The sequence below is a fragment of the Electrona antarctica genome (assembly GCF_951216825.1).
Source record: "Electrona antarctica genome assembly, chromosome: 17".
NCBI classification, from domain to species: Eukaryota; Metazoa; Chordata; class Actinopteri; order Myctophiformes; family Myctophidae; genus Electrona; species Electrona antarctica.
In genome coordinates, this window is record NC_136798.1 from 33,693,993 (window position 1) to 33,766,081 (window position 72,089).

The 72,089-nt window shown below is 43.4% G+C and overlaps 1 protein-coding gene across 2 annotated transcripts; it reads left to right on the top strand.

The window, feature by feature from the left end:
- Positions 1-22,205: 22,205 nt before the first annotated feature.
- Positions 22,206-44,708, top strand: dll4 (delta-like 4). Of its 2 annotated transcripts, none has more exons than XM_079525949.1 (11): positions 22,206-22,332; positions 24,236-24,511; positions 25,253-25,310; positions 26,396-26,662; positions 32,512-32,572; positions 35,757-35,887; positions 36,716-36,885; positions 37,191-37,410; positions 38,652-39,408; positions 40,960-41,068; positions 42,545-44,708. In XM_079525949.1, the coding sequence occupies exons 2-11, from the start codon at positions 24,410-24,412 to the stop codon at positions 42,548-42,550; spliced, it is 1,881 nt and encodes a 626-aa protein (XP_079382075.1). In that variant the 5' UTR covers positions 22,206-22,332; positions 24,236-24,409; the 3' UTR covers positions 42,551-44,708. The 2 variants fall into 2 exon arrangements, with proteins under 2 accessions (XP_079382075.1, XP_079382074.1); XM_079525948.1 differs by lacking the exon at positions 22,206-22,332 and adding an exon at positions 23,368-23,926.
- Positions 44,709-72,089: the final 27,381 nt, after the last annotated feature.

Here is a 72,089-nt window from a genome sequence, read left to right on the forward strand (position 1 = left end):
TTGTTTTTAGATTAATCGGCATCGGTTCGATTAATCAATCAGACCGATGAATTAATCGGTCCGATTAATCGGTCTGTCTTTACAGATAAACAAGCCCAAACTAACAGCTTGAACAGATCTACAAGCTCACAACATTAAATATAAAGGTATTTAAGTTAAAGCTGACTTGCCTAAGCCTGCATAGCAGACACCCTGTTACATGTATTTTTCAGAATGGACAAAATAATGTTTCAATACAGAATGAGATCATATCGACATCAGCAATTAATTATATCGGATATCGATATCGGCCAAAATGTCTCATCGGCACATCCCTAATTCTTTCGTAAGATTATTCATGAAGAAATTATCCCTAATGGTCTTATACTGTATGGAAAATGGACCATCTCTAGTATATTGCCTCTACCTTCGCACACAGAAGGCAGAGAAAACCATACAAGTCACCAACCTGCTCATCAGGAGCATGCAGTTGAAGTCCACTGTCTTGCTCAAGGACACTTTGGCACTGACCCAATTAAGGGGAGCCATGCAGGCAGGGATCAAACCGGGAACCCATACGATTCCCAAGGGCTGATCTACCTCCTGAGCCACTGCCGCCCACAAAATGTGAACTGTTGTACTGTATGACGATACTTTGCAACACATTTGAGTTTCAGATCTTTATACAGTATATATATATATATATATTATTTGTATTATTTTTAATGTGGTGGACATTTTTGTAACAATTATATTTTTGCAACAGACATACCAAATGAGTACACAAACACATAAAATGCTCGCCCCAAACGACCATTAACTCTGAGAGTGTTCAAATGGAACCAAATGGACCCATAAGGGGCGTCCTCAAAAATAAAACGTCTGAGAAACGTTGTCCTAGTGGACTTCTGATGTGCCGTAATGTCATAGTAAATCAATATCACACACATTCTGACAACAATCTGGAGACTGACATTCAGTAATTGGGACTTATGGTCAAAATAAGAACATCATGGTGTGTCAAAACAAAAGGCCAAGTCGTGCCACGGACACATTTGTCTGTGTACGCACTTATTTTAAGTTAAGCTATAATTTGTTGATTGGCTCACAACAACATGTTACAAAAATCTGCTATACTTTGACCCAAATGTTCATCTCCTGTGTGGGGACACTCTAGATGTCATGTGGTTAAAAAAAGAACGCTGTGCAACAGCCAGAACCCCAGAACGTGTCTCTGTTGCACATAACGGTTCCAAACATTTCTGGGATTGCTTGGATCACTGTGTTTGGTGGCGGACTGGAAGAACCGTTCGTAAACCTTGGATGACTGTGTTTGGTGGCGGACTGGAAGAACCGTTCGTAAACCTTGGATGACTGTGTTTGGTGACGGACTGGAAGAACCGTTCGTAAACCTTGGATGACTGTGTTTGGTGGCGGACTGGAAGAACCGTTCGTAAACCTTGGATGACTGTGTTTGGTGGCGGACTGGAAGAACCGTTCGTAAACCTTGGATGACTGTGTTTGGTGGCGGACTGGAAGAACCGTTCGTAAACCTTGGATGACTGTGTTTGGTGACGGACTGGAAGAACCGTTCGTAAACCTTGGATGACTGTGTTTGGTGGCGGACTGGAAGAACCGTTCGTAAACCTTGGATGACTGTGTTTGGTGGCGGACTGGAAGAACCGTTCGTAAACCTTGGATGACTGTGTTTGGTGGCGGACTGGAAGAACCGTTCGTAAACCTTGGATGACTGTGTTTGGTGGCGGACTGGAAGAACCGTTCGTAAACCTTGGATGACTGTGTTTGGTGGCGGACTGGAAGAACCGTTCGTAAACCTTGGATGACTGTGTTTGGTGACAGACTGGAAGAACCGTTCGTAAACCTTGGATGACTGTGTTTGGTGACGGACTGGAAGAACCGTTCGTAAACCTTGGATGACTGTTTGGTGACGGACTGGAAGAACCGTTCGTAAACCTTCGTCGTCGGGGCAGAAACCTCTGATCTCCATAAAAAAAATGTTTTCTAAATCATGACAATTTTCGGAAAGATTTGAGGCACATTTTAACGATTTTTCAAAAATAGCAGACCTACAAGCTTGTAGATCTGCTATTTTTCAATAGCTAAAGTATAACGTAATAGCGTATAGCGTACCAACGTCCAAGGGGAAGGGAGGGGACGGCGGCGGGCGTGGCGGGTCGTCCCTGGTGGCGAATCAGTCGTTTCAACTGCATGGTTTTTATCAACACGGGGACATAAAAGAAGCATGGCTTTTATCAACACGGGGACATACCAGCTGCATGGAAGTGGCACATTCTCTGCAATGTTTTAATGTACTATTGTACTATGTTAATAGCTGACATTCATGCTCACAATCTGCTGTAGCCGCCCCTAACTCATAAACCAACTAAATGGAAAAAGCGGCACTCCAAAATAAAATATGCAAGACTGGCTCAGATGCATATTTATTTGCGAACGCTGACTAATTAGTCTGCTCTGAAGAAGGCTCTGCCGAAACGCTGACTAATTAGTCTGCTCTGAAGAAGGCTCTGCCGAAACGCTGACTAATTAGTCTGCTCTGAAGAAGGCTCTGCCGAAACGCTGACTAATTAGTCTGCTCTGAAGAAGGCTCTGCCGAAACGATGACTAATTAGTCTGCTCTGAAGAAGGCTCTGCCGAAACGCTGACTAATTAGTCTGCTCTGAAGAAGGCTCTGCCGAAATGCTGACTAATTAGTCTGCTCTGAAGAAGGCTCTGCCGAAACGCTGACTAATTAGTCTGCTCTGAAGAAGGCTCTGCCGAAACGCTGACTAATTAGTCTGCTCTGAAGAAGGCTCTGCCGAAACGCTGACTAATTAGTCTACTCTGAAGAAGGCTCTGCCGAAACGCTGACTAATTAGTCTGCTCTGAAGAAGGCTCTGCCGAAACGCTGACTAATTAGTCTGCTCTGAAGAAGGCTCTGCCGAAACGCTGACTAATTAGTCTGCTCTGAAGAAGGCTCTGCCGAAACGCTGACTAATTAGTCTGCTCTGAAGAAGGCTCTGCCGAAACGCGCTCGCAAATATACATGAGAAATTGCATCTGAGCCAGTCTTGCATCTTTTATTTTGGAGTGCCGCTTTTTCCATTTAGTTGGTTTATGAGTTAAGTTATTTGTAAAGCTGAGCACCCACTGCCTCAACCAAGGGCAGTTAATTTCCAGAGGAAGTGCACCTGTTTTTTTCTTTCTTAATCTGCTGTATCTGTGATGAGTTGAGCTTTTCGATTAGCTATTATCAGCACATGACAAAGTATAAACCGGGATTAAAATGGTTTCATCTCATGACAAATCTTTGGTCTGAACCAGATTCATGTTTTGACTGCAACCATACTTGGCCAAACTGCAACCAACCACACACTGCCAAAACAAAGACAACAATACTCTGCCAAAATGCAACCACACTCTGCCAAAACAAAGACAACCACACTCTGCCAAACCAGTCATCAACATCGCTGACATGTGAGAGCTGGGATCATAATTCATGAAAACATGTGTGTTAAAACGTTCAAGCTCTATATTCTGATCATTTGCATATCGTGTTTTCTCAATACCAGGGCTCTTTCCCTCTCTCCAGCTCTTTAAACACATGTTCAGGTGGGTTGTCAATTTCAGCCAATGAGGAGCGGGTACCCACCCATTCATCAGCTTCAATGTTATAGTATTCCATTTCCAATTTCGTCTCCTCGGTTCCACTTGTTTATCCGTTTGCGTCCCAAATGGGTACAAACGGTATCCCAGCCTGAATGTGTATAGGCTATTTCCTTTGTATTTCTAAGGAGCTGGAGAGACCCCTGTTACTGAAACAAACACTCTATAGCAGGGGTTCTCAACGTTTTTGGCCGGGGACCCCCGGAAATGCTTTGGCAATGTCTCGGGACCCCCACCCCGCCCCTTCCCGACCCCCAATATAAATTGACTGCTACAATAACCTTAATAATAGAGACAATACACCATAAATAAATACTGAAACCAGATATAATCATTAGGAAGGTGTATGCATGTACTATGTGTACCATGTAAACTCTTAATTTTCGATTTTCCATCCATTCAGTTGGGAAAAAAATAAAATAAAAACTTTTTTTTTTTATAATTTGGGGACCCCCCAAAATAATTTGGCGACCCCCTGAGGGGTCGTGACCCATGGGTTGAGAACCCCTGCTCTATAGCAGTGATCACTAATTCACTATCACAATAGACTAAAGAGCTATATGTAACAGTTATTTGTTTTAAACAAAACCATATCACTCACAGCACCTTTAATCCATTGTTTGTCCAAGACATCCCACACAGAACATTCCTCTGTGTTAATCCATTTAAACCAGGAAAGCCTCCGTGTCATTTTAGTTTATTAGCGTTGGCTACTGTATATTCAAAAATAGCAGACGCACAAGCTCACAGCCGTGTCACTTCGTGCCGCGCTGCGAGCTTGTACGTCTGCTGCTTTTGAACATGTAACATAAAAGTGTGAGAACTACTGACTTGGAAGGCATTTTTGGAATCGGCAACAGGTCTTATAATGGGTTAATCTATCTCTTTGTAAAACCAACAACAACTGAGGATTTTACCAAGGGGTGTGTGTGTGTGTGTGGGGGGGGGGGGGGGGGGGGGGGCTGCGTGCGTGTCACCAGCTCGGACCCCCAACCCCCCGCGGTGCTTCTCTGCAGCCCAGGGTGGGCCCGGTGCATGCGTGGGTGTGGGGTGCTGCCTCCGCTCCTACAGGAGGACCCGTAGGGATTAACGCTGCCAACCGACACTAATCTCATTGTGATCGGAGGGCTTTGCAGCAGGGCCCATGTGTGGCGGTCCAGCCCCTCTCAGGGTCACTCTCGCTGTGGGCCCGGTAGGTAGCCTACACCCACTCCACACCACACACGCTCGTGGCACTATAATCCACTTTTTCGCAGTGGTGTAAAGTAAGGCTATACAGGTACTCAAGTACTGTACTTAAGTACAATTTTTAGGTATTTTGTACTTCCAGTTTTCAGTACTTTTACTTCTTCAGCTCTACATTCGCCTGGGCCAACTGTTCGTTCTCTCCGCGTGCTTGAAAGTGACTGTTACGCTCATGTCTAATGGATGAAACAGATGTTGTAAATGGTGCCTTTATCATCAGAATCAGAATAATCAGAATTGTTTATTGATATGGAACCTTTATCCAAACTAAGTGCTTTACAATGTGCACTACATTCACCCATTCCTGCCACTCGGGTCGTTTCTCCCAAAATAGCAGATCTACTACAGGCTCTCACCTCCCAGTGTGATGCATTGCGAGCTTGTAGATCGGCTATTCTCGGTGCACGAAGACACTAGCGCCTCAGTATAATCTAAATCACCCTTGAGGGAGACTGACTGCTGATAGACCTCCGAATGCTGTAAAGGATATATGTCTCTATCGGGTGGAAACCTCATATATCCAAAACGGTTACTTTTCAGGATTCAAATTAAAAAGCATCAAAAGTAGCAGATCTACAAGCTCAAAACAAGTTGCTTCGTGCCGCGATTTGAGCTTGCATATCTGCTTTAGTATGATCAAGTATAGGATTATAGATAGTATTAATTTAGCACAATAGAGTTTATAAGGATCCCCAGGGCATAACAACAGCTTCCTGGGGTCCACACAGAACATACAAACTTGATATACATTAGAGGCCAGAAAAGACGAGAGGTTTCTACCCACGGCAGCGACGCTACTCAGAGCTTTTTATCAACTTCGGGAGCCGCTCTTCAAACGGGGGGGGGGGGGGGGGGGGGTGGGGGGTGGTGTCTCTATCTTTAGACGGTATAGAAACGTGTTGCCATGACTACGGGAATCAAGTGGTGCGAAGGCAGCGCGGCGTTCGTTTAGACACAATCCATACACCCTTGAAACGTTGCCAGCTACGTCGGCAATGTCACCACCGCTGCGTGGTATAGGAACCTGATGTCTCTACTTACATCTGGTTCCAATGCTGTGCTTATAGGCTATATACATCCCCTAAAAAAACAAAACCCACCACAAGCTTAGAGGGAGGGGGGGGGGGGGGGGAGAAACATTAGGCTATCTTATCCACATGCTTGCTTTCTGGAAACAAAAAAAGCAGCTTCTAAATCCAATTAGAAGAGAATGCAGGCCGCCATGCATGGCCAGCTTCCAGGACACGCGTCTGTGTCTGTGTTCGTCGTCTGAATCTCACGCTACATTAAGAGATTGTTTTTGTGCCGAACCACTTTTCAATCTGGCATCGTTATCTGCAAAAAAGTTCACAAAATTGTCCAGTATTTGGAAATCTCTCTCTCTCTCTCTCTCTCTTTCTCTCTCTTTCTCTCTCTCGCTCATATATATATATATATATATATATATCTTGGTCTTTGACAGGGTTCCAGGTGGTCCCTAGCTAAATGATGTAGAGTTGGTAACCAAATGGACCCTTATTGACCTTTAACTCTTGAGAGTGTAAAATGAAAGGGTATGGGTCCATTTGGTTTCATTTTACACTCTCAAGAGTTAAATTATTGTTAAACATCTACATTACTTAATTTACAAGACGTAAAAAGACACACAAATAATTGTTATTTTGTTCAACATTGGCCATAATGGTACCACATCAACACAGCATGGAATTGTGGACGATATCGTATCCAGCGATAACAAAATATTCAAAGTTTTGGGGGTGAGAGTAGCCTGACACTATTCAGACTGAAACTCTCCCCACGGCAGCAGTTTCTGGACTGGGCGTGGTCAAAGCGGCAGTCTTCCCCGATTGGTTCATACCAACCAATCAGAATAGTAGGAAAGCAGATGACGTTATCAATCATGTGGCTATGGCTAACCCGGTTGCTAACCAAACAAACAGTCAGCGAGCGCTATACTAGCATGTAAACAAAAGCGGTAAAATATGTTGGATGGTGATGTTTATAAAACCTGTCGTTTCTGTAAAGAAACTATTTATCATAGGTTTATAGCCAGATTGATACGGTTGCGAGTCACCGCAGTGGGGGAAGCCATGTTTGTTGTTTGACGCTGTCGAGTGACGGGGCTCAGTCACCAGACCTGAATCGCCAAGACATATTTTTTAATGGTAGCGAGTAGTCAGGACTGGAGCTCGGCTAGGGTGAGAGGCTAAATCTAGTAGTCAGGACTGGAGCTCGGCTAGGGTGAGAGGCTAAATCTAGTAGTCAGGACTGGAGCTCGGCTAGGGTGAGAGGCTAAATCTAGTAGTCAGGACTGGAGCTCGGCTAGGGTGAGAGGCTAAATCTAGTAGTCAGGACTGGAGCTCGGCTAGGGTGAGAGGCTAAATCTCATCAAATGGTGCTCTGTGGCTCAAATGCTCAATAAATAATGGACCTTGATATGAAAAGGGTTGAAAACCACTGCTGTAGTGTGGTCAAGTAGGGCGTTAATTTACGAGAGAAAAAACACAAGTGAAAACATGGAGATAAGCGGTTTCTGGGCCGACAGCAACAATATCTGAAGTTATTCATGGACCAAACCCCCCCTCCCCCCACATCCCCCCCCCCTCCTGACTCTCACTACGCTGCGTGCACTCCAGCGCTCCTTTGTGGAAAAGGTCACTCGCTGTGTGCGGTCGACATCAGTTCATGTTGTCGGTGTTCTGATGTAAAGGTACGCGGCTGTTTGTAGTAAACAGCGGAGAAGCCATGAGCAGAGAGGTACCGCACAGGCAACACAAAGGAAGACAGCCATGCTATATGTTTTTGAGTGGTGTAAACCACTCCTACAACTGGCTTTGTTAGTTTACGTGTCTGTTCGTACCAAAAAATGAGCATGGTTGCTATGGTCACCCAGTTCACCCGGGTGTGATTTCAGCTTTGTTAGTTTACGTGTCTGTTCGTACCAAAAAATGAGCATGGTTGATGCTGATTGGTTGATGCTGATTTCATTACGTCAGACATTACGTCAGACCACAGCTGATCAGGCTATATAATACCTTACACCACTCAGTTCACACGGGTGTGATCTTTTTTTTATGAAGTCGTGTGTCCACGGCCGTACGTACGCACATGTAGGCTCCTCGGCTGTGGAACTCACTGCCTGGGGACCTCAGGCATGCAAACTCAGTGTCCTCTTTTTAATCTCTTCTAAAACCTCACCTCTTATCGCACAGCCTTCTTGAATAAACTGTTGTATAGCGTTTATACAATTTGTTGATCGTTATTGTATTTTTTTATTGTTGTTATTGTGAACTTTGTGAACTTGTTTTTGAGAAGGTGCTATATAAAGTTACTATTATCAGGGGAATCATATTCATCATATATCATATTAGTGATTTGTTTCATCTTCCCTCTTATCTTACAATGTAGGCAGTAACAGATGTGCACTCACAAGGTTAAAATACTAATATATGTTTTTAATTGTCCTCTGATTGATTGATTGATTGATTACTTTATTGACAGTTTGCAGAAAAAAGCACAGGAAAGTATAGAGTTCAGTACAAGGTCTGCTAAGTGGAATTAAACCCAAGAAAGCCTACGGCTTGTTTCCATTGGGGTCCTTCATACTCAATTCATCCTCAGGGATATTCCCTCTGTTCCAACAGAAAAACAACCATATATCACACAACAACATAGCACCAAGACAATACATGAAAGTCTCCAGTGTACACACAACCATCATATCAATCCATGAAAGTCTCCAGTGTACACACAACCATCATATCAATCCATGAAAGTCTCCAGTGTACACACAACCATCATATCAATCCATGAAAGTCTCCAGTGTACACACAACCATCATATCAGATGTTTTAGTGTAGCAATGACTGAACTGCTACTAAAACAAACGTTTTGCCTTTTCAAAGTTCTGTCTCTTCGTCCAGATGGCATGTAGTCTGAAGTGACGACGTAAGGGAAGATCAGTGTAATTTGCTAGTGTGAGTGATAAACGTGTGATGGCTTTATTGTTCACATCCGAAAGTGCGGTTGTGAGAAGTACAATAATCCTAGAGACAACCACGTCGTAGAGTGAATAGAGATGAATGTAAGGCCTTAAACTGTTATACCAGGTATAACCATGAAAGTGCCTACCACGTTTAAATCCATTTGTGTCACACGTGTGCGACCATGGCAGAGATTGAGAGAAGACAGAGAGATTGCCGTGAGGGGAGGAAAGAGAGACTCACCCATGCATCGCAGACATACAGTAGAGACTGGAGACAGACGCTGAAAGAGAATGCGACTAAAGCATGCGTGCGCACCGATGATTGGGATGTAGGCTGTTTCTACCATGGGAGTCCTATAGCCACGGAAGCGAGAATAAGGTTTTTAAAGATGGATTAATGCTCTTTAATCAAATCTCGTGTTCTCGTGTTTGGCTAAAATGGTAATAATAGCTTTTCTCGAGATATCTCGAGAATGGCATGGATTGTACCGGTAATATATCCAATCACGAGTGGTACACATTCAATATTACGTACTGTAACAACTCCCAGAACATTTTGAAAACTTTAAATGGGACATAATGACTGAGTACTTTTGGTACTTTACATTTTGATGCCAATATACTTTTGCACTTTCACTCAAGTACGTAGACTTTTTAAAAAAATTCTGTGATCCTTCTAACCCCATCCAACCACACACACACACACACACACACACACACACACACACACACACACCCATTCCCCTCTGCTCTTTACTGCCAGTGTCAGCGGCAACATATTGGCCGTACGTGTTGAATGATGATTTACAATATAGTTTTTATGATGGAGCCCAGCTGGCCGTCTATCGTCTATGAGCAGTGAGCTGACGAGCAAACATGGCCTCATGAGACCCGGAGCAGGTGTCCTATCATCATCATCATCATCATCATCATCATCAGGCCCGCAGCAAATAAACAAGAAATATACTGTCTCAGATATAAAGGTAGCAATACCACAATATTAAAATGCAAGTACCGCAAGTACAACTCCTCATACACACATTTTTTTAAATGAAACCTCTCTCTCTCTCTCTCTCTCTCTCTCTCTCTCTCTCTCTCTCTCTCTCTCTCTCTCTCTCTCTCTCTCTCTCTCTCTCTCTCTCTCTCTCTCTCTCTCTCTCTCTCTCTCTCTCTCTCTCTCTGTGTGTGTTTTCGGTAAAAAAAGAAACAATGTTGAAGACCAAAGGTGTCATAATATTCTCTCACACATGAGTGTATTTCCATCCATCTGATGTGTGACAGGCAGCAGCATGGCAGCGTGCCAGACGTCCTTGAAGAGCATGTCTTCCACGCTTCTCAACTGGATGAGTGATGGAAGGAAGCAACACTTTAACCACATGGACCCGTGTACAGTACAGCGCTTCTATTTCAGGGGTGCCTCGGGAGCCACGTCGGGCCGCTTCGCTCATCGAGAAGGTTCCCGGTTCCATCCCTGCAGCCTGGTTTCCCCTTAACTGGCTTTGTGTCGCAGTGTCCAGCAAGACACTCAACCGCCAAGGTTGGTGCCGTGTGTGTGTGTGTGTGTGTGTGTGTGTGTGTGTGTGTGTGTGTGTGTGTGTGTGTGTGTGTGTGTGTGTGTGTGTGTGTGTGTGTGTGTGTGTGTGTGTGTGTGTGTGTGTGTGTGTGTGTGTGTGTGTGTGTGTGTGTGTGTGTGTGTGTGTGTGTGTGTGTGAGTGAGAGAGAGAGAGAATGCACCATTCACAATTTATTAATTTAGCGTGAGAGCAGAGGCGCCGGCCGTGATTTTCGTGCATGGTTTATTTATTCAAGTGTGAGAACGGAGATGTGGGCCATATTTCCACGTCCTTACACAAGTCCTTCACAGACGACCGCTCGTTGGAAAGAATGCTATTTTAAAAAAGAAATCAGGGGGAGGCTATAATAACGTCACCCAGTCGTTCCATTTAATCCCATAGCATTCCTGGCATTCCGTGGACAACAATAGATATTCTATTGTTGCGTTCTTTTCCCCGCTATTCGTGCGGTCAGGACTGTTTACACGACGGTGTCAGAAGATAGAGTTCTCTCGCTTCGGCGAGAAGAACAAGAAGAATTGTGAGAAATAGCAAAACGGGGTTGTTTGTTTCTGTGCAGTTTTACAGCAACTCTCAAAATCTGTAAAACCAGACTCTATAGTGGGTTCCGGGGAACTCCCACCCACAAGGGTCCTTGAGGGGGTCTCAGGGGGTCCCCATGCTAAATCGATGGATTTTGGCCAAATGGATGTTTTACAGCCATGTCTGTAACTCTGAGAGAGTGCAAATGGAACCAACTGGACCCCTGTTGATCTGTAACTCTGAGAGAGTACAAATGGAACCAACTGGACCCCTGTTGATCTGTAACTCTGAGAGAGTGCAAATGGAACCAACTGGACCGCTGTTGATCTGTTACTCTGAGAGAGTGCAAATGGAACCAACTGGACCCCTGTTGATCTGTTACTCTGAGAGAGTGCAAATGGAACCAACTGGACCCCTGTTGATCTGTAACTCTGAGAGAGTGCAAATGGAACCAACTGGACCCCTGTTGATCTGTAACTCTGAGAGCGTCCAAATGGAACCGGTCCATTTGGTTCCATTTGCACATTTGTAAAATGAACACAAGGAGTTTTACACTGCTGGGGTCCCAGAGATCAAACATCGTATCAAATTGGGGGTCCGTAGACATTGATGTAACACTTAGCAGTTTGCAAAAATTACAGAAGTACAGTTATACAATAAGCCCTGAGCGTTTCATTGTTTCCACTGTGGTCCTGTTCAATTAATCGAGACATATAAAGACATACAGTATACAGTACTGTACAATACAATACTTTACTATACTGGCTAATGCACAATACACTATGGGGGTCCTTGGGAATGAGAAGAAAAGAATCACTGTGGTGAAACAACCAAGAACCTACATCACAGACTGGACCAGACAACCCACCTCCCACTGCTCTTGTACACACACACACACACACACACACACACACACACACACACACACACACACACACACACACACACACACACACACACACACACACACACACACACACACACACACACACACACACACACACACACACACACACACACACACACACACCACAGCTCTCCAGTCCTGACGGAAGAGACGGATGGAGGCAGGGGGAAGCAGACGAGACACCAGTACACATCCTACCTTCAAATATCCTGACGCATGCACACACATGCACGCACGCACGCACAGACACAAACATATACACACGCGCGTACGCACACACGTGACTATGCACAGTTGCACACGTACACACAAGCTCTGACAATCAAACAGACAGACGCACACAAAGACATTCACACGCACGTAAACGCAGATATAGACGAATCCGTGGAGCAGTGCCCTGTAGGCCAGGTGTATAGGCAGTCAATGTTGAGGTGTCAAGCTCTGTTTAATGTGACACCTCAGCTATGGCTGCGCTGCGCCCAGGGCAACCCTCTGTGAATTTGTCTTTACACACACACATACAGACACTAGATGCACACATGCATGTACTATGCACACAGATATACAAACTATACACGTGGGCACACATACAGTACACACACGCACACACGCTCGCACATACAGACACTTAGACAGATGTACACATGCACGTTCTACGCGCGCACACACACACACACACACACACACACACACACACACACACACACACACACACACACACACACACACACACACACACACACACACACACACACACACACACACACACACACACACACACACACACACACACACAACACACACATCAGAGGGAGGACAGCCTCTCCTCCGCAGCCTACACAGGAACTGTAGTCTGGATAGTAGGATCCATGCTGTGTTTTGTTGGAAAGCTGAGAAGCTTTGAAGCGAGAGCTAACCCCCACCCACTCCCCCCCCACCCCCCTCTCCCCCTCTTCAATGCGTGTGTGTGTGTGTGTGTGTGTGTGTGTGTGTGTGTGTGTGTGTGTGTGTGTGTGTGTGTGTGTGTGTGTGTGTGTGTGTGTGTGTGTGTGTGTGTGTGTGTGTGTGTGTGTGTGTGTGTGTGTGTGTGTGTGTGTGTGTGTGTGTGTGTGTGTGTGTGTGGGGACCACCCGCTCCAAACAGCCCTGGAATGGGGTGCGGCAGCACCCATGCTTTTCCAGTTGCCACCACCCACCGCATGGAGTTGCCTAACAGTGTCACAACAACACAATGCCTTTGGTGTTTTTTTGTTGTTGTTTCATTCTCGTCCTGATGCCAGGGACCTCTGGTTGGTTGCACCACATCGTATGGCGGTGGTGTGCGGCCCGGCGAAAACACCAGATCTACAAGCTCACAACGCGTCGCTCCGCGACGCGTTGTGAGCTTGTAGGTCTGGTGTTTTCGTTTCAACGAGGCCACGGAAAGCCCAGTGTTGACAGCGGATCAACTGTCCCCGCGCAGCCGCACACGTCTGTAAGAATAGACTTCAGACCACTATGTCGTTGCTGCTGTCGGGCAGAAACCTCTTATCTCCATTCAGACTTCTCTTTTTTAGTAAATGAATGCCCAACTTTATCATACTGCAGCGTCACACCAAAGCATCAGGCAGCATAATCCACACGCTTTCAACTTGTGGATTTGCTGCTTTGGCTATTTTTTACTTTGAATTCTGAAAAGTAACAGTTTTTTTCTTTTTTTGGCCACATGAGGTTTCCGCCCGACAGAGACAATATAGATTTAGACGTTTTTTTTTTATTATGATTGTCTGTAAATGAGATTATTAACTGCTGTGCCCTTAAAAGCCTTTTACAACTTGAACCCTAAACGGCCACAGGCCCTATAGTTAATTCAATTATGACAGATCTCTGCATAGTGTGTAGGCTTAAGGCTACCATGCACTGCTGCATTGGGCAGACATAAAGCTACAATCCGTAGATTTTATGGCTGACAGAGAGAGGTATAGTTGCCAGTGGTGCAAAGTAACTAATTACATTTACTTACTGTAAGTAAGTACCTGTATACTTAAATACATTTTTGGGGTAAGTATTTCTAATTTCCAATACCTTTACTTCTACTCCACTACATCTCAGAGGTAAATATTGTACTTTTACTCCACTATACCTTTTGGTTTTAGAAAACTTTAGTTACTAGTTTATTTGTAGATTTAGATTTAGATTACAAAACATGTATTAACCCCTTCAGCCCAACAAACATTATGGCCATTTGAAAATAGCCAATCTAAAAGCTCACAATGCATCGCCATGCAACGCATTGTGAGCTTGTAGATCTGCTATTTTCAAAAGATTGTTGTACAATTGAAAACTTTAAACTGCATATTGAGTACTTTTACTTTTGGTAATTTAAGTAAATTTTGATGCCAATACTGTGGTACTTTTAGTACATTTTGAATAATTTTAATTTTAAGTGAAAATTGTGAGTACTACCAATAAAGATGGCGGCGTATATAGTGTCAAATCTGCAACCCCGTTTTCTGCCCCACTTCAAGGACCGCCACAGCGTGTGATTGGGAATGTCAGTGGGGTAGGGAGCGATCAGCTGTGTTCGTTGTAGGCGGGAGGAGGATTTACTATTCTGTATACGTGCCTCTCGGCTCTCGGGTCACAACTTGAACAGAGCTGAGTCGGCTCAAGCGAACTTCACAGCGTTCGACATGGCAACTCGCTCGCTTTGGCTCGCTCGGTGGTGTCTTTCGTGGTTCAAGTTCGCTTGAGACGGAACCCCTCCGGCGCGGTCTAAAACTATAGGGCGAAAGTCCCTCCCTTCGTGTGGCAGAAAACTGTGAAAATTCCAATCCGGTGTGCCGTCTGCTTCAAATAACTTTATTGGCAAAATGTATATATATATATATATATATATATATATATATATATATATATATAATCATTATTATATATCATTATTTTAAACATGAGGCCGGCCGCCAGTGGTCTGTTGGAGAGTTACGGGTCTGTCATTCCGAGAGAAGCCACAGATGGAACCACACTGGTTCCATTTGCACACACTGAGTACAATTAATTATGAAGAATTTTTACAGAGTTCAGTACATTGGGGGTTGCAGAGATTGAACATAAACAAATTGTTTCAAATGGGGATCTTTGGTCTAATTAATGAGACACCTGGGGACCAAACTTTTTACTATTTTGAAAAACATTTTAATATAAAGTTTAGGCACAAGGGGTAAGGCGGCGCCAGACCCATAGAGAGAGAGAGAGAGCGTTATATATGTCACTAGCATATAGACTCCCATTGTAAGAATAGAATACGGAAGTTCTTATTCTGTCTCAATGCGATAGTTCCAATGTCTGGTGGTCCCCAGCTAAATGATGGAGAGTTGGTAACCAAATGGACCCTTATAGATCTTTAGCATGTCAATTTGGTTTAATTTTACGCTCTCAAGAGTTAAATTATTGTTAAACATCTGCATTACTTAATTTACAAGATGTCCACACAATTATTAGAGAATGTGGAAGAATTGTTATTTTGATCGTTTGTCTGTTATCTCTCATGGTACCACATCACAGCATGGGATTGTGGACAGAATCCTATCCAACAATATAAAAAAATCACACCCGTGTGAACTGAGTGGTGTAAGGTCTTATATAGACTGATCAACTGTGGTCTGACGTAATGTCTGACGTAATGAAATCACACCCGTGTGAACTGAGTGGTGTAAGGTCTGTCTGACGTAATGAAATCATGTCTGACGTAATGAAATCACACCCGGGTGAACAGGGTGAACATAGCAACCATGCTCATTTTTTCTGCACTAACAAAGCCAGTTGTAGAAATATTCTTTAGTCTTGGGTCTGCGAGGCTAAATCTCATCAAATGGTGGTCCGTTGCTCAAATATATAACGGGCCTTGATATGAAAAATCACACCCGTGTGAACTGAGTGGTGTAAGGTCTTATATAGACTGATCAGCTGTGGTCTGACGTAATGAAATCACACCTGTGTGAACTGGGTGACCATAGCAACCATGCTCATTTTTTTTGGTACGGACAGACACGTAAACTAACAAAGCCAGTTGTAGGACAGACACGTAAACGGACAGACACGTAAACTAACAAAGCCAGTTGTAGGAGTGGTTTACACTAACAAAGCCAGTTGTAGGAGTGGTTTACACTAACAAAGCCAGTTGTAGGAGTGGTTTACACTAACAAAGCCAGTTGTAGGAGTGGTTTACACTAACAAAGCCAGTTGTAGGAGTGGTTTACACTAACAAAGCCAGTTGTAGGAGTGGTTTACACTAACAAAGCCAGTTGTAGGAGTGGTTTACACTAACAAAGCCAGTTGTAGGAGTGGTTTACACCACTCAAAAAGGTTGAAAACCACTGGGTTAAAGTAACATTTTATACTCCTTAAAACTAGTCCCGGATTGCAGCTTTAACATTGACAACATTATGGTTGCAGCTTTCATTTCCTCTGCATGGGGACAAAACCTCAAGGCCGTCCTTCGGGTCGTTGTGTTTCCCACATAGTGCAGGAAATATAGAGGCTATCAGCTGCTAGACCCGCACTATAAAGCATATTGTCACACGTTTTATGGCACTTTTATATCAGGCCGGCTGGAGACACAGGGCTGTAAAAGAGATAAGTGGAGGTTATCACTGCCATTACAAAGACGTATCGGGCGTACGGGCACGGCATTGATGACAGCCAACCGCTGAAACCAGAGCCCACATGTGTTCATTCTACAACCTATGGTCACTAATGTGGACACAGATGGTCAACAACCTTGATACACAATTCATTTAAGCGGAAAACAGCAGAGAAATGACACACATTAAATTCTGATGGTGTGCAAATGGAACCAAATGCACGCTTGTTGTGGTTCTGGAATTCTTGAGAGCGAATGAAAAGGGAACCAAATTAAATTGTTATATTAAAATATCGTGCCTGGCGGGTGGAAACCACACATGTCTAAAACTGCTAGGACTTTTCAGGATTAAAATTCAAAAAGAGCAAAAGTAGCAGTCGCTTCGCGGCCACCGCGTTTCCAGCTTGTGGATCTGCTGCTGTTGTGTGTGTGTGTGTGATGCTGTAGTATGATCAAGGCAAGTAGGGCGTTCATTTTACAAAATAAACTACAAAAGGTTTGAACATGGAGATAGGAGGTTTCTGCCTGACAGCGACATTATGTGATAGTGATCATTATTGGGCCGCAGCAGACCACCGCAGACCAACAACAATACTGACCCGCCTGAGGGCATGGCTTCATTCTGTGTGCACTAGGGCACATTAGGGACACGACAGGTGTGTCAATATGTCAAGCATTCAACCCACTGTGTCCGACTCGTACAAACACAGAACAAATATAGACTAGTAGACTCTCCCCGGGCCGGCCCGCTGTCGGTCCATGTCTGCACCAGTGGTGGAAAAAGTGCTCAGATTCTTTACTTATAATAGTAATACTGCAATGTAGAAATACTCTGTTACTTACAAGTAGACGTTCGGAATTCAAATTTTACTTGAGAATAGGCCTACGGAAATTGGTATAAAAATGTACTTAAAAGCACCAAAAGTAGAAGTATATTGAACCACATGACATCACACAAAGACATCGCGTGGTGTCATTTGCCATCGACTACCCTGAAAGTTCGTACGGAACAAAGTTTTGTTTTTGTTTTATTTGTCATAAAAAGTCCATAGACGGCCTGGGCCATGGCTCAGTGGTCCAGGCACCTTGGCTGGTAATCCAGTCTGGCAGTGTGCCGCGGGTTCGACTCCCGATCCCGACGGCCTTTACTGCATGTCTTCCCCCCATCTCTCTCCCCATTTCCTGTCAGCATACTGTCTGTCCCTCCATAAAAAAAAATATATAAAATAAAGGCGAAAGCCACAAAAAAAAAAAAAAAGTCCATAGACTTGCACATAACGCCACGGACGGAACACAAAAGGCAGACGACGTTGGAGGGGCTATAGCGTCCCTCAAAAGCCATGATGGTCTATTTCCTATTCAGATACAACCAATTTGTCGTAGGCTACACCAACCTCAAAAGCACAACAATGTCTTAGGAATTGTGGATATTTATAGAGATGATTTACAGTATAATAATCACACTCATCATAATAACAGTAATTCTGTAAGAGTTAGCAGGCCTAGAGCTAAGGAAATCTGGTTTCTGTTACACACACACTTTCGTCTGGGAAAAAAGAAAAACATGACAGCCTGCCAGGACAACTGGAATTAAACAGGTTGTAAAAACAAGTGAGATTCTATAGAGAAATGAATGTCTAATGACATAATAAAGATGGAATGACATAGAGTAGGTTCCTGGGTAAGTGATCATTTCATGGGCTGGCTGTACTTTGTTTTTAATAAATAGAATAATTATGAAGGACAAAATGATTATAATAACTCCTCATTATGATTGAATTATTCATCTAGATGCTTCCAGCGATCAGTCATCTGACAAAACGGTGCCAAATGGAGTATTTCTTGGATACTACTGAAATGGAAACTATAATGAGAAGAACAATTAATTAAATTCATGAAACTCATATAACGATACTCCATGAAGCCATGTGTTTTTGGGCCTATAGCCTATTTGTGAGCCAGATTTATATGTACAAGCGTGTTATGAGCTTGTACATGCGACACAAAGTACAAACCTGAAATGCACTCTCTCGAGATGCCACCTTGCACCCAAGTAGGCCATGTATTACTTACATACATACATACATTACATTACATAACATACATACATACATACATACATACATACATTACATAACATACATACATACATACATTACATAACATACATACATACATACATACATACATAGCCACCCAGCCGGTTGCAGTACCTGCGTGCTCTGCTTGCGCAACGATGCAAATTACAAATGCATGCCCCACTCAGTTATTATGTCTGTGTTCCTTTTATGTAGATAGTGGATGGAGCCCGCACACCACAGGTACAAGAGAGACGTCCTTTATTGAAAATTCTCTGACAACGTTTCGATCTATTTGATCTTCATCAGGTCATGTGAACATACACAAAAGTTTGTACTTTTATAATAAGGGAGTGCCCCCATTGTCCAATCAAAACACCACATTTTGGTGCCCCTCCCGTCACTGCAGGTGTGACGCGTCAACCCTGAGTGAGTGGGTGGGGACCCAGACATTGCTATAAAAATATAATCTGTTCAGAAGTTTTAGTGAACCAATTAAAAGCACTAAAACTTCTGAACAGATTATATTTTTATAGCAATATGTCTGGGTCCCCACCCACTCACTCAGGGTTGACGCGTCAATATCAATATTGGCTAATTTGGGCCCTGTCCAGAGCCTGGGCAGGGGCCCTGTCCAGAGCCTGGGCAGGGGCCCTGTCCAGAGCCTGGGCAGGGGCCCTGTCCAGAGCCTGGGCAGGGGCCCTGTCCAGAGGCACTACAGCGGTGCCCGTTGGGCACTGGCCTACTTGGAACGATGCAAGTTGGAAATGCATGCCCCACCCAGTTATTATGTCTTTGTCCCTTTTATGCCCATATATGGAGTTCTTTGTCAGGCATGCCCAAATATGGAGTCTATGCCGATGTCAGAATGATGTCAGAACAGGCCATGCAGCTCCATATATGGAGATATCAGATCCAGAGCTGTTGTGCTGGTTCTGGACAACGGGCTATCCGACAGACTCGACACAGGGCATTGCACTCCCTTGTGCGGGTGTGGAACGCGTGTGTCAAATTTCAAGTCGGTGGGGCGAACGGTTCTCGAGTTACGTGGATTACAGACGTACGTACGTACAGACTTGGTGCATTTATAGATGCACACAGTTATTATTATTTATTTGAGTTTTTGTAATGGATTCTTTTTTTATATATATCTTGTATGGCTCATTGGCTCCCTCAATTAAAGGTTTAATGTCATAGGCTGCATGGTAAAGGCCATGGGCAATAAACCAATGTTACAGATGCAGAGGGGTGTGTGTGTGTGTGTGTGTGTGTGTGTGTGTGTGTGTGTGTGTGTGTGTGTGTGTGTGTGTGTGTGTGTGTGTGTGTGTGTGTGTGTGTGTGTGTGTGTGTGTGTGTGTGTGTGTGTGTGTGTGGGGGGGGGGGGGAGAAAATTTGCATACAGCTGAACGCACACTAAGCGTGCATGAGAGAGAGAGAAAGGCACGCGTCTCAACAATAGCAGACGATTGGGTGGGCTGTGGGCAGTGAGCAGCACACGCCACCACCACTTTCAAAGACAGAAAAAAAAAACCTGTGTGTAAGATACTGAACACAGGAGCCACTGTCCTTCATTTCAAGGACCCGTTACACATGTTTATCTATGGGATCCCGATTTACACTGTATTTGTTAGGGTTTTTTTGTTTTTTGTTTAGTGAAATGGCATTGTGTCATTGTTTGCGTGCATAATTAATTACACCTGTACGCAGGTAATTTATGACTATGCTTATCGACACTACGCCATCATACATGTGCAATAAAAGTTTAAAAGTTAAATGGTGCATTAACTGCATTTATATAAGTTTTATCCAAAGCGCTTTACATAGATTGTGCATTACATTCACCCATTCACACACCAGGAATCCAACCTGCACATCGGGAGCAATAAGGGGTTCAGAGTCTTGCTCAAGGACACTTCGACACTAACTCTGGGGGAGCCCGGGATCGAACTGGGAACCTTGCGGTTTACATCCGGCCGGTCTACCCCCGAGCCACCCCAAAGAAAATAATCCACACAGAGATGTCCATAAAGTTAAAAAAGAAAAGAAAAAACATGACTGATCAAGTTTGACATTCAATTGGGCAAAAAGAAAACACAAAACCTTTTGACTAGGCTACACCTAGAAAAACTGGATTGTAATGACAAAATTCTCCCTTGCCAGCAAACAGGTGTTACTAACTTCCTTTAATTACTACTGCAGCATGTGTGATTGGTCAGACACAAATTGGAAGGTCAAATGAATTGAACTATCAATGGCATCACACACTTCAAAGAACTGCGAGGTCAAATTAATTGAACTAGCAATGACATGACACACTTCAAAGAACTGTGAGGTCAAATGAATTGAACTTGACATCACATATTCAAAGCACAGCAAATCTACAATAACTTAAGCCTTGCCTCCTACAAAAAACATGATTGTATTTAAATACATCAAAACTTCAGTGGTGGAAAAAGTATACATTATGCTTATTTTACTTAAGTAAAAGTGTCAATTCTGCACTGTAGAAATACTAGCTGTTACAAGTAAATGCACCACTCAGAAATACCTCAAAATTGTACTTAAGTACTTGAGTAAATTATGTAGGCCTACTTAGTTACTGTACACCACTGTCTGTGTCTGTGCTCTTCTGTGACACACTGACACCACCACCATGGAATAGCCTAGTGCAGGGAGGATAATTAAGCGTGCAATTGAGTGGAACCGTGAGGACAGAAAGGGGGGTGGGGTCGTGGATTAAATGGATAGTAACTAATTGAATTCCTTCTTTTTTGAATTCTGAAATGTAAGCTCCGTTTTATGCTCTTTTCTCCCCCAGCCGAAGGGGAGAGTATGTTTTGCCGTGTGTGTGTGTGTGTGTGTGTGTGTGTGTGTGTGTGTGTGTGTGTGTGTGTGTGTGTGTGTGTGTGTGTGTGTGTGTGTGTGTGTGTGTGTGTGTGTGTGTGCGCGCGTGTGCGCGTGCACGTCCGTCCGTCCGTCCGTCCGGTCGATGCCATGCGATTTTTCATTTACCAGGAGGCAGACTTTTGTAAAATACATTTTTTTATATTACTCATCTAGATTCTCTCCAAAAATCCCGCAAATCGTTACACAGTATCTCTATAGTCATGTGCTCAAGACGGATCTGTCCCATATTTCATATTCCATCCTATAATTGGCTAACATTGCCTTCCAAAGTTTGCAGGATTGCCCCGTTTTGAACAAAAAGCCTCAAATCATGAACGCAGTGTGCAATTTACGTGAAATCTTTAACGCACTTTCCTACTCCACCCTATTATAGTGCCGCCACTCCATGTAGGAGGCAAAGTTTAGTGCCGCCACTCAGGCAAAGTTTAAGTTGTTGTATTTGCTGTGCTTTAAGTAGGCTACCGTATGCTTTGAAGTAATTGATGTCTGATTGATAGCCTGATTCCTTTGATCTTGCATTTCTTTGAAGTATGTGATGTCTTAATTATCTGTGCTTTAATTGTGCTTTGAAGTATGTCATGTCATTCCTAGCTCAATTAATTTGACCTTCCAATTTGTGTCTGACCAATCACACACTCTGCAGTAGTGATTAGTGGCAGTTAGTACACCTGTTAGCTTGCTGGCAGGGGGATTTTCTCATTCCAGTTTTGTGTAGAGTCAAAAGGTTTTGTACCGCGCTCTGTTGCTTTATGGAATACTCTGTGGTTTGGTGACGTGCTCTGAAGTTTTATAGGATTTCTGACGTGCTCTGTCATACTTGCCCAATTGAAAGTAAGTTTGTTTTTGATCAAGTAAAGTTTTTTTGTTGAGCTTTATGGACATCTCAGTGTGGATTATTTTCTTTTTGGGAACAACACCACGCGTACACCATGGGATACACCTTTTAAACATTTCTGCGGATACACTCCATATATGGAGATCTAAGGGTTTGAGGTTTGAGGTCAGATGTAGAGTTGCTGGCCGGCCGCTCGACATGCAGATCTAGGTGACGATCCAGTCTTCTCCATGTATGGTTATCCAGGGTTAGATGAGGTCAGTGTCGTGATCTTCATACATGGAGATGGCCATATATGGTGGCGTGACGTGACATGAGGTGTGATGTCACGAGGCGTGACCATATATGGAGGCGTGATGTCACGAGGTGTGACCCTATATGGTGGCGTGTTGTCACAAGGCGTGACCAAATATGGAGGTGTGATGTCACCACCTATGGTCGCAATTATGATTATTAGGCTATTATTTTTTATAACATCATTTTTATTTGATCCATTTGGGAACCAAATGAGTTAAGTTAGTTCCCTTCTTGGTAAAAATGGAACCAGTTAAGGGTCCATATGGTTCAATTTGTACACTCAGAGTTAGGCTACAGTAAATAATATTAATAATAACCTATACCACTGAGAATTTAGATATCGGGTTCGATATAGTTCAACCGTTTTCATTTCAATGGCCCTGCATTAGCACTTAGCAGTCAGACCACCATTTAACAAATAGCCTATATTTATTTATCAACTTTGAGAGTGTAATAGCGAAATGGAACCAAAGAAAGGTCCCCATCAGTTATACAGCATTTAGTATCATACACCGTTCGGCGTTCGCACACTCGACTCGACCCGTTAAAAGTCCAAAATTGGATCCCCTGGGCGGTCCCCACACCTCACATTGAGAACCACGTTGGAATAATGTGAAAGGGGGGCGGGGTCACAGGCGACGTGAGTCTATATATGGAGGCGGAGACGCACCATAGTTTTCATTGAAGAGTGGAATTGAGGAGGAGAGAGAGAGAGGGAGACGGGTTGATCCATAACGCTAGACTTTACGCACCGATCCGAGCATCAAAACAAGCCCTCCTCTCTTACTAAAAAAAACCCCAAGCGACGATCTACCAGTACCATTTTGTGGAGTATACGATCCCCATGCACAGGACACACGCCTGAGGACGCAGAAGGACAAGACTTGGATAATTTTGCTGTCACCCGTTTTGGATAACTTGGGAAGATCTTTTTTGGGAAACGCGCTGCTTGCGTTTTGTGGGGGTGTTTGGAGGGGCGCACGCACACGGCACACCACCACACACACACACACCTCAACGCAAGAGGAAATATTTGTGGTGGATTAAAAAAAAACGAACTCCTTGGGAGTGAAGAAGGATTTATATACGTTTTATTTATTTATTTTATTTTTAGGCGTCTGTTTTTTTCTTTTGGTGTGATTACTTTTGGAATAGAAAGGAAAGGAGATTTATTTTTTATTTTTTATTGTAAGTCTGTGTTGGCGCAGTGGCGACAGCGGTCGCGCTGCTGGAGCTAGGAGGATGGCAGCTCTGTTGACATTCACCGTGTTCAGCACCACATTGATAGCACAGGTATATGACAGCCCAGCGGTCCAGCCTTATCTGTCACTTGCATGGTGGGGTGGGGGGGCACAGTGGCAGGGACCCCCTGGCACTGGGCGGGGGTCCCTGCCACTGTGCATCCCCCCCTCCCCATCAAGTAACAGAACCCCGAAAGAAGAAAAAAAGATGAAGACTCCTATTTTATCGATTTTGACAAAAATCGATAAAATAGGCCTACATCTACGAGAGTGTTATTATAGCTTAATCTAAAGCCTCCTAAGTTCCCTGTGTAATGTTAATAATAATAATAATAATAAATCAAACCATTATTATTTGAAGGTATTCGGATCGGGCATTTTTGAGCTGGACCTGCACGAGTTCAAGAACCACCGGGGTCTGCTGGCCAACGGGAACGCGTGCCGCCCGGGGCCGAGCTGCAGGACGTTTTTCCGGGTGTGCCTGAAGAACTACCAGGCGGTGGTGTCGCCCGGCGACTGCATCTTTGGGAGTACAATGACGCCGGTGCTGGGCGCAAACTCTTTCAGCCCTGCGACCGGTGGAACCAGTGGCACGTTCAAGAGACCCATTCGGTTACCGTTCAACTTCGGCTGGCCGGTAAGATTCTTATTTTATCATTTTTTTGCAATACAAGAACAAAACCCACAACTTCAGCTCGTGTTAGCGGTAGAGAGAGAGAGAGAGGACGCCCAATGTGCGTTTTTTTGGGAGCGCACCGTTGCTTGCTCCCCATATGCCATGATGATAATCCATCATCATTAGATAACGCTTCTATTCTGTCAACAAACGCATTGGATTGCGAGGCAGTTCCAACCCGCACGCAGCACGACGTGCAACAAAACCACTCATTCTCGCAAACCTTCTTGTTCTTTGCATTTCAAAGGACCTATAGTGGAACATATCTAGGCTAATATCATGCATGAGAGATCACGGATTTGATGCACATATTTATCACTGGGAGTAGCTATAGGCCTACAGGCAGGGACCCCCAGTCTGCACTTAAACCTTCTATGACTTAAACCTTTTAGGATAAAACTTCGAGAGCGTCCAAAGAGTCCATTTAGTTCCATTTGTACGCTGTCGAAGTTACAGACCCCCCCCCCCCCCCCTAGAGGACCAGTGCAGTAAATATTGTGCACTGCAATAATTCACTATCCATTATGAATTGTCTTTATGACTAGCCTCTCCTATAGGCTACAGTGGACCAAAATAAATACCACACAACAATGAGAACAATGAGAAAACACCTCAAACTGTATAGGCCTACTATAAAAAAAACAAAAAAACAGTAAAAATATGCATACTAATTAATAACTGAATGTGTTCTTTCTTCCGCAGGGCTCATTTTCTCTGATAATTGAAGCGTGGCATTCACCATATGAAAGTCTACCTGTAGGTAAGTCTGGGGAAACATTACGCCACAAGAGGGCGCCGTTTCTGTACATTTCACCTCTTGGGACTTGGGATTAATTTACTCTTGCACAATTTCAGCAAAAAAAGCAAACATTTGGGCTATCTAATGCTACTTAATCACTCAACGTGGATACTTTATGGCTGCCAGGTGCTTCTTGTTCATAAATGCACACATTTTCACGCCTTTCTGAGACCCTTTGTTGTGAGCCTCTCAGTACTTTTTTTCTCCCTTTTCTTTTTTTCATTTTTTTTTTTCATTCTTATTCTCCAACACAATTGAACTTCCTTTGGTGTATTTTTGGCGTGGGAAAGACTCGCTGGACTTTGGTGAGAATGCTCGGAGCCTGCCAAAAGCCCTGACTACATTTTCCTGTATTTTACACCTTGCTCTGTTCCGCCCTTTGGAAGAGAAGGACCAGGGGCCTGGGAATGTTTTTGCTGACGGAAAAGAAAAGAGGAAATTTCAACCTTTAGTTTATCTTTCATCTGAGCTGTATGGGCTTTGATAAGGGATGCAGCTTTTCCTAGTTGGCAGATTTCTTTATATAAGTAATGACGGATGGCTTTTAAGATCATGCATCCGACTCTGGGTGAAGTCAAGACATGATATCGTTGCTGACTGTCGGTTACGTTTTTATGTTCCCCCCCCCCTAAATTAACACCCTATTTCGTCATACTACAGCGTCACACAAAACCGTCAAGCGATGCGTTTCAAGCTTGTGAAACTTCTACTTTTGCTACTTTTGAATTCAAATCCTTAAAAGTAACAGTTTTGGACAGTTTTTAATGGGTTTAATGGGTTCACACATTTAGAGCAACAGTGAAGAGCTTGAGCTTGTAGATCTGCCATTTTTGCTGTTTTCTTATTTGAATCCTGAAAAGAAACAGCTTTTGGACATACAGTATGTCGTTTCCACCCGACTACAACGATATTGCGTATACCGGTAGTCAAGCCTAGAATTGAAAGAAATTAATCTTGGAACCCCACTAATTTAAATAAACATTGCCCCCTTTCCATCTCTCTCTCTCTCTCTCTCTCTCTCTCTCTCTCTCTCTCTCTCTCTCCAGACACCAACAACAACCCAGAGTTCCTGATCAGCTTCTTCTCCATCCAGAGGCAGCTGAGCGTGGGCACGGAGTGGTCGCAGGACACGCAGGCGGGCGCGCAGACGGAGCTGCGCTACGCGTACCGATTTGTCTGCAACGACAACTACTACGGCGAGAGCTGCTCCAAGAAGTGCACGCCGCGGGACGACCGCTTCGGCCACTACACCTGCACCCGCGAGGGCCACCTGTCCTGTCTGCCCGGCTGGAAGGGCAAATACTGTGAAGAACGTAAGCGGCCATGCAGCCACACACGACCCTTCTCCTCCCCCATTCCCATGCCCCGATTTGTAGGCTACTTCCATCGGACGTAGGGTTTCCTGTACAGGGGAAGAAGCAAAAAAAAGGCTGCTGCAGGGGATGCATGTCCCTGCTGCACTTATTAGTTATATATCATATAACTGGCATGGAACTTATTATGACAAATATCTCAATTGTGATGCAATATCGTTGCTGTCGGGCAGAAACGCCCTACTTGATCATACTACAGCGACACGGAATCCACAAGCTCGAAACACTGCTTTTGAATTTGAATCGTGAAAATGAACAGTTTGGGCCATATATATAAATGAGGTTTCCACCTGACAGAGACCATATATTTTAAGTGTAGCAAAAGTGACTAAACATCCCCCCCCCCCCAAAAAAAATAACCCCAGCATCAATTATGCTCTTATATTTTTAAACGTTTAGACTTTAGAGTTTAGAGTGACATCTTAGTCTCACAACGCGTCACGTACCGCAACGTATTGTGAGATTATTGTGGATCAGCTATTTTCGGCTTGCAACACAATCGTATGACAGAACGTAGAATTAGGCGTCACGCGTTGCTGGCCTGCATGGCTGACTGTGTGCCAGTCAAGAACCCTGGCCTGTTCTCTCTTTCTCTCTCTCTTCATTTTCTGTTCTTTCTGCATCTGCTGTATTGCCATGTTTGTTGTGTTCGGAGGCTGCTGTAGCCTCGTGCTGGCCTTTGACACAAGGCTGGCCATCCATGTCACAATAGGACACTTGATATCGTTGGATATGTTTTAAAGGCTGCTTTGCAGTAAAGTGACTGCTTTTCTATCATTTCCCACTAATAGGCATTGATGATTATTTCTGAGAGCTGCTCTCACTGCAGTCTTTCTTTTATTTTGTGCCGACCTCTGACTGTTGCGAGTGGCATCTAGAGGATGCATGTAGTCTTTATACCGGACTGTCTCCTTTCCCGGTGTTTCAACCCAGGTGGACGTGGTTTTGAGGTTATAGGTTTAGGCTTAGTTTCCGTGAGGTTAGGGTTAGTTTAGGCATAGTGTCTGTGAAAAGGGTTAGGGTTCGGCATAGTGTTTGTGAAGTTAGGGTTTGTATGCGAGCATATCTAGACCGTACCTGACTTTCCAGCTGGTAGTTCAATCAATCTGGAGGAGGATGAGGAAGATGATGATGGTCCCATTGGTCCGCTCACTCATTTGGATGTTTTGTTTCTGCAGAGAAGGGACATTGGAACCGCACCGACCTCTAGCGTCCCTGTATCCTGGGGCATTGCATAACAATAGGCGAACATTTGGCAAAAGCAGCCGATCTACAAGCTCAGAACACGACATATTGTATGCTTTTTTTCGATCGGAATATAATTTGTGGCATACAGATTTGGCAGTGCATCCCTTTATACTATGGGATGACTTCTAGGTATTTCCTGATTAGAAGTCCCTCCGTCGAGAGAGAGAGAGGGCCTCGCAGCCTCAGGATGTTGAGTGCCGTGGCCAGACATGACAGTGCTATCTGGCAGGGCTGCCGTGTAATTGTGGCGTCACAGAGGGTGTCATTTTCGGAGACCGTTGCATTTGGTAGAAATGATTGTATAATTGGAGGAGCATAATTGGAGGAGCGAGCGGTCGTTGAGTTTTCGGAGGTCGAGGGGGCAGACTGGGTTTAGCATGACAACGCAGACACAAACACAACCGGGCCAAATCCTCCTCGGAACCCACACACACACACGTGCACGCACGCACGCACGCACGTACGCGCACACACACACACACACCCCATGTTCTGGATACGCTTTGAATGGGGCTCCTAAGCAGCGGTGGGAATTAATTAAACTCTAGTACTGTACTTAAGTTGAATTTTGATGTGCTTTTGTATGTACGTTTTACATTTTTTATATAGCCTATAATTAAACTCCGCTACATTTCAGAGGCAAATATTGTACTTTGTGCGCTTGTAGATTTGCTATTTTCACTATTTGAAGCCTACAACCACATTTGTGTTTTGAAATAGTAGTGGCGTCAGAAGTATCCAAACATACACATTGTCTCTGACGGGTGGAAACCTCATTATGTCCAAAACTGTTAGAATATGGAGATAAGCGGTTTCTGCCTCCGACAACGACGAAATACCCAAGTACAGATACTGGAGCAAATGCACTTGATTACTGTCCACCGCTGCCCCTAAGTAACGGGGCGCGTTGCCATTTGGCTTCGACGAAACACCATGACGGGTCCCCAAATTCTCACCGGAAAAAAAAAAGATAAATTAAAGCCGTAGATTGGAAGGAAGGGGACACCGTGAGTGTAATAGTTACCATGTGGCGAACGTGGACCGCACGAGACTACGGCGGATCTGTCATCAGTGTCAGGGCCGCGGGTGAATGACAAATTGGCACGTGCTATTTTGACCGTGGCGCCAAATTCTAACCAGATGGGCTCACGTGGTGCCGGGCAATTACAGGCGCATCAATCGTCGCCGACTACAGAAAAATATACACGATGCAAGATAAATGAGCATTCTCTCAGACACTGTAATTTCCTCTGAGTCTCACTCTGGCTGTGCCTTACTCTGGACTGTGTACCCCCCCCCCCCCCCCCCTCTCTCTCTCACACACACTCTCTCCTCCTCCCTCTACTACACATCAGGGTACAACACAGTTAATTGAAACAATGTATTTTCTTTATTCAAATGATCTGCTTAAAAAAGTAATTGATAGTCTAATCGCTTAGAAAATAATCAATTGTTGCCCCTCTTTCTAATATCTCTCTATCTACTACACATCAGGGTACAACAGTTAATCGACAGTGTATTTTCTGTTTACAAATTATACCCTTAAAAAGTAATTGATAGTCTCTAATCGTTTAGAAAATAATGGTTCTCTCTATCTTTCTCTCTCCCCACACACACGCACGCGCACACAGAGCACAGCACAGCACACACAGAGCACACAAACACAAACAGCGCGTGCCTGGGGTAATTTGATCCGGCTGGTGTGTGAGCGTGCATTCATAGGTAGGGCTCGTGCCAAGGTTAATCGCGGCATTATTACCGCGCCACGCGCCACCCATGTTTGTTATTAGAGTCCCCGCTCCATTGTCGCGGCGCTGCGGCATTAATAGCGGCAGCTGCGAACATGGTTTCTCCTCGCGGGCCCAGCGAACAACAATGGCGACAGCTGTCTGCTATTGAGAGCGAGCATCTGTTGAGGGCTCAACCGGCCGCTTACCGTCAGTCGCCTCTCTGGTTTCCCTCCGAATACAGTGTCACTGTCACAACAGCACCGCTCGCAGCTGCCATTAAGTGCTGCCCGTGTGTGTCCCCGGACGGGCGCGCGGGACAGTGAGCGACACACCTGAAGCTCAGGTGATCGAACGCAGTGGTTCTCAAGTGATTCGTGTGTGAAGTGAGGGGCACTCTTATCCCCCTGGGGATTGCATTGGGGTCCCCTTAGAAAAATGAGGAATAGTTTGAACACTTGAGCCTTATTATTATTTATTATTTATTTATTCTCAATTTTGAAAATAGCAGATGAACAAGCTCGTAAATCTGCTGTTTTCAACAATGACGTTCTCTTAATAATAATAATACATTTTATTTATAAGGCGCCTTTCAGGGCACTCAAGGTCGCCGTACAGGTTAAAAACAGTTGATACAAAACTTATTGGGGTCCCCCGTGGCATGACATATTTTCAGAGGGGGTCCGTGATTAAATACCTATCAGTTTGGGGGGGTCTGCAAATGACCATGTGTGGGAACCACTGACTGAATGCACCGTACTCTGTTGTGAAAGTGAAGCGACGTGAATGTCCTGCATTCAACAATCCACCCGTGTAGGGAAAAAAGGTGCAGAAATATTGCCATCAAAATATAGTACCATACGTAAAAGCAGCAACTCATTATGCAGAATGGCCCATGGCCCATAGTACTGCATTGAGGATGTACAAATATTCTCCTCACAAGGACGTGATGCGGAAGTGTGCTTTCAGTGTGTTGCATTGTAGAAGAAAGTCCTTTTGCACGCCTACAGGGACAGGTGTGTTGGAGCAGGCAACCACTGCGAATAATGAGAGAAAGCTAAAGGAGATCCCGCACACTGTCTTCACTTATATAGCAGTAGTTTATTAAGCTACTGAGTTACAACGTTTCGGTCTCACGACCTTCATCAGGTATCCCGAGATACTTGATGAAGGTGATTTGATTGGCTGAGCACGGAATGTGATGAATGATGATGTATGATGATAAGAGTGCCCCTCACTTCACACACGAATCACGAGTGTGATTTTTATTTTGTCATTCAAGATTGTGACCAAAAGCAGAACAAATCCCCATGAATTCAGTACTCCTCTAATCCCAAGTGTGGCCATCATTAGTAGACCCTCTGCTAAAAGCGAACGGTCATCCTTTCCCGCATGGCAGCTGCTGTGGTGTGTTGGGTGGGTGTGACGGGTGGGCTGGGGCAGGTGTAGATCAAAGTATCCGTTTAGTGCTTCTGAGGAAAAGTTGAGGCCCTGGACTGAAGGGCTTTCTGTGAATTTGACCTCATCCGGGCCCACAGCAGCAGCAGCGGTGGTGCTTGGCTCTTAGAGCAGGTGTAGGCTATTAATGGCAGAATGGCTGTATTCTGTACGCTGCTTGTTTGGGCACTGACCGCCAAGAGAAGCCTTACAGCGCAATTTCAATATAATGAAATATGAACCCTGTGTGTGTGTGTGTGTGTGTGTGTGTGCGTGTGCGTGTGCGTGCGTGTGCGTGCGTGCGTGCGTGCGTGCGTGTGTGTGCGTGCTTGTGGTTACACAGGAGGCTGGTTCCAATTGAATGCTAAATCATCTCGTCATTTTCTTTCTTTCTTTCTTTCTTTCTTTCTTTCTTTTATTTTGGTCAGTTTGGATATCCAACAGTTATGTTTATGAGACCGACTCCGGGTGGAACGTGGAAGCAAATAGTCCCGAATACAGTTATAAGCAAAATGTGTGCAAAAAGGTTCCATTTGTACACTCTCTCAGGACTGTAGAGTGAAGGCTAACTGCATAATTACCGCCTTACAGTTGTGAGTCAGGGAAATAAGGAACGTTATGCAACAGAGATGTTGAGTGTACCTACGGCATCTGGTGGCTGAGTGTTGTCTATTGCACCTTTAACTCTGAGAGTGACGCTATTATACACTAGCTGCTGTTGTGTGTGTCTTTACAGTATATATATATACAATGGAAACAATGTCCAAAACTGTAACTTTTCAGGATTCAAATAAAAAAAAAAACTGCAAAAGTAGCAGTGTGTGGATGGAGGTTTCTGAACTGTCCACAGCCCACCTACGAGACACAGCGAGTACAGGACGTGGTGCCTTATAATGCGCTTTAGTGAAGAGCGGCGGCGGCTCGGACACTTGGGGAAACGTACGAACGGGAGGTTCCCGGTTCGATCCCGGCTCCCTCTGAGTTTAGTGTTGAAGTGTCCATGAGCAAGAACCCCGGTCCTGACTGCTCCCGATGAGCAGGTCGGCGCCTTCACCCAGTACCATGTGAATGTAATGCACATTGTAAATCGCTTTGGGTAAAAATCACTATCGATATAAATGCACCACTTGCCAATTATATGAAGATACGATGGAAAATGTAGGAAGTTCTCCTTCAAATAACACTGTGTAGACTACTAGAGTATATAGAGGCCTGTGAAAAGTTACTTGACGTCTTGCATCACAGGTATTGTATTTGCATCGTTTGTTTTTGTCTGTCACGCTCAGCCACACGTGGTCCAAACGCACGGCATGGCCGTGAGACCGCGAGGGTCCTGGAGAACGTTTAGAATGACCTCAGTGTTTCTGTGTGTTACAGCTATCTGTCTGGAAGGCTGCAGCGAGCGCAACGGGAACTGCTCCAAACCTGGCGAGTGTGTGTAAGTATATACATATATAAAAAAAAAACGTTACAAAAACAAACAGCCGCATGAAGCGATGAAATGGGTGTTGGTCGTGTGTCTGGGAACTGGCTGATGCAGAGGGACTGCGTGCGTGTGTTGTGCGTGTGTGCGTGCGTCCGTGCGTGCGGGCGTGCGGGCACGCAGTGTAAATGTCCTCACAAGTGTAGTAAAATACAAGTAATGTGTGTGCGTGCCAGCCTGCCTGCATGCATGCATAGCATATACGTGTGAGTGAGACTCATTTTGGAGCAGATTTCCAGTGTCCATGTCCGTTTTCATTGGGTTGTCAAGCGTGCTGCGCAGCGGGCGGATTGATTGAACACCAGCCATTCTCATGACCCGAGAGTGTGTGTTGTTCATCAAGGAGGGGCCAAAGGTCACCCCGGCCTCTCTCTCTCTCTCTCTCTGTATCACTCACTTCTCCACGTCTCGGGTTTCCTGCTGGCACTACTGGAAAGTAACTAAGTACATTTGTTCAAGTACTTAAGTACAATTTTGAGGTACCTTTATTTGTTTCATTTTATTTTAACTTGTCCATTTTTCAATACTTTAAAATTCTTCTCTACTACAGGTCAGAGGCATTACTGTACTGTTTACTGCACTACAATCATTCTGACACTTTAGTTACATTGTAGATTTAGATCATTAATACAACCATTAACTATAATTAAGCCCTATTTTCTGCTTTGTCGAGTTTCCTGCTTATTGTTTTCCTGTCTCACTCTCAGTGGTGGACAGAGTTCTCTAGTCAAAGTATAGACACATCTGGACAAATATTACTACAACTACAATTGAAAGTTGAAAATTGCATTTGACTTCAACCTAAGTATTCAAAACCGTACATTTTTTTAAGTGTGTACCTTCTTGTTTAATATCAATGCATTGCTGTATTGAAATGTAGAAGATTTCAGACAAATTCTAAAATAGCGACGATAGCAGATTTACAAGCTCACAACGTGCCGCATCATGACACGTTGTGAGCTGTTTGTGTGCACGTTGGTGTCCTCCCTTCCTAGAAATCTTTAAAATATGTTGGAGTGAAAGTCATAAGCAACCATAAATACACAAGTAAATTACAGATACTTAAGTAAAAATGTACTTAACTCAAGTAAATGTACTTGCTGCTCTCGCGCTCGCTCGCTCCCTCCCTCCCTCCCTCCCTCCCTCCCTCCAGCTAACTAGGAACGCTCGCTCCCTTCATCTCCGTGAGAAATCCCTCTCTCTTTTTCTTTTCACGAAAATCCATCATTATCGCCGCCCTTAAATCCACCCCGAAAATGAGGTTAAGGCCTTTTTAGTGTTCCCCGACGCCCCAGAGCTGTCCCACACGTCGCTGCTCGTCTCCTGACACAAGACATGGGGACAACATCCTCCTCCTCCTCCCTGCCCATGGGTGACACCGCTAACCACCCCGCTGAGAGTTGGGTTTCATTGGGGGGGGAAACGTGAGAACCCAGAACCATTTTGACAGACTCCTTTTACTGCACCGGTTTTTTTTCTTCGTGTCAGTGATCGACCCCCATATCAAAGGATTTTGTGCCAGGGACCCCCTTTGCACCTTTCTATTAGTTTCTAAACTAAATTTGTTGTATATTTATGGAACATAGCCTACTGAAGTTGTTCACAAAAGTTCACCTAACTTTGTTACTACAAGGAAAACATGCACACACGTACTATGATGTACTCTTGTTTTACTCTTTGTTTGCTCTTTTTTTGCACTGAAGGAAGCCAAACAAAAATACGTTTTTCTCTTATGTACCTGTACACAAGATGTAACGGTAAAGTACAACCTTGAACCAGAAGCAGAGATTTGAGTTCAAATGTTTTCTTAACTAGATTTGCAACATTTTTCAAGATTTCAAGATATACAAGCTCATAGCGTGTCACTTCGTACCGCGCTATGAGCTTGTAGATCTGCTATTTTTGAATAGCCAAAGTATAAAATAATGGTTAATGTGGTTCAAATCTAAAGTGACACAGATGCTGTTCATTTGCTAATTTAGCTGGGGACCCCTGCGGTTCTCCGGACCCCACTTTGAGAACCACTGCTTTACTGCCAAGAAAGCCTTAAAGAGAGATTCCAAACAGCACCTCACAGTGAGATGTTTTCGTTAGGATAAGTGTTAAATAGCTCTATTTTCCCAGAGTAATCTTCTTCGCTGTGGAGTGTTTGTTCAGTAACAGGAGTCTCCATGCATGTCTCCCCAGCACTGACACAGAAAATATGTCTTCAGGTTGGGATGGTTTTTTTTTTTTTTAAGAAATGAGAACAAAATTGGAACTGGAACACTATGATCTTTGTGGGGTTCTCTCTAAAATTGTTATCCCAACCTGAGATTATATTTTCTGTTTACTAAACATCTGGTGAGATGGAGGGACACCCTGTTAGGCTGTTACCGAACAAACGCTCTATAGCAATGATTACTATCAGAATAACAAGCTCAACCTTCAAAAAAAAAGTTAATTCTTAAACAAAAACGAATCACTTACACCTCACTTCGTTTGGAATACATTTTCCATGTATACATTCTGTGAGTGAAAATAACACTTGCTTTATCCCCCCTCTGTATCATGTTTGCCCCCAAACCATTAAGCCATACATTGACCGGCTTGCGCAAACAGCACTAAACGCCGACACTGCAAATATCTTCTGTTCCCATGCCATGGCCGCATTACTTTCAACAAGTCATTTTTAGCCAACAGAGGCTTTTGGGGGAGAAGAAACCCCCACCGGAACCCAAGATGACAGTTAAAGTGTGTGCTGCTTAAATGAAATATGGCCTCAAAGCCTGGCGGCTGGGCACACGGTCTGTAATAATTACCGGGGGCTGGATGCGTGCGGGCACTGGGCATTCACTGCTCTGTTCCCGCGGCTGTACCAAGAGGCTAGCAAAGCCGTGGTTAATTGATTGGCGACTGACGTGACATTCGAGGGGACTGTGGTCTTTGTGAGATCATAACGACGCCGTAAAAAGAAAAGCTACAGACAACACGTCTGCCCCTTCCTCGCCGACCAATCACACGGCTCGCTGACTTTGTTTGCGGTGGTCTGGCGACATAAAAACGCCACAATGACGCTTTCAGTAAAAAACGTGACAAAGACTTCACTGTGTGACGGCGGGTGATGATAAATAGCGGTTGTGTTTTTGTCGCCCCTCAGGTGCAGGGAAGGCTGGCAGGGGACGTTCTGCGATGAGTGCAAGAAGTACCCGGCCTGTAAGCACGGCACATGCCAGCAGCCATGGCAGTGCAACTGTCAGGAGGGCTGGGGAGGCCTCTTCTGTGACCAAGGTATACAGCAGCAACACCTCTAGGGCTGAGCCTGGCACCCTCTGTGGCCATGGTATACAGCAGCAACACCTCTAGGGCTGAGCCTGGCACCTTCTGTGACCAAGTTATAGAGCAGCAGCACCTCTAGGGCTGAGCCTGGCACCTTCTGTGACCATTACAACATGTAACATGACGATTAGTTAGTCACACGAATACTTGGGATTGATGATTTAATTGTGTTGCTTGGCATTGGAACATAGAGTATAATTTATATTTCCGTTTGGTTTTTAGGCTAGCATAGTGCAATAGAGGGTATGCGTGTGACATCATCATCAAACCAGGAAGTTATGCAGGAACGCCTACTGAGTGGCAAAAAACTACTTTCTGGCCTTGACAGCCCATACGTCCACACAGAAAAGTTTTATCTGATTGCATTAAACAACGTTAAACAATGTTAAACTCACTTTGCCTGTTGCTTTGCCACTCGATTTGCCACTCGATGTGCCATTCACTTTAAGCATGCGCATACTCTCTATAGTGCTTGTGCAATGTTCCCTTTGGATGAAAAAAAGAAAAGTTCAATGTATCCAATGTCATTCATTTGAAACCACAAGTTTACAGGCATGGAGGAACTCTGCCTGATTGAAATGAAATGTTTAGACGCGGCCTCTCCGCCTGTGGTTTGGGATGTCGGCTGAAAGTTTGTTTGTAAACAAACCGTGGTTACCTACGTATTACGTAACCATCGTTATTATGGGGGTCCTTGAAATTAGAACGTTTGAGAACCACTGGTTTGGGATGTTGTAAAGAAGTGGGTTGGAATTATTATTTTTCTCCCCTCTTGTGCAGACCTCAACTTCTGCACGCACCATCGTCCGTGCGTGAACGGAGCCACGTGCATGAACACGGGCCAGGGCAGCTACACGTGCACGTGTCTGCCCGGCTTCACCGGCGTCAACTGTGAGCTGGAGATGCAGGAGTGTGACAGCAACCCCTGTAGGAACGGAGGACTGTGTACGGTGAGTACATGACGCATTTAGGGCTGATGGGTACATTGACGCATTTAGGGCTGATGGTACATACTACATAGACACTAGTCAAATGTAGGGCTGATGGGTACATAGACACATTCATATTGATTATTATGTTGATTACTTTTTCTTTTAAATGTTGGGGTAAAATGATTGTAAAAATTAAATTGTATTCAAATTGATTTATACTTTTTTATAATCAATTAAATTGACCAATCAATTTACTCGCATCACTAGACACATGCAGTGCTTGTCAACATGCTAATCTCCTCGCCATCCTCTCCTCTCCACAGAACCTGGACAGTGGCTACATGTGCTCGTGCGTGGACGGCTTCGAGGGCGCTCACTGCGAGCACAGCCTGCTGACGTGCGCCGACTCGCCGTGCTTCCACGGCGGCCGTTGTCGGGAGAAGGACAACGGCCACAGCTACATGTGCGAGTGTCCGCGCGGCTACACCGGCCTCAACTGCGAAAAGAGAGTGGACAAGTGCACCTCGCTTCCCTGCGCCAACGGTGCGTAGAATCAGCCAGTATTCTAAGAAGTACTCTGTCACTCAAGTATGAAGGCCTGTATTGGCATCAAAATACCAAAAGCAAAAGTACGCAAAAGTAGCGGAGTAGAAGTATAAACTAAAGTACAAACAAATGTTAAGTAAAAAAAACAACCTCAGAATAGTACCTCAGTTCAGTACTTGAGTAAAGGTACTTAGTTACTTTCCAAGACTGTACACAGCAGTCCTCCTCCTCCAGTTTCTCATCCTTCCCCCCCTTTTGAACTTCCTCTTCCTCCCCTAACTTCCTGCTGGAACTGGAAGTGGTGGAGGAACAACAGGAATTGGTGGGAACTTGGTGTCTATTGTCCTCCATGTAAACACACACACACACACACACACACACACACACACACACACACACACACACACACATCGTAACTTGTCACCGTGGTACCCTGTATGCTACGCAGAGTGAATACGAGACGGGGAACACATGAATTAAAGTTCTCAGTCACCACGACTGATTTCAGTCATTTGTTTTCCATAGAAGAAAGATATGCATATCTTCTGTGGAAGCATGTTGCGCAGCAAACATAGCCGATCTACAAGCTCTACAAATTGTAGATTGGCTATTTTCGGTTATTATAGCAATATGGCAATTATGTTCAGAAGTGTCTTCCATGAAACCCTATTGGTCTAGAATATTTCATAAAAGCTAAGGTTAATGCCTCAGTCTTGTGATTTCTTCACCTGGTTAGCTGGTTGGCAGTATGTAGAACAGTAGAAACAATAAAACCTATTATATAACATATTGTGTTAATTGTTTAGGAAACCGCGCTAGTGTGGGTGGGGGCTCCTTTCACAAATCGCACATTAGGCCATTTGTTTTTTTCAGTTGTGAGATTACATTTTTGCTTGAATCCGTGAGAAGATGTTTGTTGGAATGCCTTGTTTGTTTTGTTTAGTGGATTTCTCTGTTGTCCGACAGTGTTTGGCGTTTGAGCTCGTTGCCTTTTTTGTCTGTGCAGGGCTGCAACTGTTTTCATACTTTGTTGTGCAACAGTGCTTTCTCATTGCGATGTGTTAGAGCTTGTAGATTGACTATTTAGGGCTTTGGATCTCAAAGTGGGGTCCGAGCCCCAGCAAAATGAGTTAATTTAGCGTCGGAATAACTTTAACAATATTTTTTACTATATATTTTTTTATACTATTAAAAAATCGTGACAATTTGTGCAATCTGCTCTTCCTCTGCACATGCAGGCGGTCTGTGCGTGATCCACGGAGGGATGCGCGTGTGCAGCTGCCGGGCGGGCTTCACGGGCCAGCGCTGCGAGATCAACGTCAACGAGTGCGCCGGCGACCCCTGCCTCAACGCCGGCACCTGCCTGGACCGCATCAACGACTACACCTGCGTCTGCCCGCCCGGCTTCGCCGGCCGCAACTGCGACCGCGCCCTGAACGAGTGCTCGGTGCCCACGCCCTGCCTCAACGGCGGCGTCTGCACGGGTGGTGGTGGTCCCGGGAAGCCCCCGTCCGCCTGCGTCTGCCCCGCCGGGTTCGCCGGCCCACGCTGCGAGTTCCTCGCCTCCGTGACCATCCCTGTGACGTCGCCCCGGGGCGAGGCCCGGGACGGCTTCCAGTGGGCGGCGGTGTCGCTGGCCGTGGGCCTGGTGGCGCTGCTGGTGCTGCTCTGCATGGTGGGCCTGGCGCTCCGGCACATCCAGCGGCAGCACGGCCGCCACCACCAGCACGCCGAGACCATGAACAATGTGTCGGACGTGCAGCGGGACAACCTGATCCCGGCCGCGCAGCTGAAGAACACCAACCACAAGGTGGGCCTGGAGGTGGACTGCACCGACTCGGAGAAGTCGAACTTTATCCACAAAAACTACCACTTGGACTCGTACAACTCCAAGTCCAAAGAGTTCACGACGGACGACAAGAAGTCGCAGGCGGATAAAAGTCTAATCTACGACAAGTGTTTAGAAGACAAAGTGCCCTTGAGTAGAATGTACAGGTGAGACGGGGTTTGTTTTCTTTGCCATACGTCAGACAAATAAATGTACATTATACAGTTGGGTGCCACCGATATTGTCCCTTATCATTTGACCCATTTAGGCCTGACCTCAAAATTTTAAAAAATCCTTCTAAATCCTCCAGTTTTCTGAAATAAATATTTTCACGATTTTTCAAAAATAGCAGACCTACAAGCTCGTAGCGCGCCACTCGGTGGCGCGCTATGAGCTTGTAGATCTGCTATTTTTCAATAGCTAAATTATAACATGTTTAAAACACCAAAAGGGGTTCCCGCCCCAAAATGGGTTAACTGTCCTTTTGCGCAGATCACGCAAACCACAGCAAAAAGAAAAGGACAAAATCGATGGCCTCCAACTGTATGACTTTAAACATCGTGTTCCTGTTTGCTGTGGAGGCAGGAAAGGGGGGTCTGTACATTTGTTCGCTCGTACAATGTATGGAGCGAACAAATTGTTTGAAGCACTTCCTTTTACTTCATATGTGCGCATGTGTGAGTGACTGAGTGTGCGTATGCGGCACAGACTCACGTCACGCACTTGAAGCACAATGAAGCATTCAGTAGCCCGTAGAAACACGACATAATATCTTCCGTGGAAATAATGCAAAAGAGGAGGGCTGAGGTTTGTTCTTCAAGTCTGTGAGAGATAAAGGCAGTGTTATATAGGAAGGTGTTCTTTGGTTAGGAAAAAGCGGGGAGCCTTCAGAATCAAATAAGTTGAAAAAAAAAAAAGAAAAGCAGAATTGGAGTTAGGTGGTGGAGGATTCAATGAAGTTAGATTAGGTTTAGTCAGAAGCGATTTTCATACAGTATTTGTCCCATAAGTTGAAAGTCTTAGTTTATACCCTATAAACTATGTTGACTGGGGGCCGTTTGGGTTCATGTGGTTTTTGAACGTCGCACACCCACTCTCCAAAGACATGTTTCTAACAAACGCCAGCCACTTCGTCTCAATGCGGGGGACCCCTCGCATTGTTCCGCACTGACCGACACAGTTTACATTTGAAAGTTGCCTTGTTATACATCGTATACTGTTCTTGTTGCGTACATTTTTGGCCCTCACTCACAAGTATCAAGTAGCAATACACTTGTGTGTACACACACACACACACACACACACACACACACACATTGAGATCAAAATGCATAGCTCTGCCATGTGCTTTCAGTTTTGTGGGGGATGTTTTAACGCATTTAGGACGGTAGCGCATTTGTGTCACTTTAGATTTGAATCATTATTTTAAACTTTAGCTGTTGAAAAATAGTAGATCTACAAGCTCATAGCACGGCAAAGAGTGCCGCGCTACGAGCTTGTAGATCTGCTATATATCTTTGAATATATATTCTTTCCCAGTGAACGTTGTAAACTCAAATATCTGTCACTCCTTGACATGAAATTGTTTGAGAACCACTGATATGGAAACATGATTTTGTCTGAAAACTGTCATGATTTAAAAGACATTTTGTAGAATCAGATCTCAGGTCTAAATGTTTTAATGCATACGGGGCCCGTTGTTGATTTGTGCTTTGCAGTGAAAAGCCTGAGTGTAGGATATCAACGATATGTTCCCCGAGGGACTCCGTCTACCAGTCGGTGTTTGTCATAGCGGAGGAGAGGAGGGAGTGCGTCATGGCGACCGAGGTGAGAACACACGTCGTCGTCATCATCATCGTCTCTCATGTGTCTCTGATCTGAGGGAATGTCATGTGATCATCTGCCAAGGAACGGTTCACTGTCACTGCATGCATGTCGGGACAGAAACCTCTTATCTCCTTTTTCCGTTTTTTTTGTGAATTAACGTTCTACTTCTTCTACTACGTTCTTATACTGTACAACAGCGTCACACAAAAGTAACCAAAAGTAGCAGATGTACATGCTCGAAACGTGGCCGCGAAGTTTGTCGATTGGCAATTATTATTTTTCTTTGTTTCCCTTTTTTTGCTGAATTTGAACAGTTTTGGACATATGAGGTTTCCACCCGACAGAGACCATGTCCGAAACTGTCCAGAAAATAAGCACAGAATCTGTGTTCCAAAGTTATTTAGTCACAAGCTGTTGATTGATTGAATACTTTATTAACAGTTTCCGGAGAAATAAGAAGGCAGCACAGGTTTATACAAAATAATGTTAATGGCTTATCTACAAGCTTGTAGATCGGCATTTTGTTGGTGCAACACTCTTGTACGATGCTGTGTAGGGCATTCATTTGCACCCAAAACAAATCGTTGGAAAAATGGAGATACAAGGTTTCTGTATGACAGGGACGAGCTATTTGTTTATGGCAGGTGAAGTGTTTTGGAGACAGACTGGTTCCGCTGCGTCAGAGACCCGCAGAGCCCAAGAGATTTATCTAAACTCATTTACTAAAAGAAAAAAAGAAGGGGCATTTTGTGGCTATTCGTTATCTTGACAATTTGATGACCTGAACTTTGAACCGAAGTTGATTTTGTGCATATGTTTGGCTCCGTTGGGTCTCTGAGGTGCCGTGTTTTAAACCGAGGGCTCCTCCAAGCTAAATAGAATAACGATAACGGCGGCGGCTATACGTCCTGAAATAGCACTTTCCAAAAACCTTTCAACACCTCTAGCATAGTTTTTTAACTACATAAGCCTGATTTTATACTTTGTCATTTGACGGTGTGAAATGCTCACCGATGCCAGGTTGAACGCTGTTTTACTGGGTTCTCAGGCTCATGACATTTCTGGGAAAAGTTATGAGATATAAAAGTTATTTCCAGGCCTTAAAATGGTTTGGATTTAAGAGAATGTTCATAAAATCCCCAAAACATGTCTAATATGAATTTTTGCATCACTAATCACAAACATGGACTGATTCCATGAGTAATTATTTCCATTAAGTACATTGTAAAGTTTAGCTTCCCTGCAGTCTGTCTATGAAGCTACTGTATCTATGAAAAAAAAAAAAAAAGTTAATCTGCGACACAATTTTATACAATATGTAGTGGGCGTCTCTGCTTCATCTCTCTCTCAGCTAAGGGATCCTTGGCCTGAAAAATGTTGAAGACCCCTGCTCTAAAAGACTTACTTCTACGTGCGAGTGCAGTTGTTCTTTATCAAACCCATGTTCTAATTCAAAACAATTCCCTTCCATTCCAGGTATAGACCACGGTTCAGGCCCGACGACGGGGAGGAAGTAGCGAGAAGAGACACACAATCGAGGGACAGAATCTTTAGATTCTGGATTGTTTACAGACGCTGACAGACGGGAGACTGGAGGCGGGTTTTTAGACGTCCACTGCTGCTCTGGAACACTTGAGAACTGGACGGACAGATGGACGGGTGGGGGGGGAGGTGGCGGGACAATCGCCGACCCGTCCCGCGGACGACGCAGAAATGAAAACTTTATGCCGACCGGTATGTCAACTTTATGTTTGTATTCGCCATGTATACGCGTATACACACGGCGTATGTATGCGGCACAGTCGTCGACCGAGGTATCGGTCGACTGTACTGACAGACAGACAGACAGACGGACTGACGGAGCGTCAGTCAAGCAGTGAATCTTAAACTGGCTGTCCCTGGACATTGGACACTGGACAGAGGATGCTTTTTTACCCCCTTGATAGTTTGGCCTTGGCCTTTTGTGTGATAATCAATGCTGACACTGACAGCCAACCAATCAAAAACAACGAGGTGCCTGAATTTGAACCACCGAACCAATCCTGTCACTCCGTTCTAAACCCTCTTACACACACACACACACACACACACACACACACACACGCACACTACTCCCGCCAGCTTCATCAGCTATGCAAGAAGTTTGAGATGTCGAGACGAGCAAGCGAGTGACCACCCAAACGACAGACCCTCAAAGTGTCCGAAAATGTTCTGACTTTCGGTCGTGCAGGGAAAAACTAAACGGAGCGGATGGATTCTCTGTGCGTTGGTGGAGACTGTATGGATACTGCATGCAGCTCGAATTCACTAGAAGCCTTAAAAAAAAGAGGGGGAGAGAGATGCTAATGGATACAGTATACTGCCATTATCGCACAATGCTGAGATCTTGTTGTTCTTCAGCAGTTGTGCGGTACGGAGTATAAACCGAAGTTTAAACCACTGGTTCTCAATGTTGGCTTCCGGGGACCAACAGGAGGTCCAAAGGTGACATTTAACGGACTGTAACTCTTACGTGTGGAACCAAATGGATGCGGAAGGGTCCTTCTGGTTCCTTCCGGTTCCACTTGTACTCTCTCAAGAGTTCAATTAACACTGATTTTACAGTGTAGATTGGGGTCCCAGAGATTAGAACATCTGTATCATAACAGTGGCCTAATCGAATGTATGTATTTCATACTGGGGCAGTTCTTGAAATTGGAAAGGTTGAGAACCACTGGTTTAAGCGTTAGCCCTCATCTCTCCTCGGATCGTTTGCACTATGAAAAGAAGAAGAAAAAAGAAAACAGTGCGCAGAAATAGTTCTAATCAACAGGGATTTGGAGAGAGCAACCACAGGACTGTAACAGCCAGCGTTGTGCCAGCAACCTCCAAGAGAGAGAGAGAGAGATCCGACCGACAAAGAAATACAAACAACAGTCCCAACTAGGGCTGGGTGATATATATCTATATCGATGTTACAGTTGGGTGCCACCGATATTGTCCCTTATCATTTCCAGTTTTCTGAAATAAATATTTTCACGATTTTTCAAAAGTAGCAGACCTACAAGCTCGTAGCGCGCCACTCGGTGGCGCGCTATGAGCTTGTAGATCTGCTATTTTTCAATAGCTAAATTATAACATAATGTTTAAAACACCAAAAGGGGTTCCCGCCCAAAATGGGTTAACTGTCCTTTTGCGCAGATCACGCAAACCTCAGCAAAAAGAAAAGGACAATATCGATGGCCTCCAACTGTATAATTATCGTGATATGAGACTAGACTATAGCCCAAGAGTTCAAAACCTTTTAAAGATATTATTTGATTAATCAAACGTATTATTTCTCTTTGACATAATGTTTGCTGAGATAATTTCATGATCTCAGATCGGATATCAGAGTGATACCCAATCCTCTTCCATACTTGCACAGAGTTTTTAGCGTGCGGTTATTATTATTATTATTATTATTCAACCTCCAGCACCTCGCCTAAGTGTTTTATTAACGGATGAGCGGTGGTTTGGTTCACTTTTCGGATTTTGAACTACACAAAATCCAAACCCGATCCGCTCGAATATGAATGACACGTTTTGAACTCTTGGGCCATTTGGAAGTGTTCTAGTTTAACTTAAGCCCTATTTTATGCATTTGTTTTATAGTAGCCTATGAATACTAATAGCAGATTGTAGAGCTGTGATCATGTGGATCTGCTTTTGTTTTTCGGGCAAAAAAACGAAAGACTAATTATCGTCACAATACAATATTATCGTCACAATATCGATATCGAGGTATTCGGTAGAAAAATGACAATAATTGATTTTGCTTTTATATCACCCAGCTCTAAATGCCGGACTGTCACACCACTGCCTGCCTATAACAAGTTTAAAAACAGAAAACTACAGAACCAATAGTGTAATTCTTTTTTGTTTTTTTAAAAATGATGATTATTTCCAGAGTTTTAATTTAAATATGACACACTGCTCTTTATATGTTTTATAATATTATTTTGTATATAATGCATATTTATAAGGACCAAAACTTCTGAAGAATAAAACTTTAATTCCTCCTAAAGCTGTTCTTAGTTTTGATGTTCGGTGAACGGAAGGAAAACAAAAAGACGAGATTATTTTGGAGGTGTTTTTAAACAATGTAACAGAGTATGTCCCCATGTCTCTTATATTTATTCACACCATCGAGGTTGGGTTTAACTGTACAATAGTGTTGCTTAATGGGGGCGTACAGAGAAGTTTGGGGGCACTGTTAAGATACTGCATGACTATAATATGGACCATGATACAGTGGTATATAGGTTCTGCGCTTGGGTCCATAGCACCGTTTCTGAATTATTGGGCCCAAATGGACCCTCACAGGTCTGGGAGTGTAAGAATGCAGGCGGCCCATATTTTCCACTCTCAGATGTCAATTATTAAATGTGGGCGTGTGGAGGTGTTATTATTAAAGTGTACTGCAGTATTACCCAACAGTAAACTGTCACCAGGCTTATAGACATGAGATGCAAACCAGCTGCTCTCCTACTAAAACACAACATCATATCTGTTACACACAGGCACACATACAAGGACACGCATGCACAGGCACATGCTCACGCACGCGCGCACACGCACGCACGCGCACACACACATACACACACACGCACGCGCACACACACACACACACACACACACACACACACTACAAACCATGCCACAGCATCAGTACTTGAAGTAATTCGTGAAAAAAGATGCCTCGGGTGGCCCCCTCCCTCTCTCTCTCACTCTCTCTCTTCCTCTCCCTCTCCCTCTCTCTCTCTCCCTCTCTCTCTCTCCCTCTCCCTCTCCTCTCTCTCTCTCTCTCTCTCTCTCTCTCTCTCTCTCTCTCTCTCTCTCTCTCTCTCTCTCTCTCTCTCTAAATTGGCTTGAAATTCAAATCCGTTGCCATGGATACCACCCCCTCAAGCTGGAAGTGGTGAAACAAAGCCAGACACGCCCCCACCACACGCGTACACATGCGCGTGGGCACTGGACACACACACACACACACACACACACACACACACACACACACACACATCCTGAGTTTGATTGCATGCTGGTCACATACACCCATAATAGCCAATCTGCAAGCTCACAACACGTCACTCTGCGGTGCGTTGTGGGTTTGTAGAATGGCTATCTATATGTTGACAGCTTCATACATTAAAACAAATATATCCATGAAACATTTATTTTAAGGTAAATTATCCTCACAAGGTCTATTTCTCATACTAGTATACTAGACTGTTGGTCCTCAAGTCACGAGTATAGTAATACACGCACGCACGCACGCCAGGGCCCAACCAAACAGATGCTATGGGGGAGCAAGGAGAGCTTTCTACACCACTATAAAAAACAGTGGCATATGCCAGGCCTCTCACCCCGCACGCACGCACACAAGCACGCGCACAAACACACACACACGCACACGTACAGACATCATCCCATAAGATACACACACACCCCAGGGCCCTAACTGCCTGACTCAATGCCTCATCCCATCCTGGGTTCAACAGGAGGGAATAAGGTTATTATAGTTTAGAATGTTTTAGAATTAGTTTATATATTTCTACTTTGTTGATTTGATTATTTCCATTTTTATATAGGACTGGATTTGATATTATATGTCAAGGGCCTATCCTTTCAAGAAATTTCAGTTTTGACTAGTTTTACATTATTCTTTTAGTTTTAGTACTTAAACCCTCTAGTCTCTACTTAGTAATCTGGACCTGACATGGTAAATGGTGCATTTATATTCTTCTTTACATAGAGTGTGCATTACATTCACCCACACATTCATACACCGATGGCGGAGGAAACCATGCAAGGCACCAACCTGCACATCGGGAGCAATTTGGGGTTCGCTCAAGGACACTTCAACGCTGACTCTGGGGGAGCCTGGGATCGAACTGGGAACCTTGTGATTCACCTCCGGCTGCTCTGCTGGCCACTCTGCCCCTGAGCCACTGCCACCCCCACCACTTTGAGTGAGTAGCCTATTCTCTACTTTTGTTACTTCAAGTATAATACTATTGGTATCAAAAGTATTTCTATATTGCAGTATTGATCATTTTACTTTACTTAAGTAAAAGTATCAATACTGCAATATAGAAATACTTTTTAGTAATAGTATTAGCAGTAGAGAGAAAAACACATTAATACATTTGTTGTTCTCTTTTAAAAATAAACATTGACCAAAAAGGTGTAGGCTGAAGCCTTAGCTTATTGTGCGTACGCTTTTAGCATTTGAATAGCTTGCATACGTAAGACCGTGATTGCTCCTGCTTCAATTGATTTATTTTACTGATGGTTGTTCTGTATAAAGTTCCTTTGTAATTTACCCTGATTTATAATGTTGTTTGATGTATTATCTTGTGACTGTATTTTATGTATTGTAACCTCGGCTACGTTGAAAATTAGGGCTTGCCCTCAACTGTATTCCGAGTATAAATAAAGGTGAGAAAAGATAATACAACACATTAAGCAAAAAAAAAACCTTGTTATTTAAGTATAAAATATTAGTCAAATATATTTTGTCATAATAAAATGGTATAGTATTAAATATATATAAATATATTAAATATACCAATGTTCTATATTTGTCTATTATTTTAGATTTATACAGCTTTTTGAATGTGTTTATTGAGCCACAATTCTTTAATTCGTCATCCAATCCATTCCACAACTTGTCCCCTCCAACCGATAAAATCTCTCTTTCTTCAGTATTTATTCTTGCATTAGTTTGTTTGAAAATGACAGTGCCCCTCAGGCTCTCTCTCTAGGCCAGAACAGCTCCTGGTGGATACAGCACGGGAGCAGGTGATACATTACGAATTTAATTCAACATCTTGAAGTTTTAAGGTGTTTAGTTGAATGAATAATGGATTGGTTGGTGTGTAATAGTCAGATTGGGTGACAATTCTTCTGGCTTTTATTTTCTCCCCCCACCACTGCGTACCAGCGGGGGCTGGGGGACGCCCCCCCCCCCCCCCCCCCCCCCCCCCCCCCCCTTCGGCAGAGGGCTGGCCTGCATGGCACAGTGGGAGGGAAGAGCAGATGGGAGAGCCAGTGACATAAACATCACTCTCACTGCTGCTGTGTCACTAAACTTTATTGACTTGTCAAAGCAGTCTGGACTCTCGTGCTGGTCCCGTGCTATTCACTTTGTGCCGGCTGCTCACCAGCGTGGCACACCGTGAGCTTGTATATCTGCTATTCTTCAGAACCACTGTTCAAAATATTAAATGACCACTACACCTCTTTCATTCATATATAATTGGTCCTCACTAATGATCATGATAAAATAACACCATTTGTTTCAACTCGGTCTGTGTCTCATATGAGGGCTGTGGGCAGTTCAGAAACCCGTCCACCAGTGACATCATCGATCGGGAATCCAAGCTAATAGAAACTGCAGGCTTTCTATTCCTGAAAAGTTGCAATGCGAAAATGGAAACCATCGTTCTTAGGAAAATAAAAATCTAAATATATCTTTTTTTAAATCTTGTTTAAAAAATCTGCCTAATGATGATGTCACTGCATGGTGGACGGGTTTCTGAACTGCCCACAGCCTAATGAGACATAGACAGAGTAAAAAACAATCATGGTATTTTGTCATTGTAACAGAGTGGTTACTTATTTTGTACAGCATATTGGCACGTTATTAACTTGCACAGTTGTATTTTGCAGTCATGATTTTATTGTTGAATACTGTTTCCGGTTTAGCTGAGATAGCCACTCAGCCAATGAGTTCCACCTGGGGAAATGCTTGGTGATTAACAAACATGAGGGGCAAGTGCAATGTGGGTAATAGATGCAATATGTTTGGGAAGTTCTATTGTTGAGGTTTGATTGAATGCCTAACCATTGCCTGTGATGTGTTTCAGTAAAGATTGGGCTGGACCATGTCAGGATAGCGGGGGGGTTAAGATGTGCTGTTGTGAATGCTTTTTTTTTATGTTGTAGTGTGAAAGAATTATAACTTGTATAGTTCATGTAGTTCACAGAAACTTGTAACATTTGTATGATTGAAGGTTATTTATTTATATGTATTTATTGTATGCCTATGTATGTATTTATGGTATGTTCTCATTTGAAGTAAATGGTATAGAGCACCGAAGTCCTGACGTCACTGCCCTCTACTACCAGTAGAGGGCAGTGAGCGCCATGGTTCATGTATCTTTTTATAAGCATTGTACTCTCCATAGGGGGATTTTAGATCGCCTCATATAAGAACTGTGTTTGAAAAATAAACCGATCACCCGGGCCTTTTCACTCATATGGATATGAAGCATCGACTGAAGGTGGAAATGTACAAATATACCCAAAGAGTAACAAAATAAGCGTTAGAAACGAGCCAAACAACCCAGAGACTACATTTCCGGGTAGGCTGCTTCTGCCTGCAGCCCGTCGCACAACAGAAACTGAACGTTAATTACGTTTATTTTTATTTTTATTTTATTGATATATAATGTATCGTGGTTAGTACGAGTCGAGTCACCACCAGCTGAGCTTACGTCAACGAGGAATCTCAGGAACGCAATATGTTGACAGCTGGGCGTGACGTATATGCTCAGCGACATTGCATTCATATGTAGTTTCAAGGCTTTTGTGGTCACATTAATTCCATTTTCTCTAGAAACTGGCTATATCAAATATGAATGGACATCATTAACGACGCACAGCCACTCCCCTGACAGAAACGCCGAGGTGGTCGGTTTATTTTTCAAACACAGTTCTTATATGAAGCGACCCAAAATCGCCGTTTGGGGATCTCAATGCAAATAAACAAATACATGAACCTGGAGATTGACGACCTCTACTGAAAGTGACGTCAGACTTCGGAGCTCTAGTTATAGTCCATTCTCATTATCTCCAGCTGGGTATAAAAGGCTGCCATTTTGTATGTGTATGTACGGTAGCCCAGTGATTATTTCATGCCCGTAGCCCTATTCTAATACATAAAGTACAAGTCATTCTAAAACAGTTGACTAAGTAAAAATGTATGCCTTTAATACAAAGTTGTCTGTTATAAATAGATCTCTAAATAAATAGGTTTTAGTACAGGACTTATGTTTAAAACGATGCATGCCAGTTAAAGGAGAGATGGGTTTAGTAAGGAGACAGTTAATAATACATACCATTTATATAGCGCTTTTCAAGGTACCCAAAGTCGCTTTATAAAACAGAAGTAAAAACAATTCAATTCAAACAAAAAACTAGTTTAAACGTTAACTAGAAATCAAAAGTGGACAAACAAGAAGTGTGTGTGTTTGGGGGGGGGGGGGGGGGGTTAACCAGGTAATAGAGTTTGTCATTCTGATTGGTGTGTGATCAAGTGTGTTCTGATTGGGCATTTCTCAATTGGGAGAGTGAGAAGGTGCGAGAGAATATTGAAGGAGTGGAAAATTACTGAACAGTTTAACCAGAGTGTATGCCCCGACACAGGTTGACAGTAATGGAAGTGAAGTTGAAGTTTTCTGATCGTTTGATGCACACTTGCACAGTGCATGATTCTTGTGTTTGTTTTGTATGGTGATTGTATTATAAAAAGTCTAAGTGAGTATAGTAAAGTTAAAGTGTGTTTGGACTGAGTGAGAAAAGCGTGTAACAAGAGGAGACTTTTGCTCATTCTAAGAGACTGTGTTTGGAGTGTGTTCCTGACGAGGATTCCACGTTCCTGCAGTCTGCTTGGCTTCATCACACCATCACCTCACAAACTTCTACAGATCTGACAAAGAACTGTGAGTAGGATTTTTGCAGACTTTGCTCATCAGCACAAGGACAGAGGATTAAGTCACCATCGCCACACCATCACTACGATCAGGCCTGCACCTCGTGTGTGTGTGTGTGTGTGTGTGTGTGTGTGTGTGTGTGTGTGTGTGTGTGTGTGTGTGTGTGTGTGTGTGTGTGTGTGTGTGATTTTGTATTTGGTATCTGCCATTTTGGAATAGTGATATCCTATTTTTGGTTAACAGGGATTTTGCTACGGAAACTAAAGATTGTGAGAGTTGGGTTTTGATATTTTATTTTAAGCTAGTGTACTTTTTCAGTGTGAAGGTCAATAGGGACTCTTTGATTTGATTTCACTGGTTTAAATTAAGGCTTATTGTAGCCTATTTGATTTCATAAAAGGCATTAGGCGTATTGGTTTATTCTGTAAAGGGTTTACCACTGTTATTGTATTGTCTACTGTATTGTCTATTTCATGTTTTATTATTTTCTTTACCATTTAAAAAGGGTTAAACACATTTGTAAAAGCAAATAACCTAATAACCAGTAAATCTGATTTACATTTAAAGTGTGGTCTGATATATTCCCTTAAAATAGGTCTATTGAGCTTGTAGCTCTGCTAGTTTGCAGTCTACTGTCAAGTTATTCAGCCTTGTGGTTTATTCTTACGCTTAACTGCATCATCATCATCAACACACACATCCCTGCAAGGCTTCCTCTGCTACCATCAATTAACAGAAGGCCTGCTACACACAGTAACCCCGGGGCTCCACTGCGTGCGTGCGTGTGTGAGCCGGTGGAAATGTAGATGTTTGGTTTATTGTGATACTTGTGCTTTTGCTGTGTTATCCTTTTGCATGTTTGAAATGTTTTCTTTAAATTGCTGTAGAGTGAGATTATTGTCGAGTGATTTTACTTTATTTATTTGTGTTTTGAGTTGCATGATTTATATAACCTATGTTTCCACTGACAGCCACTAACCCATGAACTAATCAAGGACCTGCAGCTTTAAGGACCTGCACCTGGGTTGGGTGTGGTCAACCAGGAGCCCTATATAAGAAGACAAGAGTGTTTGGAAGAGAGAGAGAAAACAGAGGAAGGAGAAGGCTGTGTTGGGAGAAGGAGGAATGGGGGCAGCTCCATGGGCTAGGGCCAGGACACCCCAGCTGGGGGCCAGCGGTAGCCATGTTCGTCGACCACAGATGGGTTGTAAGTGCCATGAGAGCCATGCCTTCGACACTGTAAGCGCCACGACCGCGGCCCCTGGCTGGTGTGTGCCCGGCTTGGCCTTGCCCATGGGGGGGGGCTGTCCGGAGAACATGAGAGAGACCCACAGAATGCAGCAGGGGACGGAAAGAGTGACGGATCGAGGGGACCGAGAGAGACGACCCAGACGGACGAGGCTGGAGAGAGGGAGCGAGTGCTGCTTACGTGTCAGCGTAGGTGGCCGGTTCTGATGCCGGCCGCCGCTGTAAGTAACCTTCTGATGCAGTACTCGCTCACATACCTGTCTACCAGAGCCGTTTGCTTAAATAGAAGATGTTGGAACCGTTGTACTGGCCTACCTGTGTATGTGATTGCAGGAGCTGTTTGTGAAGAGGACCAGGATATTCCAGGCTACTCTTCCAGAGAACCTCCCCTGCACCAATCCCTACCTCTGAGCTAATGTTGCACATGTTGAAGGACTAGATTGTTTTAAGAGTTTTTAGCATTTGTCTTGTCTTTAATTGGTGTTTTAGGTACCCATGTAATTAGGCCTAATTTTATAATAAATATTGTAATTTTCTATCTTCCTTATAGCTGGTTTCCGTTTCAGTCCTTCCCTGTGTTTTTAGCTATTTTTATGCTCTTTTACCTGGTTTTAAACTCGAACCTGTGTTGCCTTGTTTTTATATTTTGTATTATTTAATAGAGGACCAGACCTCTCAAAGGTGGCGTAGTTCGGCTACAGAGTTTTTATAGAGTATCACAGTGAATATGCACCCGCACTTTAAAACAGTGCACTTTATTAATAGTTTCTTGTGACTTAAACGGCCACACGTCACACGTGCGTGCGTGCGTGCGTCAAAAAACGAACCGGGGCAATTTTAAAGCAGTCACCGAACTAAGCGCAATGCAGGCAGTGGAGCCACCCTTCATTGATTAAAAAGGGAACATTCCCTGACGGTGACGGAGACGCAATGCTGACGCGCCCGGTGGAGCCCCGTCGTAAGTAATACGCACGCACGCATGCGTAATTGTCGTTGTCTGGTCTAAACAGACTAACAGGATGTATGTGAAGCGATCTTCTGTCTGGTGTTGATTGCGTGTGTGTGTGACACACTGTGTGTGTGCGTGCGTGCGTGCGTGCGTGCGTGCGTGCGTGGGCGGGCGGGCCTACCAAACGTCTACCAAATGGACATTGTCAGGACCATTTTCCTTTTATGGTTATACATCTCTGGGGAGTTATTGACTTACAATGTGGAAAAGGTTCATATTGTGGTTATAGGGCTAGACATTGACATGTTTGGCTTTAAGTTATCTCTCAAGACAGATTCTGCAAACAGCGAGAATCTTCCAGCACCACTGCCCTATAGTTGTTAGTAGGAATAAACACAGAAGCACCTGGGAGGAAGTGGACCAAGAAAGGGGAGGAGCTAAACCAAGTTCCTGTTTCTACACAAAAAAGGAGTTGGTGCACCAGAGATAAAAAGCACACACACGCGCAGAGAGTCCCGTGTTCACACACAGTCACAGTCACAGTGGCACACATACAGCAGGCTACTAGCGGTGGGACCCGTGGGTCCCCCGTAGCATTGCAGAGCGTTTTCATTGTGTTATAATCACAGCATCCTGTTTGTGACCCGGTGACATCATTTCCTGTTTCCTCCCTGATTAAAAAATGCAGAACATGCCGGCTCTGGCCAAATACCTTTCTCACGCATCTCTCTCTCTCTCTCTCTCTCTCTCTCTCGCGCGCGCGCGCTCTCGCTCTCTCTCTCTCTGCACCCACTCACACAGATGAGTCCGTTTCTCAGGAAAACGACTTGAAAACACAAAGCCAAGACAAGCCGCCCCAATCAACACTATTTACTCTCCCAGCCGGAAAACATGGAAAACTGTCAGCTGTCATGTCACGCCTTCAGAGCCAGGAAGCCCAGAAGGGTTTAAATCTGAAATTCCGATCTTCTGTCTCTCCAGAACGTGGCAGTCGTTCTAAAACATGTTCAGCCATGATGGATGGCTTCCCAGTTTAGCCACTTTCAACCTGCGGGAACCCGGGACGGATGAGGGAGGGCCCCTCCTTTAATCCCCCCCCACCTCACCCGGACCCCACACTATGCCCAGGAAAGGCAGACTTCAGATGGACATGAAAATACACTAATGAAGTTAGTGTGTATGGAGTTAAAGGGGGGGGGGGTGTGTGTGTGTGTGTGTGTGTGTGTGTGTGTGTGTGTGTGTGTGTGTGTGTGTGTGTGTGTGTGTGTGTGTGTGTGTGTGTGTGTGTGTGTGTGTGTGTGTGTGTGTGTGTGTGTGTGTGTGTGTGTGTACATGCGCGTGCGTGTGTGCACGCCCGTGTGGGTGAGTTTACCTGACACTGGGGTGACACTGGGGTGAAACTGGCTTGGCGGACACTGGGGGGACACTGGCAGGTGGGTCACTATACTACCATGGTACTAGTTTGAGATGTCCCGATACTATATCGGTATCGGCCCCTATTTGTCACATCGGGTCATATCGGTATCGGCGAATATGCCAGTCTAACCACCACACAGGGGTAAGGGGTTGACATTATGGCAAGTAAATAAAATGTTGGGGCATGTGGAGTTTGCTTTGGAGTTGCCCAAATTGCAAGTGCACATTTGATCACAACACTGGTGTCGGGATCGGATTGGATTCGGGATGAAAACAGTGTATCGGGACATCCCTAGTACTAGTATACTACAAGTATACTACCAGAAAAGCCAGAGGCTTGTTTCCATTGTGATTCATAAACATTTGAACGCACTCTAGATAAACAACAGCACAACAAACGATAGACAAAGCTTCTGTTATTTTATAATTATTATTATTTAAAATGTTTGTACCAATGTTGTTACTCAAAGGCAAAGGAAGACTGTGATGTTGCAGCTCAGTGAGTTAGGACATTGGCTACATGATCTGGAGGTTGTGGTTTCAAACCCCACTCAAGTCTTTACTTTCAAGACCGATTTATAGAAGAACAACTTCAACAAAAAAAGAAAGCAGCATGAATTAACTGGTAGCCTACCAATGGCGCAGTGGGCTAGTCAAACGGGACACCACAAGATACCTTGACGGTTCAAACAACGTGTTGGGTTTGTAAATAATTTGAAAAAAACATCGATGTGTGAGCATTAGTAGTGTGATTATTTGATGTGCCAAAATCCGTAGCCGATTCGACCGGAAATCAACCGGTGTAATCCGCCATTGACCCCCATTATACATTTCTCAAATTTGAAAGCACTATATTTCTAAAACTATGAAACATTTCAAAGATTCCTTTTCAGGCAATGTCCACCGTAAGATGAACCTAAATAGGTTTGAATGGGGATTCTAGGTGTAAGTATGTAGGACTAGTAGCATGCCAAAGTTATATATTTTTTCGGACAGCATACTATAGCATGTCGTTTTTCGTTTTTCGAGGATTTGAAAAAAAGATGAAAATCATGAAAAAACGACATACTATAGTCCATGGTTTGGGACAGCATAAAATATTATGTCATATTTTCATGATTTTGGGACACTATGTCAGAGCCAGGACTTGAACCTGCAGCCTCCTGATTCCCAGGCAGGCTCTGTACCCAGTGAGCCACTGTGCATGCTGTTCTTAAAAGGCCGAATAGATAATGACAGAAGAGCCAGAGACTTGTTTCCATTGTGGTTCATAAACATTCAAACGTCTAGAGATAAACAACAGCAAAAGAAACAGTAGACAAATCTCCTGTTATTTTATTTTTTGTATTTTATTTTTGTATCAATGTTATACTCAAAGGGAACAGCAGACTGCATTGTGGCAGGTAGCAAGTAGATCAGTGACTTAGCACACTGGCTGCATGATCTGTAGATTGTGGGTTCAAACCCCACTCAAATCTTTACTTGCCAAAATCTGCATTCCCAATGGCAATAGCACAAACTTTGGCATGCTACTAGTCCTACATACTTACACCTAGAAACCCCATTCAAACCTATTTAGGTTCATCTTACGGTGGACATGTTTGCCTGAAAAGGAATCTTTGAAATGTTTCATCATTTTAGAAATATAGTGCTTTCAAATTTGAGACATTTACAATGGGGCTCAATGGCAGATATTGGCACAAAAAAGCACTTTCACCTAGAAACTCCATTCACACTTTTTATAATTCAGCTTTCTGTGGAGACACATGCTGGAACTTTTTACTTTGAAATGTTTTGTAGTTTCTGAGTTATTTAAGTTTGCCATTGACCCCCATTCTGAATTTCTCAAATTTAAAAGCACTATATTTCTAAAACTATGAAACATTTCAAAGATTCCTTTTCAGGCAAACATGTCCACCGTAAGATGAACCTAAATAGGTTTGAATGGGGTTTCTAGGTGAAAGTGCTTTTTTGACGTGCCAATATCTGCCATTGAGCCCCATTGTAAATGTCTCAAATTTGAAAGCACTATATTTCTAAAACGATGAAACATTTCAAAGATTCCTTTTCAGGCAAACATGTCCACCGTAAGATGAACCTAAATAGGTTTGAATGGGGTTTCTAGGTGTAAGTATGTAGGACTAGTAGCATGCCAAAGTTTGTGCTATTGCCATTGGGAATGCATTGGGCGTTTAACTTAAATAACTCAGAAACTACAAAACATTTCAAAGTAAAAAGTTCCAGCAGGTGTCTCCACAGTAAGCTGAATTATAAAACGTGTGAATGGAGTTTCTAGGTGAAAGTGATTTTTGACGTGCCAATATCTGCCATTGAGCCCCATTGTAAATGTCTCAAATTTGAAAGCACTATATTTCTAAAACGATGAAACATTTCAAAGATTCCTTTTCAGGCAAACATGTCCACCGTAAGATGAACCTAAATAGGTTCGAATGGGGTTTCTAGGTGTAAGTATGTAGGACTAGTAGCATGCCAAAGTTTGTGCTATTGCCATTGGGAATGCATTGGGCGTTTAACTTAAATAACTCAGAAACTACAAAACATTTCAAAGTAAAAAGTTCCAGCATGTGTCTCCACAGTAAGCTGAATTATAAAACGTGTGAATGGAGTTTCTAGGTGAAAGTGTTTTTGACGTGCCACTATCTGCCATTATAAATTTCTCAAATTTAAAGCACTATATTTCTAAAAACATTTCAAAGATTCCTTTTCAGGCAAACATGTCCACCGTAAGATGAACCTAAATAGGTCTGAATGGGGATTCTAGGTGTAAGTATGTAGGACTAGTAGCATGCCAAAGTTATAATTTTTTTCGGACGACATACTATAGCATGTCGTTTTTCGTGATTTTGGACTATTTGAAAAAAATATGAAATTCATGAAAAAACTACATACTATAGTCCATGGTTTGGGACGGCATAATATATTTTGTCATATTTTCATGATTTTGGGACACTATGTCAGAGCCAGGACTTGAACCTGCAGCCTCCTGATTCCCAGGCAGGCTCTGTACCCAGTGAGCCACTGTGCATGCTGTTCTTAAAAGGCCGAATAGATAATGACAGAAGAGCCAGAGACTTGTTTCCATTCTGGTTCATAAACATTCGAACGTCTAGAGATAAACAACAGCAAAAGAAACAATAGACAAATCTCCTGTTATTTTATTTTTTGTATTTTATTTTTGTATCAATGTTGTACTCAAAGGGAACAGCAGACTGCATTGTGGCAGGTAGCAAGTAGATCAGTGACTTAGCACACTGGCTGCATGACCTGGAGATTGTGGGTTCAAACCCCACTCAAATCTTTACTTGCCAAAATCTGCCATTGACCCCCATTCTGAATTTCTCAAATTTAAAAGCACTATATTTCTAAAACTATGAAACATTTCAAAGATTCCTTTTCAGGCAAACATGTCCACCGTAAGATGAACCTAAATAAGTTTGAATGGGGTTTCTAGGTGAAAGTGCTTTTTTGACGTGCCTATATCTGCCATTGTAAATTTCACAAATTTAAAGCACTATATTTCTAAAACGATGAAACACTTCAAAGATTCCTTTTCAGGCCAACATGGAATTTCTAGGTGAAAGTGATTTTTGACGTGCCACTATCTGTCATTATACATTTCTCAAATTTAAAGCACTATATTTCTAAAACTATGAAACATTTCAAAGATTCCTTTTCAGGCAAACATGGTGTAAGTATGTAGGACTAGTAGCATGGCAAAGATATATTTTTTTTCGGACGGCATGTTATAGTATGCCGTTCGAGACCATGGGCTATAGCCCATCGCCATGGTCATAAATGATGAAAAACGAGGATTTGAAAAAAAGACGAAAATCACTCCGAGACCATGGGCTATAGCCCATGGTCTCGGAGTGATTTTCGTCTTTTTTTCAAATCCTCAAAAATTATGCAAAACGGCATGCTATAGTATGCCGTTCGAGACCATGGGCTATAGCCCATCGCCATGGTCATAAATGATGAAAAACAAGGATTTGAAAAAAAGACGAAAATGACTCCGAGACGATGGGCTATAGCCCATGGTCTCGGAGTGATTTTCGTCTTTTTTTCAAATCCTCAAAAATGATGCAAAACGGAATACTATAGCATGTCGTTCGAGACCATGGGCTATAGCCCATCGCCATGGTCATAAATGATGAAAAACAAGGATTTGAAAAAAAGACGAAAATGACTCCGAGACGATGGGCTATAGCCCATGGTCTCGGGGTGATTTTCGTCTTTTTTTCAAATCCTCAAAAATGATGGAAAACGGCATGCTATAGTATGCCGTTCGAGACCATGGGCTATAGCCCATCGCCATAGTCATAAATGATGAAAAACAAGGATTTGAAAAAAAGACGAAAATGACTCCGAGACGATGGGCTATAGCCCATCGTCTCGGAGTGATTTTCGTCTTTTTTTCAAATCCTCAAAAATGATGCAAAACGGCATGCTATAGTATGCCGTTCAAGACCATGGGCTATAGCCCATCGCCATGGTCATAAATGATGAAAAACAAGGATTTGAAAAAAAGACGAAAATGACTCCGAGACGATGGGCTATAGCCCATGGTCTCGGAGTGATTTTCGTCTTTTTTTCAAATCCTCAAAAATGATGCAAAACGGCATGCTATAGTATGCCGTTCGAGACCATGGGCTATAGCCCATCGCCATGGTCATAAATGATGAAAAACAAGGATTTGAAAAAAAAAGACGAAAATGACTCCGAGACGATGGGCTATAGCCCATGGTCTCGGAGTGATTTTCGTCTTTTTTTCAAATCCTCAAAAATGATGCAAAACGGCATGCTATAGTATGCCGTTCGAGACCATGGGCTATAGCCCATCGCCATGGTCATAAATGATGAAAAACAAGGATTTGAAAAAAAAAGACGAAAATGACTCCGAGACGATGGGCTATAGCCCATGGTCTCGGAGTGATTTTCGTCTTTTTTTCAAATCCTCAAAAATGATGCAAAACGGCATGCTATAGTATGCCGTTCAAGACCATGGGCTATAGCCCATCGCCATGGTCATAAATGATGAAAAACAAGGATTTGAAAAAAAGACGAAAATGACTCCGAGACGATGGGCTATAGCCCATGGTCTCGACTCGGAGTGATTTTCGTCTTTTTTTCTAATCCTCAGAAATGATGGAAAACGGCATGCTATAGTATGCCGTTCGAGACCATGGGCTATAGCCCATCGCCATGGTCATAAATGATGAAAAACAAGGATTTGGGAAAAAAAGACGAAAATGACTCCGAGACGATGGGCTATAGCCCATGGTCTCGACTCGGAGTGATTTTCGTCTTTTTTTCTAATCCTCAGAAATGATGGAAAACGGCATGCTATAGTATGCCGTTCGAGACCATGGGCTATAGCCCATCGCCATGGTCATAAATGATGAAAAAAAAGGATTTGAAAAAATGACGAAAATCACTCCGAGACCATGGGCTATAGCCCATCGTCTCGGAGTCATTTTCGTCTTTTTTTCAAATCCTCAAAAATGATGCAAAACGGCATGCTATAGTATGCCGTTCGAGACCATGGGCTATAGCCCATCGCCATGGTCATAAATGATGAAAAACGAGGATTTGAAAAAAAGACGAAAATCACTCCGAGACTATGGGCTGAAAAAAAGACGAAAATCACTCCGAGACCATGGGCTATAGCCCATGGTCTCGGAGTGATTTTCGTCTTTTTTTCAAATCCTCAAAAATTATGCAAAACGGCATGCTATAGTATGCCGTTCGAGACCATGGGCTATAGCCCATCGCCATGGTCATAAATGATGAAAAACGAGGATTTGAAAAAAGACGAAAATGACTCCGAGACGATGGGCTATAGCCCATGGTCTCGGAGTGATTTTCGTCTTTTTTTCAAATCCTCAAAAATGATGCAAAACGGAATACTATAGCATGCCGTTCGAGACCATGGGCTATAGCCCATCGCCATGGTCATAAATGATGAAAAACAAGGATTTGAAAAAAAGACGAAAATGACTCCGAGACGATGGGCTATAGCCCATGGTCTCGGAGTGATTTTCGTCTTTTTTTCAAATCCTCAAAAATGATGCAAAACGGAATACTATAGCATGCCGTTCGAGACCATGGGCTATAGCCCATCGCCATGGTCATAAATGATGAAAAACAAGGATTTGAAAAAAAGACGAAAATGACTCCGAGACAATGGGCTATAGCCCATGGTCTCGGAGTGATTTTCGTCTTTTTTTCAAATCCTCAAAAATTATGGAAAACGGAATACTATAGCATGCCGTTCGAGACCATGGGCTATAGCCCATCGCCATGGTCATAAATGATGAAAAACAAGGATTTGAAAAAAAGACGAAAATGACTCCGAGACGATGGGCTATAGCCCATGGTCTCGGAGTGATTTTCGTCTTTTTTTCAAATCCTAAAAAATTATGGAAAACGGCATGCTATAGTATGCCGTTCGAGACCATGGGCTATAGCCCATCGCCATGGTCATAAATGATGAAAAACAAGGATTTGAAAAAAAGACGAAAATGACTCCGAGACGATGGGCTATAGCCCATGGTCTCGGAGTGATTTTCGTCTTTTTTTCAAATCCTAAAAAATTATGGAAAACGGCATGCTATAGTATGCCGTTCGAGACCATGGGCTATAGCCCATCGCCATGGTCATAAATGATGAAAAACGAGGATTTGAAAAAAGACGAAAATGACTCCGAGACGATGGGCTATAGCCCATGGTCTCGGAGTGATTTTCGTCTTTTTTTCAAATCCTCAAAAATGATGCAAAACGGAATACTATAGCATGCCGTTCGAGACCATGGGCTATAGCCCATCGCCATGGTCATAAATGATGAAAAACAAGGATTTGAAAAAAAGACGAAAATGACTCCGAGACGATGGGCTATAGCCCATGGTCTCGGAGTGATTTTCGTCTTTTTTTCAAATCCTCAAAAATGATGCAAAACGGAATACTATAGCATGCCGTTCGAGACCATGGGCTATAGCCCATCGCCATGGTCATAAATGATGAAAAACAAGGATTTGAAAAAAAGACGAAAATGACTCCGAGACAATGGGCTATAGCCCATGGTCTCGGAGTGATTTTCGTCTTTTTTTCAAATCCTCAAAAATTATGGAAAACGGAATACTATAGCATGCCGTTCGAGACCATGGGCTATAGCCCATCGCCATGGTCATAAATGATGAAAAACAAGGATTTGAAAAAAAGACGAAAATGACTCCGAGACGATGGGCTATAGCCCATGGTCTCGGAGTGATTTTCGTCTTTTTTTCAAATCCTAAAAAATTATGGAAAACGGCATGCTATAGTATGCCGTTCGAGACCATGGGCTATAGCCCATCGCCATGGTCATAAATGATGAAAAACAAGGATTTGAAAAAAAGACGAAAATGACTCCGAGACGATGGGCTATAGCCCATGGTCTCGGAGTGATTTTCGTCTTTTTTTCAAATCCTCAAAAATGATGCAAAACGGAATACTATAGCATGCCGTTCGAGACCATGGGCTATAGCCCATCGCCATGGTCATAAATGATGAAAAACAAGGATTTGAAAAAAAGACGAAAATGACTCCGAGACAATGGGCTATAGCCCATGGTCTCGGAGTGATTTTCGTCTTTTTTTCAAATCCTCAAAAATGGTGCAAAACGGAATACTATAGCATGCCGTTCGAGACCATGGGCTATAGCCCATCACCATGGTCATAAATGATGAAAAACAAGGATTTGAAAAAAAGACGAAAATGACTCCGAGACGATGGGCTATAGCCCATGGTCTCGGAGTGATTTTCGTCTTTTTTTCAAATCCTCAAAAATTATGGAAAACGGCATGCTATAGTATGCCGTTCGAGACCATGGGCTATAGCCCATCGCCATGGTCATAAATGATGAAAAACAAGGATTTGAAAAAAAGACGAAAATGACTCCGAGACGATGGGCTATAGCCCATGGTCTCGGAGTGATTTTCGTCTTTTTTTCAAATCCTCAAAAATGATGCAAAACGGCATGCTATAGTATGCCGTTCGAGACCATGGGCTATAGCCCATCGCCATGGTCATAAATGATGAAAAACAAGGATTTGAAAAAAAAGACGAAAATGACTCCGAGACGATGGGCTATAGCCCATGGTCTCGGAGTGATTTTCGTCTTTTTTTCAAATCCTCAAAAATGATGCAAAACGGCATGCTATAGTATGCCGTTCGAGACCATGGGCTATAGCCCATCGCCATGGTCATAAATGATGAAAAACAAGGATTTGAAAAAAAAGACGAAAATGACTCCGAGACGATGGGCTATAGCCCATGGTCTCAAAACGGAATACTATAGCATGCCGTTCGAGACCATGGGCTATAGCCCATCGCCATGGTCATAAATGATGAAAAACAAGGATTTGAAAAAAAGACGAAAATGACTCAGACGATGGGCTATAGCCCATGGTCTCGGAGGGATTTTCGTCTTTTTTTCAAATCCTCAAAAATGATGCAAAACGGCATGCTATAGTATGCCGTTCGAGACCATGGGCTATAGCCCATCGCCATGGTCATAAATGATGAAAAACAAGGATTTGAAAAAAAGACGAAAATGACTCCGAGACGATGGGCTATAGCCCATGGTCTCGGAGTGATTTTCGTCTTTTTTTCAAATCCTCAAAAATGATGCAAAACGGCATGCTATAGTATGCCGTTCAAGACCATGGGCTATAGCCCATCGCCATGGTCATAAATGATGAAAAACAAGGATTTGAAAAAAAGACGAAAATGACTCCGAGACGATGGGCTATAGCCCATGGTCTCGGAGTGATTTTGTCTTTTTTTCAAATCCTCAAAAATTATGCAAAACGGCATGCTATAGTATGCCGTTCAAGACCATGGGCTATAGCCCATCGCCATGGTCATAAATGATGAAAAACAAGGATTTGAAAAAAAGACGAAAATGACTCCGAGACGATGGGCTATAGCCCATGGTCTCGGAGTGATTTTGTCTTTTTTTCAAATCCTCAAAAATTATGCAAAACGGCATGCTATAGTATGCCGTTCAAGACCATGGGCTATAGCCCATCGCCATGGTCATAAATTATGAAAAACAAGGATTTGAAAAAAAAGACGAAAATGACTCCGAGACGATGGGCTATAGCCCATGGTCTCGGAGTGATTTTTGTCTTTTTTTCAAATCCTCAAAAATGATGCAAAACGGCATGCTATAGTATGCCGTTCAAGACCATGGGCTATAGCCCATCGCCATGGTCATAAATGATGAAAAACAAGGATTTGAAAAAAAGACGAAAATGACTCCGAGACGATGGGCTATAGCCCATGGTCTCGGAGTGATCTTCGTCTTTTTTTCAAATCCTCAAAAATGATGCAAAACGGCATGCTATAGTATGCCGTTCGAGACCATGGGCTATAGCCCATCGTCATGGTCATAAATGATGAAAAACAAGGATTTGAAAAAAAAGACGAAAATGACTCCGAGACGATGGGCTATAGCCCATGGTCTCGGAGTGATTTTCGTCTTTTTTTCAAATCCTCAAAAATGATGCAAAACGGCATGCTATAGTATGCCGTTCAAGACCATGGGCTATAGCCCATCGCCATGGTCATAAATGATGAAAAACAAGGATTTGAAAAAAAGACGAAAATGACTCCGAGACGATGGGCTATAGCCCATGGTCTCGGAGTGATTTTCGTCTTTTTTTCAAATCCTCAAAAATGATGCAAAACGGCATGCTATAGTATGCCGTTCAAGACCATGGGCTATAGCCCATCGCCATGGTCATAAATGATGAAAAACAAGGATTTGAAAAAAAGACGAAAATGACTCCGAGACGATGGGCTATAGCCCATGGTCTCGACTCGGAGTGATTTTCGTCTTTTTTTCTAATCCTCAGAAATGATGGAAAACGGCATGCTATAGTATGCCGTTCGAGACCATGGGCTATAGCCCATCGCCATGGTCATAAATGATGAAAAACAAGGATTTGGAAAAAAAAGACGAAAATGACTCCGAGACGATGGGCTATAGCCCATGGTCTCGACTCGGAGTGATTTTCGTCTTTTTTTCTAATCCTCAGAAATGATGGAAAACGGCATGCTATAGTATGCCGTTCGAGACCATGGGCTATAGCCCATCGCCATGGTCATAAATGATGAAAAAAAAGGATTTGAAAAAATGACGAAAATCACTCCGAGACCATGGGCTATAGCCCATCGTCTCGGAGTCATTTTCGTCTTTTTTTCAAATCCTCAAAAATGATGCAAAACGGCATGCTATAGTATGCCGTTCGAGACCATGGGCTATAGCCCATCGCCATGGTCATAAATGATGAAAAACGAGGATTTGAAAAAAAGACGAAAATCACTCCGAGACTATGGGCTGAAAAAAAGACGAAAATCACTCCGAGACCATGGGCTATAGCCCATGGTCTCGGAGTGATTTTCGTCTTTTTTTCAAATCCTCAAAAATTATGCAAAACGGCATGCTATAGTATGCCGTTCGAGACCATGGGCTATAGCCCATCGCCATGGTCATAAATGATGAAAAACGAGGATTTGAAAAAAGACGAAAATGACTCCGAGACGATGGGCTATAGCCCATGGTCTCGGAGTGATTTTCGTCTTTTTTTCAAATCCTCAAAAAAGATGCAAAACGGAATACTATAGCATGCCGTTCGAGACCATGGGCTATAGCCCATGGTCTCGACTCGGAGTGATTTTCGTCTTTTTTTCTAATCCTCAGAAATGATGGAAAACGGCATGCTATAGTATGCCGTTCGAGACCATGGGCTATAGCCCATCGCCATGGTCATAAATGATGAAAAAAAAGGATTTGAAAAAATGACGAAAATCACTCCGAGACCATGGGCTATAGCCCATCGTCTCGGAGTCATTTTCGTCTTTTTTTCAAATCCTCAAAAATGATGCAAAACGGCATGCTATAGTATGCCGTTCGAGACCATGGGCTATAGCCCATCGCCATGGTCATAAATGATGAAAAACGAGGATTTGAAAAAAAGACGAAAATCACTCCGAGACTATGGGCTGAAAAAAAGACGAAAATCACTCCGAGACCATGGTCTATAGCCCATGGTCTCGGAGTGATTTTCGTCTTTTTTTCAAATCCTCAAAAATTATGCAAAACGGCATGCTATAGTATGCCGTTCGAGACCATGGGCTATAGCCCATCGCCATGGTCATAAATGATGAAAAACGAGGATTTGAAAAAAGACGAAAATGACTCCGAGACGATGGGATATAGCCATGGTCTCGGAGTGATTTTCGTCTTTTTTTCAAATCCTCAAAAATGATGCAAAACGGAATACTATAGCATGCCGTTCGAGACCATGGGCTATAGCCCATCGCCATGGTCATAAATGATGAAAAACAAGGATTTGAAAAAAAGACGAAAATGACTCCGAGACGATGGGCTATAGCCCATGGTCTCGGAGTGATTTTCGTCTTTTTTTCAAATCCTCAAAAATGATGCAAAACGGAATACTATAGCATGCCGTTCGAGACCATGGGCTATAGCCCATCGCCATGGTCATAAATGATGAAAAACAAGGATTTGAAAAAAAGACGAAAATGACTCCGAGACAATGGGCTATAGCCCATGGTCTCGGAGTGATTTTCGTCTTTTTTTCAAATCCTCAAAAATTATGGAAAACGGAATACTATAGCATGCCGTTCGAGACCATGGGCTATAGCCCATCGCCATGGTCATAAATGATGAAAAACAAGGATTTGAAAAAAAGACGAAAATGACTCCGAGACGATGGGCTATAGCCCATGGTCTCGGAGTGATTTTCGTCTTTTTTTCAAATCCTAAAAAATTATGGAAAACGGCATGCTATAGTATGCCGTTCGAGACCATGGGCTATAGCCCATCGCCATGGTCATAAATGATGAAAAACAAGGATTTGAAAAAAAGACGAAAATGACTCCGAGACGATGGGCTATAGCCCATGGTCTCGGAGTGATTTTCGTCTTTTTTTCAAATCCTCAAAAATGATGCAAAACGGAATACTATAGCATGCCGTTCGAGACCATGGGCTATAGCCCATCGCCATGGTCATAAATGATGAAAAACAAGGATTTGAAAAAAAGACGAAAATGACTCCGAGACAATGGGCTATAGCCCATGGTCTCGGAGTGATTTTCGTCTTTTTTTCAAATCCTCAAAAATGGTGCAAAACGGAATACTATAGCATGCCGTTCGAGACCATGGGCTATAGCCCATCACCATGGTCATAAATGATGAAAAACAAGGATTTGAAAAAAAGACGAAAATGACTCCGAGACGATGGGCTATAGCCCATGGTCTCGGAGTGATTTTCGTCTTTTTTTCAAATCCTCAAAAATTATGGAAAACGGCATGCTATAGTATGCCGTTCGAGACCATGGGCTATAGCCCATCGCCATGGTCATAAATGATGAAAAACAAGGATTTGAAAAAAAGACGAAAATGACTCCGAGACGATGGGCTATAGCCCATGGTCTCGGAGTGATTTTCGTCTTTTTTTCAAATCCTCAAAAATGATGCAAAACGGCATGCTATAGTATGCCGTTCGAGACCATGGGCTATAGCCCATCGCCATGGTCATAAATGATGAAAAACAAGGATTTGAAAAAAAAGACGAAAATGACTCCGAGACGATGGGCTATAGCCCATGGTCTCGGAGTGATTTTCGTCTTTTTTTCAAATCCTCAAAAATGATGCAAAACGGCATGCTATAGTATGCCGTTCGAGACCATGGGCTATAGCCCATCGCCATGGTCATAAATGATGAAAAACAAGGATTTGAAAAAAAAGACGAAAATGACTCCGAGACGATGGGCTATCGCCCATGGTCTCAAAACGGAATACTATAGCATGCCGTTCGAGACCATGGGCTATAGCCCATCGCCATGGTCATAAATGATGAAAAACAAGGATTTGAAAAAAAGACGAAAATGACTCAGACGATGGGCTATAGCCCATGGTCTCGGAGGGATTTTCGTCTTTTTTTCAAATCCTCAAAAATGATGCAAAACGGCATGCTATAGTATGCCGTTCGAGACCATGGGCTATAGCCCATCGCCATGGTCATAAATGATGAAAAACAAGGATTTGAAAAAAAGACGAAAATGACTCCGAGACGATGGGCTATAGCCCATGGTCTCGGAGTGATTTTCGTCTTTTTTTCAAATCCTCAAAAATGATGCAAAACGGCATGCTATAGTATGCCGTTCAAGACCATGGGCTATAGCCCATCGCCATGGTCATAAATGATGAAAAACAAGGATTTGAAAAAAAGACGAAAATGACTCCGAGACGATGGGCTATAGCCCATGGTCTCGGAGTGATTTTGTCTTTTTTTCAAATCCTCAAAAATTATGCAAAACGGCATGCTATAGTATGCCGTTCAAGACCATGGGCTATAGCCCATCGCCATGGTCATAAATTATGAAAAACAAGGATTTGAAAAAAAAGACGAAAATGACTCCGAGACGATGGGCTATAGCCCATGGTCTCGGAGTGATTTTTGTCTTTTTTTCAAATCCTCAAAAATGATGCAAAACGGCATGCTATAGTATGCCGTTCAAGACCATGGGCTATAGCCCATCGCCATGGTCATAAATGATGAAAAACAAGGATTTGAAAAAAAGACGAAAATGACTCCGAGACGATGGGCTATAGCCCATGGTCTCGGAGTGATCTTCGTCTTTTTTTCAAATCCTCAAAAATGATGCAAAACGGCATGCTATAGTATGCCGTTCGAGACCATGGGCTATAGCCCATCGCCATGGTCATAAATGATGAAAAACAAGGATTTGAAAAAAAAGACGAAAATGACTCCGAGACGATGGGCTATAGCCCATGGTCTCGGAGTGATTTTCGTCTTTTTTTCAAATCCTCAAAAATGATGCAAAACGGCATGCTATAGTATGCCGTTCAAGACCATGGGCTATAGCCCATCGCCATGGTCATAAATGATGAAAAACAAGGATTTGAAAAAAAGACGAAAATGACTCCGAGACGATGGGCTATAGCCCATGGTCTCGGAGTGATTTTCGTCTTTTTTTTAAATCCTCAAAAATGATGGAAAACGGCATGCTATAGTATGCCGTTCGAGACCATGGGCTATAGCCCATCGCCATGGTCATAAATGATGAAAAACGAGGATTTGAAAAAAAGACGAAAATGACTCCGAGACGATGGGCTATAGCCCATGGTCTCGGAGTGATTTTCGTCTTTTTTTCAAATCCTCAAAAATGATGCAAAACGGCATGCTATAGTATGCCGTTCGAGACCATGGGCTATAGCCCATCGCCATGGTCATAAATGATGAAAAACAAGGATTTGAAAAAAAAGACGAAAATGACTCCGAGACGATGGGCTATAGCCCATGGTCTCGGAGTGATTTTCGTCTTTTTTTCAAATCCTCCAAAATGATGCAAAACGGCATGCTATAGTATGCCGTTCAAGACCATGGGCTATAGCCCATCGCCATGGTCATAAATGATGAAAAACAAGGATTTGAAAAAAAGACGAAAATGACTCCGAGACGATGGGCTATAGCCCATGGTCTCAGAGTGATTTTCGTCTTTTTTTCAAATCCTCAAAAATGATGGAAAATGGCATGCTATAGTATGCCGTTCGAGACCATGGGCTATAGCCCATCGCCATGGTCATAAATGATGAAAAACGAGGATTTGAAAAAAAGACGAAAATCACTCCGAGACGATGGGCTATAGCCCATCGTCTCGGAGTCATTTTCGTCTTTTTTTCAAATCCTCAAAAATGATGAAAAACGGCATGCTATAGTATGCCGTTCAAGACCATGGGCTATAGCCCATCGCCATGGTCATAAATGATGAAAAACAAGGATTTGAAAAAAAGACGAAAATGACTCCGAGACGATGGGCTATAGCCCATGGTCTCGGAGTGATTTTCGTCTTTTTTTCAAATCCTCAAAAATGATGCAAAACGGCATGCTATAGTATGCCGTTCAAGACCATGGGCTATAGCCCATCGCCATGGTCATAAATGATGAAAAACAAGGATTTGAAAAAAAAAAAAAAATGACTCCGAGACGATGGGCTATAGCCCATGGTCTCGGAGTGATTTTCGTCTTTTTTTCAAATCCTCAAAAATGATGCAAAACGGCATGCTATAGTATGCCGTTCGAGACCATGGGCTATAGCCCATCGCCATGGTCATAAATGATGAAAAACAAGGATTTGAAAAAAAAGACGAAAATGACTCCGAGACGATGGGCTATAGCCCATGGTCTCGGAGTGATTTTCGTCTTTTTTTCAAATCCTCAAAAATGATGCAAAACGGCATGCTATAGTATGCCGTTCAAGACCATGGGCTATAGCCCATCGCCATGGTCATAAATGATGAAAAACAAGGATTTGGAAAAAAAAGGCGAAAATGACTCCGAGACGATGGGCTATAGCCCATGGTCTCGACTCGGAGTGATTTTCGTCTTTTTTTCTAATCCTCAGAAATGATTGAAAACGGCATGCTATAGTATGCCGTTCGAGACCATGGGCTATAGCCCATCGCCATGATCATAAATGATGAAAAACAAGGATTTGGAAAAAAAAGACGAAAATGACTCCGAGACGATGGGCTATAGCCCATGGTCTCGGAGTGATTTTTGTCTTTTTTTCAAATCCTCAAAAATGATGCAAAACGGCATGCTATAGTATGCCGTTCAAGACCATGGGCTATAGCCCATCGCCAAGGTCATAAATGATGAAAAACAAGGATTTGAAAAAAAGACGAAAATGACTCCGAGACGATGGGCTATAGCCCATGGTCTCGGAGTGATTTTCGTCTTTTTTTCAAATCCTCAAAAATGATGCAAAACGGCAGGCTATAGTATGCCGTTCGAGACCATGGGCTATAGCTCATCGCCATGGTCATAAATGATGAAAAACAAGGATTTGAAAAAAAAGACGAAAATGACTCCGAGACGATGGGCTATAGCCCATGGTCTCGGAGTGATTTTCGTCTTTTTTTCAAATCCTCAAAAATGATGCAAAACGGCATGCTATAGTATGCCGTTCGAGACCATGGGCTATAGCCCATCGCCATGGTCATAAATGATGAAAAACAAGGATTTGGAAAAAAAAGACGAAAATGACTCCGAGACGATGGGCTATAGCCCATGGTCTCGACTCGGAGTGATTTTCGTCTTTTTTTCTAATCTTCAGAAATGATGGAAAACGGCATGCTATAGTATGCCGTTCGAGACCATGGGCTATAGCCCATCGCCATGGTCATAAATGATGAAAAACGAGGATTTGAAAAAAGACGAAAATGACTCCGAGACGATGGGCTATAGCCCATGGTCTCGGAGTGATTTTTGTCTTTTTTTCAAATCCTCAAAAATGATGCAAAACGGAATACTATAGCATGCCGTTCGAGACCATGGGCTATAGCCCATCGCCATGGTCATAAATGATGAAAAACAAGGATTTGAAAAAAAGACGAAAATGACTCCGAGACGATGGGCTATAGCCCATGGTCTCGGAGTGATTTTCGTCTTTTTTTCAAATCCTCAAAAATGATGCAAAACGGAATACTATATCATGCCGTTCGAGACCATGGGCTATAGCCCATCGCCATGGTCATAAATGATGAAAAACAAGGATTTGAAAAAAAGACGAAAATGACTCCGAGACGATGGGCTATAGCCCATGGTCTCAGAGTGATTTTCGTCTTTTTTTCAAATCCTCAAAAATGATGGAAAATGGCATGCTATAGTATGCCGTTCGAGACCATGGGCTATAGCCCATCGCCATGGTCATAAATGATGAAAAACGAGGACTTGAAAAAAAGACGAAAATGACTCCGAGACGATGGGCTATAGCCCATGGTCTCGGAGTGATTTTCGTCTTTTTTTCAAATCCTCAAAAATGATGCAAAACGGCATGCTATAGTATGCCGTTCGAGACCATGGGCTATAGCCCATCGCCATGGTCATAAATGATGAAAAACAAGGATTTGGGAAAAAAAAGACGAAAATGACTCCGAGACGATGGGCTATAGCCCATGGTCTCGACTCGGAGTGATTTTCGTCTTTTTTTCTAATCCTCAGAAATGATGGAAAACGGCATGCTATAGTATGCCGTTCGAGACCATGGGCTATAGCCCATCGCCATGGTCATAAATGATGAAAAACAAGGATTTGGAAAAAAAAGACGAAAATGACTCCGAGACGATGGGCTATAGCCCATGGTCTCGACTCGGAGTGATTTTCGTCTTTTTTTCTAATCTTCAGAAATGATGGAAAACGGCATGCTATAGTATGCCGTTCGAGACCATGGGCTATAGCCCATCGCCATGGTCATAAATGATGAAAAACGAGGATTTGAAAAAAGACGAAAATGACTCCGAGACGATGGGCTATAGCCCATGGTCTCGGAGTGATTTTTGTCTTTTTTTCAAATCCTCAAAAATGATGCAAAACGGAATACTATAGCATGCCGTTCGAGACCATGGGCTATAGCCCATCGCCATGGTCATAAATGATGAAAAACAAGGATTTGAAAAAAAGACGAAAATGACTCCGAGACGATGGGCTATAGCCCATGGTCTCGGAGTGATTTTCGTCTTTTTTTCAAATCCTCAAAAATGATGCAAAAC

Bases quoted from the DNA above. Each gene is read 5' to 3' on its own strand.
- dll4 (XM_079525948.1), top strand. From the start codon at position 23,876: ATGGCAGCTCTGTTGACATTCACCGTGTTCAGCACCACATTGATAGCA. The intron at 24,512-25,252 runs GTAAGATTCTTA...TTTCTTCCGCAG, and splicing joins CGTTCAACTTCGGCTGGCCG to GGCTCATTTTCTCTGATAAT. The intron at 36,886-37,190 runs GTGAGTACATGA...TCCTCTCCACAG, and splicing joins GGAACGGAGGACTGTGTACG to AACCTGGACAGTGGCTACAT.